Here is a 69,702-nt window from a genome sequence, read left to right on the forward strand (position 1 = left end):
TCTCAAAAAAAAAAAAAAAAAAGACAACTAGGTTCGGCACGGTGCTTCACGCCTTTAAATCACAGCACTTTGGGAGGTTGAGGCAGGCGGATCACCTGAGGTCAGGAGTTTGAGACCAGCCTGGCCAAGGTGGTGAAACTTCGTCTCTACTAAAAATTCAAAAAATAAAATAAAATTAGCCAGGTGAGTTGGCGGGCGCCTGTAATCCCAGCCGCTTGGGAGGCTGAGGCAGGAGAATTGCTTGAATCTGGGAGGCGAAGGTTGCAGTGAGTTGAGTTCGTGCCACTGCACTCCAGCCCGGGCGACAAGAGCAAAACTCCACCTTATAAAAAAGAAAAAAAAAAAGACAACTAAGGCTTGCATAAGCATTTTGAGAATATTCTTCTAGGCATATTTTTATTTTCAAATGTGTAGCAAAAAATTGTACTTTTTATATTTTTTATTTTTGCTGGTTGTATAGCTTCAGTCTCCTTTTGCATTCTGGAATGACTTATTAATTGCGCATTCTTTCCCTTGCGTTAATCTTGGTAGAAAGTACCCAGGTTTGTGAATTCTTTCAGATAATTTTTTTTTTTTTTTTTTTTGAGACGGAGTCTCGCTGTGTCGCCAGGCTGGAGTGCAGTGGCGCAATCTCGGCTCACTGCAAGCTCCGCCTCCTGGGTTCACGCCATTCTCCTGCCTCGCCTCCGATAGCTGGACTACAGGCCCCCACCACGCCCGGCTAATTTTTTGTATTTTTAGTAAGACGGGTTCACCTGGTCTCGATCTCCTGACCTCGTGATCCCCCCTCGCCTCCAAGTCTGGATTACAGGCTTGAGCCACCGCCCCCGGCCTCAGATAATTTGGCTTGAAAAATCTACACTATTTCTCCCATGTTTTCTGTTCCACTAATTCTGTTAGCTATTTATATAGTTACATCAGCTTGATTTTCCTCTACTTCCTAGTCTTTCTGTATGCTTTTTAAAAAAATGTGTCTTTTTATACATACTTTAGCTGGAGTTTTAAAAAATCTGTATTGCCACTGGGCATAGTGGCTGACGCCTGTAATCACAGCACTTTGGGAGGCCAAGGCAGGTGGATCACCTGAGGTCGGGAGTTCAAGACCAACCTGACCAACACTGAGAAACCCCATCTCTACTAAAAATACAAAATTAGCTGTGCCTAGTGGTGCATGCCTGTAATGCCAGCTACTCGGGAGGCTGAGGCAGGAGAATCATTTGAACCTGGGAGGCAGAGCTTGCAGTGAGCCGAGATCGCACCATTGCACTCCAGCCTGGGCAACAAGAGCAAAACTCTGTGTCACAAGAAAAAAAAGAAAAAAGAATACTCGAATAATACCAATTAATAATCCTTTTATGTTGCACATTTAGTGCTTTACATATAATTTAATTAGTAATAATTTGGGTTAATTTTTTTTTTTTTTTTTTTTTTTTTTTTTTGAGAAGGAGTCTGGCTCTGTCACCCAGGCTGGAGTGCAGTGGCGCGATCTCGGCTCACTGCAAGCTCCACCTCCCGGGGTTCACGCCATTCTCCTGCCTCAGCCTCTCAGAGTAGCTGGGACTACAGGCGCCCGCCACCACGCCCGGCTAATTTTTTTTTTTTTTTTTGTATTTTTAGTAGAGACGGGGTTTCACCGTGGTCTCGATCTCCTGACCTCGTGATCCGCCTGCCTCGGCCTCCCAAAGTGCTGGGATTACAAGCATGAGCCACCGCGCCCGGCCATAATTTGGGTTAATTTCTAGCATCTTATTTTTTTCCTGTTTGTTTCATTGTGTTCCCCTCTCTTTGTATTGATCATACTTTTAATTTATTTTATTCTTGATGTTTGAAATTTGTATGTTACTTTTCGTTGTTACCATAAATAACAATTTTAAATTTAAATCTTCGTTAATACCTTTTCTTTCTAACTAAGTACACTAGGCTGTTTGAATAAAGTGATTCCCATATACACTTAAGACACTTGGAGGGAGACCCAGAAGGAAGTGCATTGTCACACAAGCTATTAGACATCTGGTGGCAGAAAGAATAGGTTCCTTGACAGAGGCCCAATGACACCCTGTGGTAGATTACAGATGGCCCCAAGTCTTTGAGATTACTATCTGAAGGTGGAATCTCTCTCCTTTTTATGTGAGCCAGTCCTTGCTTTGACTAGTAGAAACCAGCACAACTTAGGTTTGCAAGTCCATCCTCAAGAGGCTTCTGCTAATTAAGTAGCTGCTGTTTTCAGCTAGTAATTTTTGTGGCTGTTTATTACACAGTAAAGGCCAACTGATAGACATACCCCTTTGCCCATAAGCCAATAAACTGTGGTTCTTCAGGACCCATTGGGAAATCCTCCAGAACCAGGCCCACTCGTGTTAGCAGTAAAGAATTCTGGGCCAGGTACGGTGGCTCATGCCTTTAAACCCAGCACTTTGGGAGGCTGAGGTGGGCGGATCACGAGGCCAAGAGATTGAGACCATTTTGGGCAACATAGTGAACCCCCGTCTCTACTAAAAATATAAAAATTAGCTGGGTGCGGTGGCACTCACCTGTAGTCCCAGCTACTTGGGGGCTGAGGTAGGAGAATCACTTGAACCTGGGAGGCGGAGGTTACAGTGAGCTGATACTGGGCCACAGCACTCCAGCCTGGTGCCAGAGTGAGGCTCTGTCTCAAAAAAAAAAAAAAATTCTGTCAGTGTTCACAGAGGGACTGGGCATCTCCCACTAGGTACTGCGATGAGAAAAATCAAGATTTGAATACATATTCCTCTGCTTAGGGACTCAGCAGGCCTGAAGTCAGCAGGACTGAAGGCCCAAAGAAACAGTTGATGTTATGAGATGCAAGCAAGTTGCCAGGTGATATGGTTTGGCTGTGTCCCCACCCAAATGTCACCTTGAATTGAATTGTAGCTCCCATAATCCCCACAGTGTTGAGGGAGAGACCAGGTGGGAGGTAGTTGAATCATGGGGTTGGGTTTTCCCGTGCTGTTCAAGTAATTCTCATGCCTCAGTCGGCCACGTAGCTGGGATAATAGGCATGTGCTGTTCTTGTGATGGTGAGTAAGTCTCACGAGGTCTGTCAGTTTTATAAGCAGCTCTTCCCCTGGACAGCCTCTCTTGCCTTCTGCCATGTAAGATGGGCCTTTGCTCCTCTTTCACCTTCTGCCATGATTCTGAGGCCTCCCCAGCCATGTGGAACTGTGAGTCCATTAAACCTCTTTTTCGTCATAAATTACCCAGTATCGGCCGGGCGCGGTGGCTCACGCTGTAACAAGGAACACAGCACCTAAGCTCAGACTTTGTTTTTTGGTAGAGCAGGTATCTCACTCCATTGCCCAGGCTGTTCTCAAACTCCTGAGCTAGAGTGATCCTCTCTTCTGGGCCTCCCAAAGTGCTGGGATTACAAGCATGAGCCACCATGCCCAGCCACACATCTTTTTTTTTTTTTTTTTGAGACGGAGTCTCGGTCGCCCCGGCTGGAGTGCAGTGGCGGGATCTCGGCTCACTGCAAGCTCCGCCTCCCGGGTTCACGCCATTCTCCTGCCTCAGTCTCCGGAGCAGATGGGACTACAGGCATCTGCCACCATGTCCAGCTAATTTTTTGTATTTTTAGTAGAGACGGGGTTTCACTGTGCTGGCCAGGATGGTCTTGATCTCCTGACCTCATGGTCCACCCGCCTCGGCTTCCCAAAGTGCTGGGATTACAGGCATGAGCCACCGCGCCCAGCTCAGACATCTTTACATTACATGAAATTTTCAAGGCCCAGTTGGTCCTAATTCTCCATAAATCCTTTCAGAGTATTAACAATGAAGCAAATCTTGCTAAATCTTTTTATGATCCAGTACAAGATAAATATATATATATACATATATATATAGTTTTTATCACTGATAAAAACAGTACAATCATTAAAAACTACAGAATTTTATTGGTAATGAGTATTGGTACAAATGCACTACGTAAGACAGGCACGGTGGCTCATGCGCCTGTAATCCCAGCACTTTGGGAGGCTGAGGCGGGTGGATCATGAAGTCAGATCGAGACGATCCTGGCTAAAATGGTGAAACCTTGCATATACTAAAACTAAAAAAAATAGTTGGGCGTGGTTGCACGCACATGTATTCCTAGCTACCGGGGAGGCTGAGACAGGAGGTTACAGTGAGCCGAGATTGCACCACTGCACTCCAGCCTGGGAGACAGAGTAAGACTCTGTCTCAAAAAACAAACAAACAAAAAAATGCACTAAGTATAATAGTAGTGACCGGGCAAAGTGGCTCATGCCTGGAGTCTCAACACTTTGAAAGGAGGTGAAAGCATTACTTGAGCCCAGGAGTTCGAGACCTGCCTGGACAACATAGCAAGCCCCCCTCTCTACCGAAAACTTAAAAAATGCAGTGAGCCAAGATCATGCCACTGCATTCCAGCCTGGGCAACAGAGCAAGACTCCATTAAAAAAAAAAAAAGGAAGGAAGGAAGGAAGGAAGGAAGGAAGGAAGGAAGGAAGGAAGCTAGGAAGGAAGGAATTAGCAAATAAATTCCAACCCCATGATAAGAAAATAGTAAACCCAGTGGCATTTACTGCAGGAATGTAAGGTTGGCTCTGGCTCATTTGTATCTGTATTTGTGCATTCACCGTTATGGATGATGCCTGGAATTTGCCTACAGGGATGCTCAAGATCCTTTCAGACATATTATTTTTTCTAAACTTATTTATTTATGAATGACAGAGTCTCTTTCATCCAGGCTGGAGTGCAGTGGTGTGATCTCGGCTCACTGCAACCTCCAATTCCTATGTTCAAGTTATTCTCCTGCCTCAGCCTCCCAAGTAGCTGGGATTACAGGTGTGCACCACCACACCCAGCTAATTTTTGTATTTTTAGTAGAGATGGGGTTTTACCATGTTGGCCAGGCTGGTCTTGAACTCAGACCCCCTGACTCAGCCTGATTCAACCTCCCAAAGTGCTGGGATTATAGGAATGAGCCACAGCACCCGGTGGTGTTCTTTTTTTTTTTTTTTTTCAGAGGCAGTGTTTTGCCATGTCACCCAGGCTGGAGTGCAGTGGTGCAATCATAGCTCACTGCAGCCTCGACCTCCTGGGCTCAAGCAGTCCTCTCACCTCAGCCTTCTGAGTAGCTGGGAATGCAGGCATGTACCACCATGCCTAGCTAATTTTTTTTTATTTTTAAATATTTTTGTCAAGACTGTGTCTCACTATATTGCCCAGGCTGGTCTTGAAATCCTGTTCAAGTTATCCTTCTGTGTCAGCCTCCCAAAATGCTAGGATGACAGGGGTGAGCCACTGTGCCTGGCCTCTATTTCTAATGTCTAGGCAGCAACTGTTGCTGTGTTGTTCCTCTCACATGGTCTTATTACCCATTTGATACAAAGTTCAGATTGATTGTTCCTGTTCATATTCCATTTTGGGTTTTCCCTCTATCTATGTGGATTTTTTTAAAAATTAAATATGTGAAAGAATAAAGGGCCAAGCACAGTGGCTCACACTTGTAATGCCAACAATGTGGGAGGCCAAGGAGGGATGATCGCTTGAGCCCAGGAGTTCGAGAGCAGCCTGGGCAACATAGATCTCTTCTCTACAAAAAATATTTTTAAAAATTAGCTGGATGTGGTGGTGCACATATGTACTCCCTGGTACTCAGGCAGGAGGATTCCTTGAGCCCAGGAGGTAAAGGCTGCAGTGAGCCATGATAATGCCACTACACTCCAGCCTGTGTGACAGAGTGAAACCCTGCTTTTTTTTTTTAAAGAAAAAAAAGAATGTGATTTTAAACATCAGAACTGTAAGGTACTCTGAGCTGGCCATACCATGGTCAAGCCATCATGACATCTCCAGCCCTTGTGATAACGTACTTTGTGATATTCCCCTGCCCTTGTGAATATACTTTGTAAGATACATCCCCCCCCACCTAGTGAATGTACCCTGCCCTTGGCCCTTGCAACAATACACCCTCCCTGCCCTTGTAAGTGTACTTTGTAACATTCCTCCCCACCCTTGTGACGATACACCCTCCCTGCCCTTGTGAATGTACTTTGTAACATCCTCCCAACCCTTGAGAATGTACTTTGTAACATCCACGCCCTGCCTGCAAAAAAAATTGCTCCTAACTCCACCGCTTATCCCAAACCTATGAGAACTAATGATAATCCCACCACCCTTTGCTGACTGTTTTGTCAGACTCAGCCCATCCACATCCGGATGTAATACACAGCCATTGTTGCTTGCACAAAGCCTGCTAGGTGCTCTCTTTACTCAGATGCGTGTAACATTTTGTGCTGAAACCTGGGACAGTGGAACTCCTCAGGAGACCCGTCCCCTGTCCTTATACTCCCTCCATGAGGAGATCCACCTTTGACCTCAGGTCATCAGACCAGCCAGCCCAAGGACCATCTCACCAATTTCAAATTGGTAAGCGGTTTTTTGCACTCGGATAAGCGGTTTTTTTGCTCTCTACCTAACCTCTCTCACCTCCTTTCAATCTCTCTCCTTTCAATTTTCAGTTTCTCTCCCTTCCTGGTAGAGACAAAAAGGAGACACACTTTATCCATGCATTCAAAAACTCTGACGTCGGTCACAGACTTGGGAAGACAGTCTTCCCTTGGTGTCTGATCACTGCGGGGATGCCTGCCTTGATCATTCACCCACATTCCCTTGGTGGCAGGTCAATTTCAGGGACGCCTGCTTTGGCTGCTCACCCACATTAAAGCCCAGGACTCAGTCAGGGATGCCTACTGGAAGACTGGTGACTGCCCACCTCCATTTCTCCGTGTCTCTGCCTTCCTCTTTAAACTTACCTTCTCCACTATGGGCAACCTTCTGTCATCCATTCCTCCCTCTTCCCCCTTAGCCTGTGTTCTTAGAAACCTAAAACCCCTTTGACTAACACCTGACCTAAAACCTAAATGTCTTATTTTCTTCTGTAATACCGCTTAGCCCCAATACAAACTTGACAATGGTTCCAATTGGCCAGAGAATGGCACTTTCGATTTGTCTATCCTACAAGACCTAGAGAATTTTTGTTGAAAATTGGGCAAATGGTTTGACGTGCCTTATGTCCAGGCATTTTTTACACTTCACTTCCTCCCTAGTTTCTGCTCCCAATGGGACTTGTCCCAGATTTTCCTTCTTTCTCTCCCATCTGCTCCTTTGGTCTCCACCCCAAGCTCAGAGTCCTCTGAATCTTCCTTTTCCACTGACCCCTCTGACCTCTCTCCTCCTCCCCCAGCTGCTCCTCGCCAGGCTGAATTGGGTCCCAATTCTTCCACAGCCTCCACTACCCCACCCTATAATGCTTCTATTACCTCCCCTCCTCACACCCAGTCTGGCTTACAGTTTTGTTCTGTGACTAGCTCTCCCCCACCTGCCCAACAATTTCCTCTTAGAGAGGTGGCTGGAGCTGAAGGCATAGTCAGGGTACATGTGCCTTTTTCTCTATCAGACGGTTCCCAAATGAGCCAGCATTTAGGCTCTTTCTCATCAGACCCCACTAAATATATACAGGAATTCCAATATCTAACTCAGTCCCACAATTTAACCTGGAGTGACTTAAGTGTCTTCTTGACCTCTACCCTCTCCCCAAATGAACGAGAGTGAGTTTATTTTCTAGCCCAGTCAGACAGACACCTGCTATCTTCATGAGCCAGGCCTCCAAGAGGGCACCAGGGCAGTTCCCTGAGAGGATCCCCATTGGCAATACCAGACGGACTCTCCAGGTATAGCTAGGCGAGATTACATGGTCTCCTGCCTAGTTGAGGGCCTCAAAAAGGCAGCATAAGTGCTGTTAATTATGACAAGCTAAAGAAAACTACCCAGTGTAAAGATGAAAACCCAGCCCACTTTATGGCCCACTTAGCAGCTACCTTTAGACACTTTACAGCCCTAGACCCATGGGGGCCAGAAGGCCGCCTTATCCTTAATATGCATTTTATCACCCAATCCACTCCTAACATTAGAAAAAGAACTCCAAAAATTGGATTCCAGCCCCCAAACCCCACAACAGGATTTAATCAACCTCGCCTTCAAGGTGTTCAGTAACTGAGAAAAAGCCGCCAAGTGGCAACATATCTTGGGATTCTTTGTAAGCCATGCCCCGTCTGTGTGGACCCCCACTGGAAGTCGGACTCTCTGACTCACATCACCGCCACTCCAAAAGCTCCTGGAGCTCAAACCCAACGTTCCTTGGCTGACTCCTTCCCAGATCTCCTTGGCTTAGTGGCTGAAGACTGATGCTGCCCGATCGTCTCAGAAGCTCCCTGGACCATGATGGATGCCGAGCTTTGGGTAACTCTTACAGTGAAGGGTAAGTCCATCCCCTGTTTAATCGATACGGGGGATACCCACTCCACTTTACTTTCTTCTCAGAGGCCTGTTTCCCTTGCCCCTGTAACTGTTGTAGGTATTGACGGCTAGGCTTCTAGACCCCTTAAAACTCTCCAACTCTGGTGCCAACTTGGACAATATTCTTTTATGCACTCTTTTAGTTATCCCTACCTGCCCAGTTCCCTTATTAAGCTGAGACATTTTAACTAAATTATCTGCTTCCCTGACTATTCCTGGACTACAACCACACCTCATTGCTGTCCTTATGCCTGATTCCAGGCCTCTTTTGCATCTTCCTCTCATGTCTCCCTACCTTAATCCACAAGTATGGGATACCTCTACACCCTCCTTGGTGACTGATGAGGCACCCCTTACCATCCCATTAAAACCTAATCACCCTTACCCCACTCAACACCAGTACCCCATCCCACAACAGGCTTTAAGAGGACTAAAGCCTGCTATCACTCGCCTGTTACAGCATGGCCTTTTAAAGCCTACAAATTCTCCTTACAACTCCCCTATCCTACCTGTCCAGAAACTGGACAAATCTTACAGGTTGGTTCAGGATCTTCACTTTATTAACCAAATTGTCTAACCTATCCATCCTGTGGTGCCAAACCCATATACTCTCCTATACTCAATACCTCCCTCGACAACTCATTATTCTGTCCTCAACCTCAAAGATGCTTTCTTCACTATTCCTTTGCACCTCTTATCCCAACCTCTTTTTGCTTTCACATGGACTGATTCTGTCACCCACCAATCTCAGCAACTTACCTGGACTGTACTGCCGCAAGGCTTCAGAGACAACCCCCATTACTTTAGTCAAGCTCTTTCTCATGATTTACTTTCTTTCCGTCCATCTGTTTCTCACGTTATTCAATATGTGGACGACCTTGTCCTCTGCAGCCCCTCTTATGAATCTTCCCAACAGGATACCCTCCTGCTCCTTCAACATCTATTCTCAAAGGGGAATCACGTATCCCCCTCTAAAGCCCAAATTTCTTCCCCATCTGTTACCTATCTCGGCATAGTCCTTCATCAAAACACACGTGTTCTCCCTGCTAATTGTGTCTGGCTAATCTCTGAAACCCCAACACCTTCTGCAAAGCAACAACTCCTTTTCTTCCTAGGCGTGGTTGGATACTTTTGCCTTTGGATACCAGGTTTTGCCATCCTAAATAAATCACTATATAAACTCACAAAGGGAAACCTTACGGACCCCATAGAACCTAAGTCCTTTCCCCACTCTTCTTTTCATTCCTTAAAGACAGCCCTAGAAATAGCTCCCACATTAGCACTCCCTGACTTGTCCCAATACTTCTCCTTACATACGGCTGAAATACAAGGCTGTGTGGTTGGAGTTCTTACAGAGGAACCAGACCCACAACCTGTAGCCTTCCTATCCAAACAACTTAATATCACAGTTCTAGGCTGGCCCTCCTTTCTATGTGCATTGGCAGCCACTGCTTCAATACTTTCAGAGGCCCTCAAGATCACAAACCATGCCCCATTTACTCTCTACAGTTCTCATAATTTTCAAAATCTATTTTCCTCCTCACACTTGGTGCATATACTTTCTGCCCCCAGACTCCTCCAACTGTACTCACTATTCATTGAAACTCCCACAATTACCATTGTTCCTGGCACAGATTTCAACTCGCCCTCTCACCTTATACCTAGCACCAAACCTGAACCTCATGACTGTATCTCTCTAATCCACATGGCGTCCTCCACATTTCCCCATATTTCCCTCTTTTGTGTTGCTAATCCAGACCACACTTGGTTTATTGATGGTAGTTCTTCAAGGCCAAATTGTCAGTCACCAGCAAGGGCAGGCTATGCTGTATTGTCTTCCACATCGGTCATTGAAGCTACTGTCCTGCACCCTTCCACTACCTCTCAACAAGCCGAACTCATTGCTTTAACTGGGGCTCTCACCCTTGTAAAGGGACTATGTGTCAATATCTACACTGATTCCAAGTATGCCTTCCACATCCTACATCACCATGCTGTTATATGGACAGGAAGAGGTTTTCTCATGACACAAGCATCCTCCGTTATCAACGCTTCCTTAATAAAAATCCTCCTTAAGGCTGCCCTACTGCCCAAGGAAGCCAGAGTCATTCACTGCAAGGGACATCAGAGGTCACCAGATCCCACTGCTCAAGGCAATGCTTATGCTGATAATGCAGCAAAAGAAGCAGCTAGTATTCCCACATCTGTCCCTCACAGCCATTTTTTTTTCTTTCTCGTCTATCACTCCCACCTATACTCCCACTGAAACTATTACCTATCAGTCCCTTCCTACTCAAGGCAAGTGGTTCTTGGATCAAGGAAAATTCCTCCTTCCTGCCTCACAGGCTCATTCTATCTTATCGTCCTTTCATAACCTCTTTCATGTTGGTTACAAGCCAATGGCCCATCTCTTAGAACCTCTCATTTCTTTTCCATCATGGAAATCCATTCTCAAGGAAATTACTTCTCAGTGTTCCATCTGTTATTCTACCACCCCACAGGGATATCTTAAGCCCCCTCCCTTTCCTACACATCAAGCTCAATGATTTGCCCCCACCCAAGACTGGCAGATTGACTTTACTCATATGCCCTGAGTCAAAAAACTAAGATACCTTTTGGTCTGGGTAGATACATTCACTGGATGCATAGAGGCCTTTCCCACAGGGTCTGAGAAGGCCACCATGGTCATTTCTTCCCTTCTGTCAGAAATAATTCCTCAGTTTGGCCTTCCCACCTCTATAGAGTCCAATAACGGACTGGCCTTTGTTAGTCAGATCACTCAAGCAGTCTCCCAGGCCCTTGGCATCCAGTGGAACCTTCATTCCCCTTACCGTCCTCAAGCTTTGGGAAAGGTAGAAAGAACTAATGGTCTGTTAAAAACACACCTCACCAAGCTCAGCCTCCAACTTAAAAAAGACTGGACAGTACTGTTATTGTTTGCCCTCTTTAGAATTAGATCCTGTCCTCAAGAAGCTACAGCGTATAGTCCATTTGAAGTTTTATATGGACATACCTTCTTGTTAGGCCCCAACCTCTTGCCAGACACTAGCCCTCTAGGTGACTATCTTCCAGTCCTCCAGCAGGCTAGATAGGAAATTTGCCAGGCTTCTAATCTTCTCTTGCCTACTCCAGATTCCCAGCCATATGAAGACACCCTAGCTGGGCGATCAGTTCTTGTTAAGAATTTGACCCCTCAAACTCTACAACCTTGATGGACCGGACCCTACTTAGTCATCTATATACCCTAACTGCAGTCCACCTGCATTATTAACATAAAAAGGCAGGAATGTAAGGTCCTCTGAGCTGGCCGCATCATGGTCAAGCCATTGTGATGTCCCTCTGCCCTTGTTATAATGTACTTTGTGATATTCCCCAGCCCTTCTGAATGTACTTTGTAGGATACATCCTCCCCGCCCTTGTGTATGTACCCCACCCTTGTGACAATACGCCCTCCCCACCCTTGTCAATGTACTTTGTAACATCCTCCTCGCCCTTGAGAATGTACTTTGTAACATCCATCCTCTGCCTGCAAAAAAAATTGCTCCTAATTCCATTGCCTATCCCAAACCTATAAGAACTAATGATAATCCCACCACCTTTTGCTGACTGTTTTGTCAGACTCAGCCCATCCGCACCCGGATGTAATACACAGCCATTGTTGCTCACTCAAGGCCTGCTTGGTGGTCTCTTTACTTGGACATGCATAATAAGAGCTAACGGAATGTTATGCTCAGAGAGGTCAGAGAGGTTTCCCTTTCCCTATCCTCTACATCTTGTTTTTGTTTGTTTTTTTTGAGACAGAGTCTTGCTCTGTTGCCCAGGCTGGAGTGCAATGGCACAATCTCAGCTCACTGCAACCTTCACCTTCTGGGTTCAAGTGATTCTCCTGCCTCAGCCTTCCGAGTAGCTGGGACTACAGGAGTGCACCAACACACCTGGCTAATGTTTGTATTTTTAGTAGAGACAGGGTTTCACCATGTTGGCCAGGATAGTCTTGATCTCTTGATTTCATGATCCACCCACCTTAGCCTCTCAAAGTGCTGGGATTACAGGCATGAGCCACCATGCCCAGCCTCCATCTTGTTCTTACCCCACCATTCTGCTCTAGCTGTTCCCATCTATCCCCAATAGATTCTGAATCTTATTATTTTCAGAATAATCCTATCAGTGTTTCCCTATACTCAGAATAAACAAATAATTATGTATTTTCTTTTTCTTGTCTTTTTTTTTTTTGAGATGGAGTCTCACTCTGTCCCCCAGGCTGGAGTGCAGTGGCATGATCTTGGCTCACTGCAACCTCTGCCACCCGGGTTTAAGCAATTATCCTGCCTCTGCCTCCTGAGTAGCTGGGATTACAGGCGCCTGCCACTGTGCCCAGCTAATTTTTGTATTTTTAGTAGATACGGGGTTTCACCATCTTGGCCAGGCTGATTTTGAACTCCTGACCTTGTGATCCACCTGCCTTGGCCTCCCAAAGTGCTGGGATTACAGGCGTGAGCCACTGCGCCTGGCCTTTATTTTTGTTTTTTTATTTGTATTATTATTTTTTTTTGAGACGGAGTCTCGCTCTGTCACCCAGGCTGGAGTGCAGTGGCGCGATCTCGGCTCACTGCAAACTCCGCCTCCCGGGTTCACGCCATTCTCCTGCCTCAGCCTCTCCGAGTAGCTGGGACTATAGGCGCCCGCCACCACGCCCGGCTAATTTTTTGTATTTTTAGTAGAGATGGGGTTTCACTGTGGTCTCGATCTCCTGACCTCGTGATCCACCCGCCTCGGCCTCCCAAAGTGCTGGGATTACAAGTGTGAGCCCGGCCTGTACATTATATTCTTAGCTCCCACAATTTAGTCTAAATATTTGCCCTGATATGCTTATACTGGTCCAAGCAAGCATTAGGTCATAGCCTGTTCCTTTTCCTTATTTGAAGATGTTTTGAGCCTTCTCAGCATTCCACAAGTTACTTCCTCCTTCCTTTGTTCTCCTCTACCTTTGCCTCTTTTAAAAAGTTATAAGTTGCTAGCCAATTGGGACAAATACAGAACGTGAGGTCCCATTCCAGCCAATGGAAACTGGACACAGCAGTAGGTTGGAAGCATCAGGTTATAAATGACCCTATCTCCTTTGTTTGGTGTACTCTCGTGGCAAAACTGCTGGTGAGTATACCCTTTCTGCAGGAAGTAAAAATGGCCTTGCTGAGTAAATTAAATTTATGTTCAAGTGCTATTTCTTTACGGCACCAGGGAACAAGCATTTTGAACATATATATATATTTATATATTTATATGTTTATATATATATATATAGAGAGAGAGAGAGAGACAGAGAGAGAGAGAGAGGGTCTTGCTACTTTGCCCAGGCTGGTCTCAAACTCTTGGACTTGTAGAAAATGAAATAAATACAGGTTCCTCCTCAAAGGGTCTTTCCTCCAAGTCTGACTGAAATAAATAGTAATCCCTCTTAGAAGCCAAATTTTCTCAAAGATCTGTGGTCATATTCTTAAATTCTGCCAGCTGTAATAAAGAAACCAATATACTCTGTGTTCTTAGCTCCCACATTTTAGTCTAGATATTTGCCCTGGCATGCCTGAACTGTTCCAAGCAAGTATTAGGTCATGGCCTATTCCTTTCCCTATTTAGAAGTGTTTTTGCCTCTCTCAACAGTCCACAAGTTACTTTCTCTCTTCCTTTGTTCTCCTCTGTCTTTGCCTTTTTTGGGAAGTTCTAAGTTGCTAGCCAATCCAGTGAAGTACAGAAGGTGAGGTCCCGTTCCAGCCAATGGAAGCCGGACACAGCAGAAGGGTGGACACGTCAAGTTTAAATAACCCTGTCTCCTTTGTTAGTGTGTGCTCTGGTGGCAAGACTGCCAGCCAGTGGCACCCATTCTGCAGAAAGTAAAACTAGCCTTGCTGAGATCCTTTGTCTCAGTGTTGATTTTGCGACACCAAACAAGCACCCATTCCCAGCAGACTCAAGCTATTTACCTACCTTAGCCTCCCAAAGTGCAGGAATTACAGGCGGGAGCCACTGCACTCGCCCAGTAAAAGCTTTGGAGGGGCATCCCCAGAGATGCGTCCCATCCTTCATCCCCGCCCTTCCAGCCCGACCGGCCACCTGAACCGCGGGCTAGGACAGGTCCCACCTCTAAATCACCCCCGAGTACGGGCCCCTCCCCTCGCCCACAGTTCCGTCCGGAGGCCCGGTTCTAACCTCACCTTTTTCTCTGGACCTAGTTCTGCATCCCCCTCCCTGAGCCAACCCCAGGCCCTCTCCGCACCCACCCTGGAGGCAACTGGAATTTCTGTGTTCTACCCGGTCCTACGTGGCTGAAACTCGAGCCCACGAGCCCCGCCCGGCCAGAGTGTCGAAGCGGAAGTGATGTCAGTGCACCACCGCCATCTTTTCCGGTGCTGGCTCCTCTTGGTCAGTGCAGTTTCGCCTTTATGGTGGTGGAGTCCGCCCAGGCTGTGGTGAGTTCCGCCTGCTTGGCGGTCCCGGAGATAGCAGGGGGCGGCAAAGGAATGATTGCGCGCTGTCGCCCAGGAGCCTCTCAGATCCGGTTCACTTCACTCGCTTCTCCAGGGACTATCAGTCCTCCCTGTGCGGCCAGTTCCGAGAGGCTGCACGCTCTCTGGGTTCACTGCAACCTCTGCAACCTCTGCCTCCAGGGTCAAGCAGTTCTGCTGCCTCAGCCTTCGGAGTACCTGAGATTACAGGCAAGTGCCACCACTCCCGGCTACTTTTTGTATCTTTAGTAGAGATGGTTTCGCCATGTTGGCCAGGCTGGTCTTGAACTCCTGACCTTAGGTGGTCTGTCTGCCTCGGTCCCCCAAAGTGCTGGGATTATAGGTGTGAGCCACTGCACCCGGCCAACTTTTGAAAATTTTAAATTTTGTTCTCAAGTCATCTTAGGTACATAATGAAGTTATCAATAACACACGTGGCTGGTGACTACTGAATTGTTCTGTGCAGGTCTGCACTGTCTTCTCGGCATATGGGGGGGGTAACACCATATACAGGAGCTCAGGCTCTAGGGACAAGTATCAGACCAACTACTAGGGTTGTGCGAATGTAGGCTTTTTTCAGTGTTAAATAGAAGTAATGGGCCAGGCCTGGTGGCTCATGCTTATTATACCAGCACTTTGGGAGGCCAAGTCGGGAGGATTGTTTGAGCCCAGGAGTTTGAGACCAGCCTGGGCAACCTGGTGAAACCTTGTCTCTACTAAAACTACAAAAAATTAGCCGGACCCAGTGGTGTGCACCTGTAGTCCCAGCTACTTGGGGGGCTGAAGTGGGAGAATCACTTAAGGCCAGGAGTTCAAGACCAGCCTGGCCAACATGGCGAAACCGCGTCTCTACTAAAAATGCAAAAATTAGCCAGGCATGGTGGTGCATACCTGTAATTCCAGCTACTGGGGAGGCTGAGGCCTGAGAATCGCTTGTACCTTGGAGGCAGAGGTTGCAAGGAGTCGAGATCGTGCCACTGCATTCCAGCCTGGGCAACAGAGTGAGACTCTGTCTCAAAATAATAATAATAATAAGGAGTGATGATGTGCACCTATGGTCCCAGCTATTCAGGAGGCTTAAGTGGGAGGATCACTTGAGCCTGGGAGGTCTAGGATACAGAGAGTTGTGTGAGTGCCATTGCACTTCAACCTGGGCAACAGAGTGAGACCCTGTCTCAATAGATAGATAGATAGATAGATATAGGTAATGATAGCTATTGGGAAGAATGGTTATGATAATTAAGTGAGCATGTATATATAAAGCTACTAGAGCTACTTCTGACATATCAGTCCTCAGTAAATGTCAGTTACTGTTATTAATACTTCGTTACTGAGTGACGGTACTGAGTGGGCAATTTTTGGTGGCCTTCCCATCTGTCACCTGCAGAGACAAAGCTCAGGCATAAAGTTTGATGACTGATGTTTCATGCTTGTTGTTTGATGATTGATATGAACAGGACCACAAATAACCCTGTACAAAGAGGAATGGAGATTGCTTCTATCCACCTAGATTCATAAGCTGCCCTGAGGTGATCTTGGCATCAAGGAAGGGATGCACATCACACCATCAGCTTCAGAGCATGACAGCCATTTATTTGTCCCGTGGTAAGTCCTTGTTGATGCTCTTTTTCAGAGATTCTGCTTTAGGTCACCCTCCACAACATCCGTCACCCAGGCTGGAGTGCAGTGGTGCAATCTTAGCTCATTGCAACCTTCACCTCCCGGGTTCAAGTGATTCTCTTGCCTCAGCCTCCCATGTAGCTGTGACCACAAGCACATACCGCCAGGCCTGGCTAATTTTTGTTTGTTTGTTTGTTTTTGTTTTTGAGACGGAATCTCACTCTGTCTCCCAGGCTGGAGTGCAATGCCGCGGTCTCGACTCACTGCAACTTCTGCCTCCTGGGTTCAAGAAATTCTCTGCCTCAGCCTCCCATAATTTTTGTATTTTTAGTAGAGATGGGGTTTCATAATGTTGGCCAGGCTGGTCTCAAATTCCTGACCTCAAGTGATTTGCCCGCCTTGTTCTCCCAAAGTGTTGGGATTACAGGCATGAGCCACTGTGCCCAGCCAGAATGCCATTTTAGAATTCAGCCGTGGTTTGTGTACCTTAGGAAATGCTACATAAGCTTCACGAGTGTTACTACTATGGGCAGATAGAGAGTCACTTTTTTTTTTTTTGAGACGGAATCTTGCTCTGTCACCCAGGCTAGAGTGCAGTGGCACGATCTCGGCTCACTGCAAGCTCCACCTCCTGGGTTCATGCCATTCTCCTGCCTCAGCCTCCTGAGTAGCTGGGACTACAGGTGCCCACCACCACATCTGGCTAACTTTTTGTGTTTTTAGTAGAGACAGGGTTTCACCGTGTTAGCCAGGATTGTCTCATTCTCCTCACCTCATGATCCACCCTCCTCGGCCTCCCAAAGTGCTGGGATTACAGGCGTGAGGCACCACGCCTGGCCGAGAGTCACATTTTTCAGGGTGTAAGTTTCCTTGAAAAATGAAACTATTACCCTTTACCCAACAGGCAGTTTGGCCCACATCTGCTTTTGAGTCTAGCTGACACAGGACTACTATGGCATTTCATGGAAGTGTTGTGTGTGTGCAGTTTTCTCGAGTGTGTAGGAGCATATGGGAATTTCAAGCTAGGATGGAATGACTTCTAGGCATGAGAATGTGGGAAGGATGGGCAGCTCTGGCTTCTCATGCCTTTTTACTTTTCCACTAGGGTTTTTTTCCAGGGAACCAATCTGCCCTTTTGAAGAAAAGACAAAGGCAGAAAGGATGGTGGAGGACTACCTGGCAAATGGTTATCAGGTAAGCAGAAAATGTACTGTTGTTAAAAATGACATGCTTTCATCCAATAGGTAGACACATTTCTTTCTAGGCAGACTCATCTCCAGAGTTTTCTTAGAGCAAATGAAGCCTTACTCAAGGACTGAGTCCCCAGATGAATTTCCCCAGAGAATGAAGTCTTCTATACATAAAGTGTTAACTTGAAAATCAGTCTGATAGCTCAGTAATTACTACTTAAGCTTGACCTTCATGGTACCAGCTGCATCTTTCTTACATTGCTGGGTGCAGTGACAGATGATAAAGCCGATTAAAGTGTCCTTTTATCAAATTATTCACTTATCAGCATTTATCAGGTATCTGCAGTGTGCTGAGAAGTATGCTGCATAGACACCAATGGGACACGAAGAGCTCCTAACCTGGTTGTGCTGAGATCAAGCGTAAGCAGTGTGCAGTGGCTCATGCCTGTAATTCCAGCTACTCAGGAGACAGAGGTGAGAAGACCACTTCAGCCCAGGAGATCGAAGCTGTAGTAAGCAGCAGTAGTGCCTGGGCGACACAGTGGGACCCTGTCTTCATATACAAATAAATAAACAGATTAGTTAGATAGATAGATGCTAGATAGATAAAAATTAATCTTTAGGAAGTACTGTTCTAATCAAAATAAAAATAAAATTTAAAAATACAAATATTAAAAAGTTAAAAATACATAGATCAGCAAAAAAAAGATTTAAAAAATTTTTTTAAAGTGTTGTTTAAGGCATATGCCTGTGGGAGGTCAACCTTGAGTGTTTAGACAAAAGAGCTTCTGAGACATTAAACCCTGGAGTAGATCATGGGAGACCTGAGAACCACATATAGATGAGTATAAGGTTCCCCTTCATCATTCTCCAGTGAATATTGGTGGAAGTGTTCATTGGCTCAAACCAGCATGTGTATGATGACATAGGATTCAGTGACGTTTGATGATGTGGCTGTGGACTTCACCCCAGAGGAGTGGGCTTTACTAGACACAACTGAGAAATACCTCTACAGAGATGTGATGCTGGAGAACTACATGAACCTGGCCTCTGTGGGTAAGAGTAACATCACTGCTTGGCATGGTGGCCTGCACCTGTAGTCCCAGATACTTGGGAGGCTGAGGTGGGAGAATCGCTGGAGCCTGGGAGTTTGATACTAGCATGGGCAACATTGTGATACCTTGTCCCTTAAAAAAAAAATTCTAGGCCGGGCGCAGTGGCTCACGCCTGTAATCCCAGCACTTTGGGAGGCTGAGGAGGGCAGATCATGAGGTCAGGAGATGGAGACCATCCTGGCTAACACTGTGAAACCCTGTCTCTACTAAAAAAATACAAAAAAATTAGGTGGGCATAGTGGCAGGTACCTGTAGTCCCAGCTATTCGGGAGGCTGAGGCAGGAGAATGGCATGAACCCGGGAGGCGGATCTTGCAGTGAGCCAAGATCACGCCACTGCACTCCAGCCTGGGCGACAGAGTGAGACTCCATTTCAAAAAGAAAATCCTAAAAATGAAGACTAGGCTGGTTGTGGTGGCTCACGCCTACAATCCCAGCACTTTGGGAGGCCAAGGTGGGCAGATCACATGCGGTCAGGAATTTGAGACCAGCCTGGCCAAAATAGTGAAACCCTATCTCTACTAAAAATACAAAAATTATCCAGACTTGTTGGTGGGCACCTGTAGTCCCAGCTACTCAGGAGGCTGAGACAGGAGAATTGCTTGAACCAGGATGCAGAAGTTGCAGTGAGCCGAGATTGCGCCACTGCACTCCTGCTGGGGCAACACGGTGATACTTCATCTAAAAAGTAAATACATTAAAAATAAAAATAAACACTAGCATCATTTCTTGTAGCCTGTTATAGAGCAGATGTATGTTACATGCTTGCTTGTCAATTCTGAAAACAGTGGGGAATAACAGAGACAGTCCCAAGTAACAGTCCCTGCTGTAGTATGTTTTAAGTTACTGTGGTAATCCTGGAAACAACATCAACAGCATCAGCTTCGTGCTGTAAGAAATATACATCTTTCTTCCCCTATCCTTTGATGTAGTAAATTGGAAACTCCAGGGTTGGAGCCCAGTCATCTGTGTTTTCAGAATCACTGAAGATGAATCTAATATACTATCATGTTTGAGACCCAATGGGAGAGTTGTTTACCCATGAGAGCAAGCATTTTTTTGTTGTACTTACTTTATTTCTGCTTTTTTTTTTTTTGAGACAGAGTCTCACTCTGTCGCCCAGGCTGGAGTGTAATGGTGCCACCTCAGCTCACTGCAACTTCAGCCTCCCAAGTAGCTGGGATTAGGTGCACCTGCCACCATGCCCAGTTAAATTTTTTTTTTTTGTATTTTTAGTAGAGACAGGGTTTTGCCATGTTGGCCAGCCCGGTTTTGAACTCCTGACCTCAGGTGATCCACCCGCCTTGGCCTCCCAGAGTGCTGGGATTACAGGTGTGAGCCACTGCACCCAGCCTACTTACTTTATTTATTATTTTTGTGGCAGGGTCTTGCTGCGCCGCCCAGGCTGGAGTTTGGTGGTGCGATCTCTGCTCACTACAACCTGTGCCCTCCCAGGTTCAAGCAATTCTCCTGTCTCAGCCCCCTGAGTAGCTGGGACTACAGGCAATTTTCACTGTGCCCAGCTAATTTTTGTATTTTTAGTAGAGAAGGGGTTTCACTGGGTTGGCCAGGCTGGTCTTAATCTCCTGACCTCAAATGATCCACCCACCTCGACCTCCCAAAGTGTTAGGATTACAGGCATGAGCCACCTCGCCTAGCCTACTTTATTTCTTACTGAAATAAAAGTTTTAGTGCTTTACAAGTGTGTACGTAAGTCTGAATTTGGGTTTAATGGGTCAGAGGCAACCAATCTTTTTTGGGCATAGAAATGGAGATCTTAGCTTTTTTATCCCTTTTGTAATAATTACATTACTTTTATTAGAACTATATCTCCTGGTGAGGCATGATGGCTCATGCCTATAATCCCAGCACTTTGGGAGGCTGAGGTGAGTGGATTGCCTGAGGCCAGGAGTTTGAGACCAGCATGTCCTACACGGTGAAACCCCTTCTCTACTAAAAATACAAAAAATCAGCCAGATGTGGTGGCACATGCCTATAGTCCCATCTAGTCAAGAGGCTGAGGTGGGAGAATTGCTTCAACATGGGAGACAGAGGTTGCATTGAGCCAATATAGTGCCACTGCACTCCAGCGTGGGTGACAGAGCGAGACTTCATCTCAAAAAAGCAAAAAAAGAAAAAAAGGAGATTTTTAAAGATGCACTTTGCCTCAGAAGATTTATTTTTCTCAAGAGTTTTGGATATCTTTGACTTTTATTTTCCATCTTGTCAAACATTCCTATGATCTAATAAAACTACGTGTTCTGTTTCTTTGTTAACTTTATCATTTTGAACATGCTGTTTATCTAGATCTTTCCTACTTTCCTTTCCTGAAAATCTTCTCTTCCTATTTTCCATCAGCTTTAATTTTCTTTTCTGAAGTCTCGCTCTGTCACTCATGCTGGAGTGCAGTGGCACTATCTCAGCTCACTACAACCTCTGCCTCCCGGGTTCAAGCGATTCTCCTGCCTCAGCCTCATGAGTAGCTGGGATTATAGGCATGCGCCACCATGCGCAGCTAATTTTGTATTTTTAGTAGAGATGGGCCTTCTCCATGTTGGTCAGTCTGGTCTTGAACTCCTGACCTCAAGTGATCCACCCACCTCAGCCTCCCAAAGTGCTGGGATTACAGGTGTGAGCCACTGCTCCCAGCAGTTTTAATTTTTACAGAAGTAGTTTGTAATAAACTATCTAAACACATCAGTTGTGTAATAAACCCCACATAATTATAGCCAAATTTTTGACATACCAAAATCTTCAAGGTTCTCTGGCTTTTATTTTATTGCTGTGTTTAATTTGAAAACAAGTAAAAATGACTCATTTTAAACTAACATTTCTTCTCTAAACCCTTACATTTCTTTTTCTGCTTAACTTCAGAATGGGAAATACAACCTAGAACCAAATGGTCATCACTTCAACAAGGTTTTTTGAAGAATCAAATATTCAGTGGGATACAAATGGTAAGATTAATGAGGGATATTTCTTAATTTCCTCTCTTAGAAAAGATAGAGAATTCCATTCTAGAAAATCAGCACAGTCAGAGGTGTAGCTTACATCTGTAATCCCAGCTACTTGGGAGGCTGAAGTGGAAGGATCATTTGAGCCCAAGAGTTCAAGACCAGCCTAGGCAGTATAGCAAGATCCCATCTCTGCTTTTAAAAAGAGGGTGAATGTGGTAGCTCATGCCTGTAATCCCAACATTTTGGGAGGCCAAGGTGGGTGGATCACTTGAGGTAAGGAGTTTGAGACCAGGCTGGCCGACATGGTGAAACTCCATCTCTACTAAAAATAAAAAATTAGCTGAGTGTGGTGGTGGACACTTGTCATACCAGTTACTCGGGAGGCTGAGACAGGAGAATGGCGTGAACACAGAGGCAGAGGTTGCAATGAGCCGAGATTGAACCACTGCATTCCAGCCTGGGTGACCAAGTGAGACTCTGTCTCAGAAATAAAGAAAGAAAAGAAACTGAGTCTGTAATCCCATCACTTTGGGAGGCCCAGGCAGGTGGATCACTTGAGATTAGCACTTCAAGACCAGCCGGGCCAACATAGTGAAACTTATCTCTACTAAAAATACAAAGTTAGCCAGGCGTGGTGGCAGGCAACTGTAATCCCAGTTACATGGGAGGCTGAGGCAGAATTGCTTAAACCTGGGAGGTGGAGTTTGAAGTGAAAAAGAAACTGCACAAATGAGAGATACTTGAGAGAATTAGAGAAGAAGCCTGCAGGCCGGGTGTGGTGGCTCACGCTTGTAATCCCAGCACTTTGGGAGGCTGAGGCGGGCGGATCACGAGGTCAGGAGATCAAGACCATGGTGAAACCCCGTCTCTACTAAAAATACAAAAAAAAATTAGCCGGGCATGGTGGCGGGCGCCTGTAGTCCCAGCTACTCAGAGAAGCTGAGGCAGGAGAATGGTGTGAACCCGGGAGGCGGAGCTTGCAGTGAGCCGAGATTGCGCCACTGCACTCCAGCCTGGGTGACAGAGCGAGACTCCATCTCAAAAAAAAAAAAAAAACAAAGAAGAAGACTGTATCCTTGGGGGAGGAGGGTCTCTGGAGAGATAGTCTGAATGTAATGACTTTTGTGATGTTCCATATCTGTATAACTTGTCACTTCAAAATACCCACAAATACACATTCACACATAAGTAACTAGACATTGAGGATTTAAACAGTTTCATGAAAATCTACACTATTTGGCTGGGTGCAATGGCGGACACCTGTAATCCCAGCACTTTGGGAAGCTGAGGCAGGAGAATCACTTGAGCCTAGGAGTTCAAGACCAGCCTGGACAATGGAGACCCTGTCTCTACAAGAAATAGAAAATTAGCAGGGCGTGTTGGCATGCACCTGTAATCCAAGCTCCTCAGGGCACCGAGGCAGGATGATGGCTTCAGCCTGGGAGATTAAGGCCACAGTGAGCTGTGATTGTGCCATGGTACCCAGCCTGGGTGGCAGAGTGAGACCTTGTCTCAAACCACCCTGCACAATTAAAAAAAAAATTACAGTTTGTTTTTTTTTTTTGAACAATTAGAGCCAGTGGCATAGAATTCTGGCAAAAGGTCCTATCATTCAACCTGAAAGAAATCAAGAAGTCGGGAAATAAAAACAAGAAAAATTGTAAAAATTATAATTATCCAAGTAGGCTGACGTAGTAGCTCACAGCTGTAATCCCAGCACTTTGGGAGGCTGAGGCAGGGGGGTTTTGTGAAGAGTTTGAGATCAGCCTAGGCTACATAGTAAGACCCTGTCTCTATAAAAATAAATTGAGGCTGGGTGTGGTGGCTCATGCTTGTAATCCCAGCAATTTGGGAGGTCAAGGTGGGCAGATCACGAGATCAGCAGTTCAAGATCAGCCTGGCCAACATGGTGAAACCCTGTCTCTACAAAAAATAACAAAATTGGCTGGGTGTGGCTACACGTGCCTATAATCCCAGCTACTCACGAGGCTGAGGCGTGAGAATCACTTGAGCCCAGGAGGTGGAGGTTGCAGTGAGCCAAGATCTTGCCACTTGCACTCTAGCCAAAGCGAGACTCCATCTCAAAAATAAACTGAGGTGGGGCGTGGTGGCTCACACCTGTAATCTCAACACTTTGGGAGGCCAAGGCAGGCAGATCACCTGAGGTCAGGAGTTCAAAACCAGCCTGGCCAACATGGTGAAACCCTGTCTCTACTAAAACTACAAAAATTAGCCAGGCGTGGTGACCCATGCCTGTAATCCCAGCTACTTGGGAGGCTGAGGAAGGAGAATCGCTTGAACCTGGGAGGCAGAAGTTGCAGTGAGCCAAAATCATGCCATTGCACTCCAGCCTGGGCTACAGAGCGAGACTCTGTCTCTAAATAAATAAATAAACAAACAAACTGAAAGATTGGCCAGGCATGATGGTGCATTCAAATAGTTCTATCTACACAGGAAGCTAAGGCAAGATGATCACTTGAACTCAGCCAGGAGTTTGAGGTTACAGTGAGCCATGATCACACCAGTGCACTATAGCCCAGGCAATGGAGCAAAACCCCAACTCTGAAAAAAGTAAAACATGCTGGGTGTGGTGGGTGATGCCTGTAATACCACCACTTTGGGAGGCTGAGGCAGGCAGATCACCTGAGCTTAGGAGTTTGAGACCAGCCTGGGTAACTTGGCAAAACCTTGTTTCTACAAAACATAGAAAAATTAGCCAAGTGCAGTGGCATGCACCTGTATTCCTAGCTACTCGGGAGGCTGAGGCAGGAGAATCACTTGAGCCTGGGAGGTGGAGGTTGCAGTTAGCTGAGAGTGTGCCACTGCACTCCAGACAGGGAGATAGAACAAGACTTTCTCTCAAAAAAAAAAAAAAAAAAAATTAAACATTAAAAAGTAAAATAATAATTGTCATCAAAATGTTTCTGTGTTCAGATGGGTGAAATCTCTTCATATGTCTGAAAATGTTTTAAAACCTTTATCTCGTCATCAACAGACAAGAGGCTACAATGGATGGAAACTCTGTGACTGTAAGAATTGTGGAGAGGTCTTCAGGGAACAGTTTTGCCTTAAGACACACATGACAGCTCAGAATGGAGGGAACATTTCTGAGGGTAATTGTTATGGAAAAGACACCCTCAGTGTGCACAAGGAAGCCTCTACTGGACAGGAACTTTCCAAATTTAATCCACGTGGAAAAGTCTTCACTCTAACTCCAGGTCTTGCTGTACATCTTGAGGTTTTCAACACAAGACAACCCTACAAATGTAAGGAATGTGGAAAAGGCTTTAAGTATTTTGCGAGCCTTGATAATCACATGGGAATCCACACTGATGAGAAACTCTGTGAATTTCAGGAATGTGGGAGAGCTGTTACAGCTTCCTCGTACCTAAAGCAGTGTGTAGCAGTTCATACAGGAAAGAAATCTAAAAAGACTAAGAAATGTGGGAAATCCTTCACTAATTTTTCTCAACTTTATGTGCATGTGAAAACTCATAAAGGAGAGAAGTCCTTTGAATGTAAAGAATGTGGAAGATCCTTTAGAAGTTCCTCATGCCTTAATGATCACATTCAAATTCACACTGGAATAAAACCACACAAGTGTACATACTGTGGGAAAGCCTTCACTAGATCAACTCAACTTACTGAACATGTAAGAACTCACACTGGAATAAAACCCTATGAATGTAAGGAATGTGGCCAAGCCTTCACTCAGTACTCAGGACTTTCTATACACATACGAAGTCACAGTGGAAAGAAACCCTATCAGTGTAAGGAATGTGGGAAAGCCTTCACTACATCCACAAGTCTTATTCAGCATACAAGAATTCACACAGGAGAGAAGCCTTATGAATGTGTTGAATGCGGGAAGACCTTCATTACTTCTTCCCGTCGTAGTAAACATTTGAAAACTCATAGTGGAGAAAAGCCCTTTGTATGCAAGATATGTGGGAAAGCATTTCTATATTCCTCACGCCTTAATGTTCACCTGCGAACTCATACCGGAGAGAAACCCTTTGTATGTAAAGAATGTGGGAAAGCATTTGCTGTTTCCTCACGCCTAAGTAGACATGAAAGAATTCACACTGGGGAGAAACCCTATGAATGTAAGGATATGAGTGTTACCATTTAGCCCATTGGTTGACATCTTTAATTATTGGCAATGACACCAAAGATTATCAGATTTGTCCTAAATGCCTTGTAGAGGTTGTAATGACTCATGGATTGGCCTTAGATGCCATCCCAAGGGTCTGAAATTAAACCTACAGGTTCATGGTTGCCTGAGTCTGGGCATCTGTGAAGAAGGGTCATGGATGGTGAGGTCAGTACTGCAGGCTGCCTCACCTTGGTGATTAGATTCCTAAGATCATAGCATTAACAAGTTCTGTATGAGATAAATCATGCAGATTGATCCCAGCCCCTCTTAGTGGCAGCCAGTGTGGCACATTTATGTCAAAATTTGCCAGAAGGCAAGATGATGTAGGACCCCAAAGGTGGGTTGTTAAGAGATGCTCCTCCAAGAGTCTCTTCTGTTCCCATGGATCCTGCAGAGCATATCAGGAATGAAACCATCCATAACTGCCAGTGCACTTTCACAGCTGATTATTTCTGTGTCCCCTTGTAAAATCTAAGAAGTGTAACAGCCTTGCCTGTTCTGCCTTGTATGTCTATTTTAGATGGAACAATGTGAGTGGCAATGTCTCTTCTAGTATAATCCAGTCTCCTCACTTCTGTTAAGGTGGCTGATATAGTCCATGAGTCTCATTTGTGATCTCTTTATCAGATGAGTGTTCAGCCACACTTTCAGGATTCTCTTCAGTACAAGTTTTCTAATTTTTGCATTATGGATAGGCTGAGAATTTTCCAAATCTCCAAGTTCTGGTTCCTTTTCCCTTAACAATTTCTTCTGCAATTCAGGTCTCCTCTTCTGCATTTTTGCCAAGACCAGCTGGGTCATGGAGATCCTAACCCAGTGGCTCTAGATTAATTAAGACAGAGACACAGAAATAGAATGCAGAGTGGGAATCGGGGCTCACAGCCTTCAGAGCTGAGAGCCTTGACCAGAGTTTGACCCACATATTTATTGACAGTAAGCCCATGATAAACATTATTTCTATAGATTATAGATTAGCTAAAAGTATTCCTTACAGGAAAGAAAGGGACAGGCTCTGGCTTGTTATCTGCAGCAGGAACATGTCCTTAAGGCACAAATCACTCATGCTATTGTTTGTGGTTTAGGAATACCTTGAGCAGTTTTCCAGTTTTCCATCCTGGGTGGGCCAGGTGTTCCTTGCCCTCATTCTGGTAAACCAGCAACCTCCAGCATGGGTGTCATAGTCATCACGAACATGTCACAGTGCTGCAGAGATTTTGTTTATGGCCAGTTTCTCATGGCCTGTTTATGGCCAAATTTGGGGGGCCCATTCCCAGCACATTTTCCTGTAAGCAGTCAGGAAGAATGAAGCTTCCTGTGTCCTTTAATACTTCAATTACAAATCTTAGTGATACATACCGAGTTTTATCTCTCTCAATCTCTACCTTCCACAAAGTGCTAGAATACAGTTCTGCCAAGTTCCTCACTACTTCGTATCAAGGGTTGTCTTTTCTTCATTTCCCAATAGCATGTTCCTCATTCCCCAGTGACACCTCACCAGAATCACCCTTACTAACCTTATTTCCAGCTTGCACATCAGAATTTTTCCAGCCTCTACTCATTTGTCAGTTTCAAATCTGCTTCATATTTTTAGTTTTTTTGTTTGTTTGTTTTTAATCTGCCTTAATGAGCTCAGGCCACTGTAACAAAATACCACAGACCAAATGGCTTACAAATTCATTTAATTTTAAATAAATGAGGTTAAAAACAAATTTATATTCTCACATTTCTCGAGGCTGGAAGTCTGAGATCAGAGTGCCAACATGGTCAACTTCTGGTGAGAGCTCTCTTCCTGGTATGTAAATGCCCACTTCCTCATGTCTTCACAGGATGGAAACCAACAAATAGGTCTTTCTCTCTCTCCTTTCTCCTTTCTCCTCTCTCCTCTCTCTGTCTCCCCACCATCTCTCTCCTCCCCCTCCCTCCCCCCTACCCGTCTCTTGATATCATTTCTTTTTTTCTTTTTTTTTTGAGATGGAGTCTCGTTCTGTCACCCAGGCTGGAGTGTGCAGTGGCACAATCTCGGCTCACTGCAAGCTCCGCCTCCCGGGTTCACACAATTCTCCTGCCTCAACCTCTCCGAGTAGCTGGGACTACAGGTGCCCACCACCACGCCTGGCTAATTTTTTGTATTTTTAATAGAGACGGGGTTTCACCGTGGTCTCGATTTCCTGACCTCGTGATCCGCCCGCCTCGACCTCCCAAAGTGCTGGGATTACAAGCGTGAGCCACTGCGCCCGGCGACATCATTTCATGATACTTCTAAAGACCCTATTTTCAGGCTGGGCGCGGTGGCTCACACCTGTAATCCCAGCACTTTGGGAGGCTGAGGTGGGCGGATCACGAGGTCAGGAGATCGAGACCATCCTGGTTAACATGGTGAAACGCTGTCTCTACTACAAATATGAAAAATTAGCTGGGCATGGTGGCAGGTGCCTGTAGTCTCAGCTACTTGGGAGGCTGAGGCAGGAGAATGGCATGAACTCGGGAGGCAGAGGTTGCAGTGAGCCAAGATCGCAGCCACTGCACTCCAGCCTAGGCAACAGAGCGAGACTCTGTCTCAAAAAACAAAACAAAACAAAAACCCTGTTTTCACATACAGTCACATTGGGATTTGGAGCTTCAACATAGGAATTTTCGGGGTTATCGTTCAGTCCAGAGTACTTAATATGATTCTTCTCCATTTCCACATAGACAATCACGTAATCCGTAAATAATGACTTATTTTTCCACTTTAGTCATTAGGTTATACCTATATATATTTTTTCTTGCTTTACTGGACTAATTTCAACCTCCAGCACAACACCAACTAAAAGTAGTAATACCAGCATAATTGTCTGCAGTTCTACTGAGATATGTGCTCTATTTCATTGGCTTGGCTGTAGGTTTTTATTTTATTTTTTGAAGAGGCTATCTCTTACAGGAAAAGTTTCTTTTTATATCTAGTTTTTACATGATGAATGATTTCCCAATATTTCATAATTTTTGAGGCTGAATTCCTCTTGAACTTATTAAATGCTTCCTGTGCATCGTCTGTGATGATCATGTTTATTTACTGATAAAACTCAAGTACCTAGAACTGCACCTAGCTCATGATGGTACGTAATAAATAATTCAATGAAATGATGTGGTGGTGCATGCCTATAGTTGTAGCTACTTGGGAGGATGGCCTGAACCCAGGGGTTCTAGACCAGCTTAGGCAACATAGCAAAGACCACATCTCAAAAAAACAAACAAAAAAAACCACAAAAAACTTGAATGAATGAATGCATGGAAGGACTCGTTTCTAAAATAAATGTGGTCAGGTGGGGTGTGGTGGCTCATACCTGTAATACCAGCACTTTGGGAGGCAGGGATGGGTGGATCACTTGAGGTCAGGAGTTCGAGACCAGCCTGGCCAAAATGGTGAAACCCCATCTCTACTAAAAATACAGAAATTAGCTGGGTGTGGTTGTATGCACCTGGAATTCCAGCTACTCGGGAGGCTGAAGCAGGAGAATCACTTGAACCTGGGAGGTGGAGGTTGCATAGAGTGTAGATTGCACCACTGCACTCCAGCCTTGGTGACAGAGTGAGACTCCATCAAAAATAAAATAATTGTGGTTTTTGTATTTATTATATTTCTAGTGTTACATCAACCTTGCGTTCCTGGATAAGCTCAACTGAGACATAATGGATCATTTTAAAAGACTATTTGATTACATTTACTAATATGTTATGGAGCTATGTTTGAATAACTTTGCAATTTTTTTCTTATTGTCCCTGAATGAGTTTTTTTTTTTTTTTTTTTTTTTTTGAGACAGAGTCTGGCTCTGTGCCCAGGCTGGAGTGCAATGGCATGATCTAGGCTCACTGCAACATCCACCTCCCCGGTTCAAGCGATTCTCCTGCCTCAGCCTCCAAGGAGCTAGGACTACAGGCACCTACCACCACACCCAGCTAATTTTTGTATTTTTAGTAGAGACGGGTTTTCACCATTTTGGTCAAGATAGTTTCGATCTCTTGACCTCGTGATCCACCCGCCTCGGCCTCCCAAAGTGCTGGGATTACAGGTGTGTGCCACCGCGCCTGGCCCTGAATGATATTTATATGTAGATTATGACTGTCATATACTGTATTGGGGCATGTTCCTACTTTCTCTAAATTCTTAATCTATCTTTATGCTATAAGAATCTAGGCTGGGAATAGTGGCTCAGGCCTGTAATCCCAGCCCTTTGGAAGGCTTAGGGAAAAAGGTCACTTGAGCCCAGGAGTTCAAGACCACCCTGGGCAACATAGTGAGACCACATCGCTATTTAAAAATACTACATGCTGGGCACAGTGGCTCATGCCTGTAATCCCAGCACTTTGGGAGTTTGGGGTGGGCAGATCAAGAGGTCAGGAGATCGAGACCAGGCTGGCCTACATGGTGAAACCGCATCTCTACTAAAAATACAAAAATTAGCCAGGCATGGTGGCACACACCTGTAATATAGCTTACTTGGGAGGCTGAGGAAGAATTGCCTGAATGCAGGAGGCGGAGGTTGCAGTGAGTTGAGATTGTGCCATTGCACTCCAGCTCTGGGCGACAGAGTAAGATTCCATCTCGAAAAAAAAAATACTACAAAATATTTCAAAAAATAATAAAAGTTATCTATTCTGGCTGATTATGGTGCTCACACACATTCCCAGCACTTTGGGAGGCTGAGTCAGGAGGATTGCTTGAGGCCAGGAGTTCAAGATAACCCTGGGCAACATAGTGAGATCCCATCTCTACAAAAAAATAAGAGTTGTCAGGCTGGGTGTGGTGGCTCACACCTGTAATCCCAGCACTTTTGGAGGCTAGGCAGGTGGATCACCTGAGGTCAGGAGTTTGAGACCAGCCTGGCCAACATGGTGAAACTCCATCTCTACTAAAAATACAAAAAAATTAGCTGGACGTGGTAGCTGGCGCCTGTGATCCCAGCTACTCCAGAGGCTGAGACAGGAAAATCGCTTGAACCCAGGAGGTGGAGGTTGCAGTGAGCCGAGGTCGTGCCACTGCACTCCAGCCTGGGCAACAGAGCAATACTCCGTCTCAGAAACAAAACAAAAGGCCTGGCGCAGTGGCTCATGCCTGTAATCCCACTTTGGGAGGCCGAGGCGGGCAGATCACGAGGTCAAGAGGTTGAGACCATCCTGGCCAACATGGTGAAACTCCGTCTCTACTAAAAATACAAAAATCAGCTAGGCGTGGTGGCATGCGCCTGTAATCCCAGCTACTCAGGAGGCTGAGGCTGGAGAATCACTTAAACATGGAAGGCGGAGGTTGCGGTGAGCCAATATGATGCCACTGCACTCCAGCCTGGGCAACAGAGCGAGACTCCATCACAAACAAACAAACAAAAAACAAAATTACCCAGTCTCTGTTATTTCTTCATAGCAATATGAAAATGGACTAATACATCAGAGTTAGAATTTCAAGACCTACCAGGCATTTATTTCAGTGATTCTCAAAAGCAATCTTCAACAGAACCCCCTCCTCTCAGATTTCTTCCATTGGCTTCTGGACCTGGTTGGATGGAGTGACAGAAGGGTGTTCTTGAAGCCCCCAGAGTGACTCTCCCCACCTGAAAGTAGGGACTCAGCCCTATCCAGAGTTGCAGAGGGCCAGAGAATTGATTGGTGTCTGGCAAGGCTGCCGTCTATCCCCCATTGCATTCTCTAGTCCGTCAGAGCCGAGAGTTTCATCTGTCTTCCACTCAGGCTGCAGTTTTACCCCTGAGAATAGGTGAATGTTCCCCTTTGTGGGAGGATGTGTCTGAAAGAGTCTGGAGCATCCCTGTGGGCAAACTCCAGACATCATTCATAATGGTGAATGCACTAATACAAAGATACAAATCAGCCAGAGCCAACCTTACATTCTTGGAGTCAATGCCACTGGGTTTACTACTTTCTTACCATGGGGTTGGAATTTGTTTGCTAATTTCTTTGTTTCCCTCCCTCTCTCCCTCTCTCCCTCCCTCCCTCTCTCTCTCTCTTTCTTTCTTTCTTTCTTCTTTCTTTCTTCTTTCTTTCTTTCTTTCTTTCTTTCTTTCTTTCTTCTCTTTCATCTTTTTTTTGTTTTTTGTTTGTTTTTGTTTTTGTATTTTTGAGATGGAGTTTCGCTCTTGTTGCCCAGGCTGGAGTGCAATGGCGCGATCTCGGCTCACCGCAACCTCGGCCTCCCAGGTTCAAGTGATTCTCCTGCTTCGGCCTCCTTAGTAGCTGGGATTACAGGCATGTGTCACCATGCCCAGCTAATTTTGTATTTTTAGTAAAGATGGGGTTTCTCCATGTTGGTTAGGCTGGTCTCGAACTTCCGACCTCAGGTGATCAGCCTGCCTCGGCCTCCAAAGTGCTGGGATTACAGGCGTGAGCCACTGCACCTGGCTCGCTCGCTTTCTTTCTTTCTCTTTCTTTCTTTCTTTCTTTCTTTCTTTCTTTCTTTCTTTCCTTCCTTCCTTCCTTCCTTCCTTCCTTCCTTCCTTCCTTCTTTCTTTCTTTCTTCCTTCCTTCTTTCTTCCTTTCTTCCTTCCATCTTTCTTTCTTTCCTCCTTTCTCTTTCTTTCTTTCTTTCTTTCTTTTCTCTCTCTCTTTCTCTTTCTTTCTTTCTTCCTTTCCTCCTTTCCTTTTCTTTCTTTCTTTCTCTCTCTCTTTCTTTCTTTTTCTTTTTTCTTTCTTTCTTTCTTTGTCTTTTTCTCCCTTCCTTCCCTCCCTCTCTCTCCTTTTCTTTCTTTTCTTTTCTTTTTTCCTTTCTTTCTTTCTTTTTCTTCTTTTCTTTCTTCCCTTTTCCTTCCTTCCTTCCCTCCCTCCCTCCCTTTTTCCTTTCTTTCTTTCTTTCTTTCTTTCTTTCTTTCTTTTTCTTTCTCTCTTTCTTTCTTCCTTCCTTCTTTCTTCCTTTCTTCCTTCCATCTTTCTTTCTTTCTTTCTTCCTTTCTTTCCTCCTTTCCCTTTCTTTCTTTCTTTCTTTCTTTCTTTCTTTCTTTCTTTTCTCTCTCTCTTTCTCTTTCTTTCTTTCTTTCTTCCTTTCCTCCTTTCCTTTTCTTTCTTTCTTTCTTTCTCTCTCTCTTTCTTTCTTTTTCTTTTTTCTTTCTTTCTTTCTTTGTCTTTTTCTCCCTTCCTTCCCTCCCTCTCTCTCCTTTTCTTTCTTTTCTTTTCTTTTTTCCTTTCTTTCTTTCTTTTTCTTCTTTTCTTTCTTCCCTTTTCCTTCCTTCCCTCCCTCCCTCCCTTTTTCCTTTCTTTCTTTCTTTCTTTCTTTTTCTTTCTCTCTTTCTCTCTCTCTCTCCCCTTCCTTCCTTCCTTCCTTACTTTTCTTTCCCCCTCCCCTCCCCTCCCCTCCTCTCTCCTCCCCTCCCCTCTTCTCCCCTCCCCTTTTGTCTTGCTTTATCACCTAGGCTAGGCGCAGTGTTGCAGACAGAGCTCACTGTAGCCCTGACCTCCTGGGCTCAAGCGATCTTCCCACCTCAGCCTCCCAAGTAGCTGGGAGTACAGGGGTGCTGTACCACACCCAGCTAATTTTTAAATTTTTTTGTAGAGATCATCGCTTGCTATGTTGTCCAGGCTGCTCTCAAACTTCTGGGCTCAAGCAATCCTGCCTCACCCTCTCAAAGTGCTGAGATTCCAGGCGTGAGACACTTCACCCAGCCACTACTATTATACTTAGTGCATTTGTCTTTTTGTTTTTATTTTTTGTTTTTTTGGTGTTTTTTTGTTTGCTTGTTTGTTTCGTTTGTTTGTTTTTGGATGGAGTCTTGCTCTATCGCCAGGCTGGAGTACAGTGGCACAATCTCAGCTCACTGCAACCTCTGCATCCTGGGTTCAAGCAATTCTCCTGCCTCAGCCTCCCAAGTAGCTGGGACTACAGGCGCATGACACCACACCCAGCTAATTTTTATGTTTTTAGGAGAGACGGGGTTTCACCATGTTGGCCAGGATAGTCTCAATCTCTTGACCTCATGATCAGCCCGCCTCAGCCTCCCGAAGTGCTGGGATTACAGACGTAAGCCACTGTGCCCGGCCTACTTAGTACATTTGTAGCAATATTCATTACTGATATGATTCTGCAGTTTTTAATGATTGTACCATTTTTATCAGTGATAAAAACAAGATATACGTATATCTTGTACTGGCATCATAAAAAGCTTTAGCAAGATTTGCTTCATTTTTAATACTCTGAGAGGATTTATGGAGAATTAGGACCAACTGGACCTTGAAAATTTCATGTAATGTAAAAATGTCTGGGCTGGGCATGCTGGCTCATGCTTATAATCCCAGCACTTTGGGAGGCCCAGAAGAGAGGATCAATCTAGCTCAAGAGTTTGAGAACAGCCTGGGCAATGGAGTGAGATACTGTCTCTACCAAAAAATAAAAACAAAAAAACTCAAGTTTAGGTGCTGTGTTCCTTCCATTGCAACTACTAAGTACACTGAGGCAGGGGGATTACATGAGGCCAGGCATTCAAGGCAATAGTTTACAACAATTACATATCAATTTTTTTTTTAGTTGAATTCACTGTCATCCAGGCTGGAGTGCAGTGGCATGATCTCGGCTCACTGGACCCTTCACCTCCCCAGTTCAAATGATTCTCCTGCCTCAGCCTCCTGAGTAGCTGGGATTACAGGCATGTGCCACCTCGCCCAGCTATTTTATTTTATTTTATTTATTTAACTTCATTTTTTTTTTTGAGACAGAATCTCATTCTGTCGCCCATGCTGGAGTGCAATGGTGCGATCTCAGCTCACTGCAAACTCCTCATCCTGGGTTCAAGAGAATCTTCTGCCTCAGCCTCCTGAGTAGCCAAGAGAATCTTCTGCCTCAGCCTCCTGAGTAGCTTGGATTACAGGTGTGTGCTACCAAGTCCAGCTAATATTTGCATTTTTAGTAGAGACAGGGTTTCACCATGTTGGTCAGGCTGGTGTTGAACTCCTGACCTCGTGATCCCCCACCTCAGCCTCCAAAACTGCTGGGAGTATTACAGGTGTGAACCACTGCACCCGGCCTTCGCCCAGCTAATTTTTGTATTTTTACTTGAGATGGGGTGTTGCCATGTTGACTTGGCTGGTCTCAAACTCCGTACTTCAGGTGATCTGCCTGCCTCGGCCTCCCAAAATGCTAGGATTACAGGCATGAGCTACCGAGCCCAGCCTTACATATCAATTCTAAAAAGAGTTGTACTTCTAAGACTTTGGTTTTTTTTTCTTCCTTTTTTTGGGGGGACAGGGTCTCACCCTGTCATCCAGGCTGGAGTGCAGTGACACAATTGCGGCTCGCTACAGCCTTGATCTCATGAGCTCAGGTGATCCTCCCACCTTAGACTCCTCAGTAGTTGGGACTGCAGGCATGCATGACCACATCTGGGTAATTTTTGGTGCTTTTTGTAGAGACAGAGTTTCAGCCTGTTGCCCAAGCAACACAGCAAGACCTTGTCTCCACAAAAATTTTTTAAAACCTGGCCAGGCATGGTGGTGCGCACCTGTAGTCCCAGCTACTTGAGATGCTGAGGCAGAAGGATTGCTTGAGCCCAGGAGTTCAAGGCTACAATGAGCTATGATCGAATCACTGACTCCAGGCTGGGCAAAAGAGCAAGACCCTGCCTCAAAAAAAAAAGAAAAAAAGTGTTACATGTCAATTTTATGTGCTTTTTATCACAGTAAAAATAAATACAGTGAAACAGAAGTTACTGCTGGGGCATAGTGGCCCATGCCTGTAATCTCAGCACTTTGGGAGTCCTAGGTGGGTGGATCACTTGGGACCAGGAATTCAAGACCAGCCTGGCCAATATGGCGAAAACCCTGTCACTACTAAAAATACAAAAGTTAGCTGGGGGTGGTGGCATGCGCCTATAATCCCAGCTACTCGGCCGACTGAGGCATGAGAATTACTTGAACCTGGGAGGTGGAGGCTGCAGTGAGCTGAGATTGTGCCACTGCATTCCAGCCTGGCCAGTAGAGCAATACTGTGTATCAACAAATAAATAAATAAAATAAAAATTAAAAAAAATTTAAATAAAAACAGCAGTTACTTGGGTCAGTTCTTGTTTATTTTTTCCTTTCCATTTTGGTCTGTCTTGAGCCCCTACCTATATTAAGGATCCAGTGGCAGAGTGACTAGCAACGCTGTCCTAACAAGAAATGAAGGGGAGCCAGATGTGGGTGTTTACAGGGAGCCTTTCTTTCAAGTAATACATTTTATTTTATTTATTTGTTTATTTTTATTTTATTTATTTTTTTGAGATGGAGTCTTGCTCTGTCTCCCAGGTTGGAGTGCTGTGGCATGATCTTGGCTCACTGCAACCTCCTCTCCAGTTCAAGCAATTGTCCTGCCTCAGCCTTCTGAGTAGCTAGGATTACAAGCACGTGCCACAACGTCCAGCTAATTTTTGTGTATTTAGTAGAGACGAGATTTCACCATGTCGGTCAGGCTTGTCTCGATCTCCTGACCTTGTGATCCGCCTGCCTTAGCCTCCCAAAGTGCTGGGATTATAGGCGTGAGCCACCGCGCCCAGCCGCCTATTTTTTTTTAATTTAATTTAATTTAATTTTTTTTTTTTTTTGAGACAAAGTCTTGCTCTGTTGCCCAGGTTGGAGTGCAGTGGTGCAATATCGGCTCACTGCAACCTCTACCTCCCAGGTTTAAGCAATTCTCTCGCCTCAGCCTCCCAAGTAGGTGGGACTACGGGCACATCCGCCACGCCTGGCTAATTTTTTTTTTTTTTTTGTATTTTAGTACAGACGGGGTTTCACCATGTTGCCGAGGCTGGTCTTGAACTCCTGAGCTCAGGCAATCCTCCTGCCTCGGCCTCCCAAATTGCTAGGATTAAGCGTGAGCCACTGCACTTGGCATTATTTCCATTCTATTCTATTCTGTTCTATTCTATTCTATTTTTGAGATGGAGTCTCGCTCTGTCGCCCAGGCTGGAGTGCAATGGCTCAATCTTGGCTGACTGCAACCTCTGCCTCCTGGGTTCAAACGATTCTCCTGCCTCAGCCTCCCGAGTAGCTGGGACTACAGGCATGCACCACCACACCTGGCTAATATGGTATTTTTATTAGAGACGGGATTTCGTCATGTTGGTCAGGCTGGTCTCAAACTTCTGACCTCAGGCGATCTGCCTGCCTCAGTCTCCCAAAGTGCTGGGATTTCAGGAGTGAGCCACCACGACTGGCCTAAGGGATACACTTTTTAAAGTTAATTAATTATTTATTGATGAATGACAGAGTCTTCCTCTGTCATCCAGGCTGGAGTACAGTGGCATGATCTTAGCTCACTGCAATCTGCAACTCCAGAGCTCAAGTGATTCTCCTGCCTCAGCCTCCCAAGTAGCTTGGATTACATGCGTCCGCTACCATGCTGGGCTAATTTTTATATTTTTAGTAGAGATGGGGTGTCGCCATGTTGGCCATGCTGGTCTGGAACTCCTTAGCTAAGTGATCTGCCTGCTTCAGCCTCCCAAAGTGCTGGGATTACAGTGTGAGTTGTCGCGCAAAACCTGGTTGACAGTCTAAATCTAAGCTGTTCTATGCCCAGGGGGTCCCTCACCTGGTAAACTTGTTTATACTGATAGATGACCTAGGCCGCTCTTTTTTTTTTTTTTTTGAAATGGAGTCTCCCTGTGTCACCCAGGCTGGAGCGCAGTGGCCCAATCTTGGCTTACTGCAACCTCCGCCTCCTGGGTTCAAGCAATTCTCCTGCCTCAGCCTCCCCAAGTAGCTGGGACTACAGGCATGTACCACCATGCCCAGCTAGTATTTTTGGTATTTTTAGTAGAGATGAGGTTTCACCATGTTGGCCAGGCTGGTCTCAAACTCTTGACCTCAAGTGATCTGCTCACCTTGGCCTCCCAAAGTGCTGGGATTACAGGCGTGAGTCACCATGCCCAGCGACATAGCCGTTCTTGTCTGACCTGTGTTGTTTATGCCTGCCTGATCATCACTCTGACACTGGAAACCTGACCTTGTGTTCCCACCAGCTCCCTGGGAAATCTCAACCAGGGGCAGCCCCTGGTTCTTCAGATGGTAGATGCAAATTCAAAAGACCACCCCAACAGGACATAATTTCAAAGATTTATTGCTTATACGTCCTGGGAAGGGAGGGCAAAATGAGTTTGGAGGACAGTCTTCCATCCATGGGTCACGCAAGGCAGGGATGAGAGGCAGAGAAGGAGGGAAATTGTGGCAGCTAGCTGTGTACATAAGGGAATAGGGTGTGAGTCATTTTTAATTTAGGAGCAAATATCTGGATAGTCGGTTTAAAGGAAGTAGGAGGAAAACACTTCTTGGGAAGGAAAGATGTCTCTAGATTCTTTCTAGATTCTTTTTTTTTTTTTGAGGCAGAGTTTTGCTCTGTCGCCCAGGCTAGAGTGCAGTGGCATGATCTCAGCTCACTGCAAGCTCTGCCTCCCGGGTTCACGCCATTCTCCTGCCTCGGCCTCCCGAGTAGCTGGTACTACAGGCACCCACCACTACGCCTGGCTAATTTTTTTTTTGTATTTTTAGTAGAGATGGGGTTTCACCGTGTTAGCCAGGATGGTCTCGATCTCCTGACCTCGTGATCCACCCACCTCGGCCTCCCAAAGTGCTGGGATTACAGGCGTGAGCCACCGTGCCTGGCCGATTCTTTCTAGATTCTTATCTCTAGCCACAGCCTTGAGCTGATTGGGTGTGGTGTTTGTTTATTTATTTACTTATTTTTTTGAGATGGAGTCTCACTCTGTCGCCCAGGCTGGAGTGCAGTGGCGTGATCTTGGCTCACTGCAACCTCTGCCTCTTGGGTTCAAGCAATTCTCCTCTCTCCACCTCCTGAGTATCTGGGACTACAGGCATACACCACCATGCCTGGCTAATTTTTGTGTTTTTTAGCAGAGACGGGGTTTCACCATATTGGCCAGGCTGGTATTGAACTCCTGACCTCGTAATCCACCCACCTCAGCCTCTGAAACTGCTGGGATTAAAGGCCTGAGCCACCGTGCCTGGTCTCTTTGTTGATTTTTTAAAATATTAAATATGTAAAGGAATAAAGGGTCAAGCACAGTGGCTCATGCCTGTAATCTCAACAATGTAGGAGGCCAAGGCTGAGCGTGGTGGCTCATGCCTGTAATCTGAGCACTTTGGGAGGCCTCGGCAGGTGGATCACAAGGTCAGGAGATCAAGAGCATCCTGGCCAACATGGTGAAACCCTGTCTCTACTAAAAATACAAAAATTCACTGGGCATGGTGGCTGGCACCTGTAGTCCCGGCTACTGGGGAGGCTGAGGCATGAGAATCACTTGAACCCAGGAGGTGGAGGTTGCAGTGAGCTGAGATCGCACCACTGCACTCCAGCCTGGCAACAGAGTGAGACTCTGTCTCAAAAAAAAAAAAAAAATTTGGGAGGCCAAGGATGGAGAATTGCTTTAGACTTGTTGAATATGAATTCAAAATTTCTCTTCAAGTAATTAATATGTCAGTATGCTCAATTCTTTGCCTTCTACTTTTAAACTTCCTTGTAAAGCAACCTTTTCCACCCTGACTCATTCTCCACCTTGATTCATTACCTACTCCACCCTGACTCATTCTACTCATTCAGATTACCTACTCCACCCTGACTCATTCATTCCGATTCATTTCATAACCATTTTTCCCACCAAACAACTCACTCCATTAATCTCTTTAAATTAATCAATTGGAATTAGTTTAGCCTGTGCGGTCTAACCCTAGCCAATAGGGGAAGGACACGCTGAGCATTAAAAATAAAATTTTTAACTTAAAGTATAATAATAAAAAAATTAACGTATACATACTTACAATTAAATACATTATATTAAAGACAAAACTAATAAATACTCAAAAAAATAAAAAATAAAATAAAATTTTATATTTGAGTGCTATTTCTTTTTCTTTTTTTTTTTTTTTGAGATGGAGTCTCACTCTGTCACCCAGGCTGGAGTTCAGTGGCGTGATCTCCACTCACTGCAAGCTCCACCTCCTGGGTTCATGCCATTCTCCTGCCTCAGCCTCCTGAGTAGCTGAGACCACAGGTGCCCGCCACCATGCCTGGCTCATTTTTTGTATTTTTTAGTAGAGATGGGGTTTCACTGTGTTAGCCAGGATGGTCTTGATCTCCTGACCTTGTGATCCACCTGCCTAGGCCTCCCAAACTGCTGGAATTACAGACATGAGCCACTGCATCTGGCCTTGAGTGCTATTTCTTTTGTGGCACTGAAACTTTATATATAACAATTTGGGGGCTTGTCCGGGATTACATTCCCCTCTGGGAGTGGTCTCTGGTTCTCTCTCATGAGGAGGCATGCACCCCACCCTTTTTGGTGGTCTCATAGGGGAGAAATGAGAACCCACCCAGTGTGAGGAATAACCCTAGCTCTCAGCAATGCAGGAAAAAAAAAACTGGCCAGCAACCTAGCTTAAAGGATCCTCACATACTGCATCGATGACTCTGTGCACCTACCAGGGAAGGAGATGCCACAGGAGCTGGTAAAGTATTTCCTTGATGGTCAGTAACAAGGTAAGAAAGCCATGGGCGTCAGGGCGGTGCGGTGAAGTACTCCTTGGTCAGGGTGGCTACATGGTTAAAAAGAGGTGAGACATCCCCATTGTTGGGAGGGGGGATTGAACCTCACACAAACCTCCAATAGTAGAAAAGGTGAGAAATTTCCAGAGGGGAAATTGAACCTTACCCCAAAAGGCAAGAAATTTCCAGGGAAAATTGAGCCTCACCCTGAAAGGTGAGAAATTTCCAGTAAGGGGAATTGAACCTTGAAACTTACCCCAAAACCATCAAGATGGGAAATACCCCAAGCAAGACAGGGAGCAAGGGGGATAAAGATGGTAACAAAGATATTCCCCCAGATATCCCCCTAGGTCTCATGCTGAAAAACTAGAAGGATAATGAAAGGACTAAACATAGGAAAAAGCAACAAATGATAAAATATTCCTGTTTTATTTGGACTCAGGGACCCACCCTTAATCCCTCAATCTTCTGGCCAAAGTTTGAATCAAATGAGTATGTAATGTGTGAGCTTCTAATCTGATATGTTAATAGTAAAAGTCCAGTGTCTCAAGAAGAACTAGGCTATGCCCCTTGTTGGAGGCAAGGACCTGCCCTCCTTTTTCCCTTAAAAACAAATAGGGAAGAACCCAGTCTGGCACCTCAAAATGAAAAGTCAGAGGAGCCAGCTGTCATGCCTAAAAATTCCAGTGCATGGCATCCTCTAGACTATCTTCCCCCATTCAGTGTCCCCAATCTTTCCCCTCAGACAGCCACTGCCACCTCAGATCCTATTCCAAATTCCCCCTCTACTCACGTTATCCCTCCTCCTTATAACCTTGACTCTTGGGAATACCATCCCACCAGCCTGTCCTCCCCCCAACCTAAATACCCCTCTCTAAAAGGACTCCAGCGTGAGATAGAACAATGTAAAAAAGATATGAAGAATTTTCCACTTCCCTCCGTACCCAAGAGGTCAGCCCTGACCCTCTTCCCTTTGAAAGAGGTACCACAAGGAGGGGGGGCCCACTGGCTTTGTAATTGGCTTTGTAAACACTCCCTTAACCAGTTCAGAAGTCCAGAATTTTAAAAAGGAGCTTAAACCGCTATTAGATGACACTTACAGAGTGGCACACCAAATTGACCAATTCTTAGGACCTCAGTTATACACTTGGGTCGAGTTAATGTCCATCTTGGGCATCCACTTTTCAGGGGAAGAAAGGAGTATGATTCCTAGGGCTGCTATGGTAGTTAGGGAATGTGAGCACCCTCCCGGTAAAAACGTTCCTACCCCGGACCATAAATTCCCCACCCAAGACCGCCGGTGGGAGAATAACAACGCAGATCACTGGGAAAATATGCAGGACCTAAGGGAGATGATAATAAAAGGAAATCAGGAATCAGTACCCCGAACCTGAAATCTTTCTAAAACGCTTGATATACAACAGGAAAAGGATGAAGGGCCTATGAGATTCCTAGACAGACCCAGGGAGCAAATGAGGCAATATGCAGGCCTTAATTTGGATGATCTCCTTGGGCAAGGAATGTTGAAACTCCAATTTGTCACTAAAAGTTGGCCAGACATTTCAAAAAAGTTACAAAAAGCCGGGCGCGGTGGCTCACGCTTGTAATCCCAGCACTTTGGGAGGCCGAGGCAGGCGGATCACGAGGTCAGGAGATCGAGACCACGGTGAAACCCCGTCTCTACTAAAAATACAAAAAATTAGCCGGGCGTGGTGGCGGGCGCCTGTAGTCCCAGCTACTCGGAGAGGCTGAGGCAGGAGAATGGCGTGAACCCGGGAGGAGGGGCTTGCAGTGAGCCGAGATTGCGCCACTGCACTCCAGCCTGGGCGACAGAGCGAGACTCCGTCTCAAAAAAAAAAAAAAGTTACAAAAAATAGACAATTGGGAAGACTGTCCTCTAAGTGAGCTTCTCAGGGAAGCTCAGAAAGTACCCGTGAAACGGGATGAAGAAAAGCACAAACAAAAGACAAAACTTATGTTTTCCACCTTCCAACAGATGGCTCCAAACCCAGGTACTTCTAGACAGAGCTTCCAGGTACCTAGAAAGTATAAAGGGTCCGAACCCTGTTTTAAAGGACCCCAGCCTCCATCTGGAGGGCCAAGGTCCTCATCTACCAGGCCCCCTAAAGAGTATGGGGGGCAGAGTTAAAGAATCCCAGAACTAAGAGGGAGGAAGGACAAGATATGTGCTATAGATGTGGAAGAACAGGCCACTTCAAGAGAGAATGTCCTGAACTAAGAAAGGAGAAAGAAGCCCTTCCACTAATGACTTTCAAGGAATAGGGAGGTCAGAGGCCCTGTCTCTTTTATCTTGAGTCCCACCAGGAGCCCTTGATCAATTTGGATGTGGGACCTAAACATGAGCTTATCGCCTTTTTAGTCGGTTCAGGGGCTGCTCGCTCCTGTTTGTTTCCCCCCGTCTAATGTTGTCTCCTCCTCAGAGGAACTTTTAGTTTCCAGGGTAAAAGGGGAAGGATTTACAGCAAAAATTTTACAAAGCACAGAAGTTAGATACCAGGATCGCTCAGCTTATATTCAGTTCTTGTTAATCCCTGAAGCAGGAACTAATTTACTGGAGAGGGATTTAATGTTAAAGTTGGGCATACATCATCTACAAGTCAGCCCAAGAGAATTCTTAACCTCATTAAACCTACTCACCATTGCAGATGAAAAATACATTAATCCTAATGTCTGGTCCAAAGAAGGAAACAAAGGGAAATTCCAAGTCCCTCCAATCCACATCAAGCTAAAAACCCTAGGAGAAGTAGTAAGAAGGAAGCAATACCCTATTCCCCTAGAAGGTAGGATAAGGTTGAAACCTATAATCAAAGGCCTTATTAAGGATGGGCTTCTCCAGCCCTGTATGTCCCCTTAAAACACCCCAATGCTGCCAGTCAAGAAATCAGATGGGTCATATCGGCTAGTACAGGACAGTAGAGCTATCAACCAAATAGTCCAGACTACCCACCCCATTGTCCCCAATCCTTACATTATTCTTAGCAAGATTTCATATAATCATCAATGGTTTACTGTAATAGATTTGAAGAATGCTTTTTGGGCATGTCCCCTGGCTGAAGATAGCTGAGATATATTTGCTTTTGAATGGGAGGATCCCCACTCAGGGCGGAAACAACAATATCGATGGACAGTCTTGCCCAAGGGTTCACAGACTCCCCTAATCTTTTTGGCCAAATTTTAGAACAAGTACTAGAAAAAGTTGTCATCCCAGAACAAATAAACCTTCTTCAGTACATGGACAACATTCTTATATCTGGTGAAGATATAGAGAATATAACTGACTTCTCTACACATATTCTTAATCATCTGCAGTTTGAGGGGCTATGAGTCTCAAAAAGAAAGCTTCAGTATGTAGATCCCGAAGTCAAATATTTAGGCCACTTAATAAATGCAGGCAAGCAAAGAATAGGGCCTGAACGAATTGAGGGAATTTTGTCCCTACCCTTTCTTCAAACTAAACAAAAACTCAGGAAATGTTTAGGGTTAGTCAGATACTGCCGCTTATGGATTGACTCATATGCACTGCACAGTAAACTGTTATATCAAAAACTTGCTCAGGAGAAGCCTAACTGTCTCCTGTGGACTTCTGAGGAAGTTGATCAAGTCGAGAAGCTGAAGGAAAGGCTCAAAACTGCCCCTGTTTTAGCCTTACCCTCCCTAGAAAAGCCATTCCACCTTTTTGTTAATGTGGGCAGTGGGATAACTTTAGGAGTGCTGACTCAAGAACACGGAGGCCGCCAGCAGCCTGTAGCCTTCCTATCAAAAGCCTCAGACCCAGTCACTTGTGGATGGCCTCAGTGCATCCAGCCCTTCCCAGCTACAGCAATACTAGTCAAGGAAAACAGAAAGTTAACCTTTGGAGGAAAATTGACAGTAAGCACTCCTCACCAAGTTAGAACTATCTTAAACCATAGAGCAGGGAGATGGCTTACTGATTCAAGAATCTTAAAGTAGGAGGCCATTCTGTTAGAAAAGGATGATTTATGGCCAGGTGTGGTGGTTCAAGCCTGTAATCCCAGCACTTTGGGAGGCCGAGACTTGTGGATCACAAAGTCAATAGATCGAGACCATCCTGGCCAACAGGGTGAAACCCCATCTCTACTAAAAATACAAAAATTAGCTGGGCATGGTGGCACATGCCTGTAGTCCCAGCTACATGGCAGGCTGAAGCAGGAGGGTCGCTTGAACCTGGGAGTTGGAGGTTGCAGTGAGCCAAGATGGCACCACTGCACTCCAGCCTGGTGACAGAGCGAGACTCCATCTCAAAAAAAAAAAAAAAAAGATGATTTAACATTGACCACTGATAATTCACTCAACCCAGCAGGTTTCCTAACAGGGAATCCAATGCTAAGGAGAGAACACAGATGTTAGCCAGGCGTGGTGGCTCAAGCCTGTAATCCCAGCACTTTGGGAGGCCGAGGCGGGCGGATCACAAGGTCAGGAGATCGAGACCATCCTGGCTAACACGGTGAAAACCCGTCTCTACTAAAAATACAAAAAATTAGCCGGGCGTGGTGGCGGGCGCCTGTAGTCCCAGCTACTCGGGAGGCTGAGGCATGAGAATGGCGTGAACCCAGGAGGCGGAGCTTGCAGTGAGCCGAGATTGCGTCACTGAACTCCAGCGTGGGCGACAGAGCGAGACTCTGTCTCAAAAAAAAAAAAAAAAAAAAAAAAAAGAGAACACAGATGTTTAGATTTAATTGATTACCATACAAAGGTTTTTTTTTTTTTTTTTTTTTTTTTTTTTTTTTTTTTTTTTTTTGAGACAGAGTCTCGCTCTGTCGCCCACGCTGGAGTTCAGTGACGCAATCTCGGCTCACTGCAAGCTCCGCCTCCCGGGTTCACGCCATTCTCATGCCTCAGCCTCTCCGAGTAGCTGGGACTACAGGCGCCCGCCACCATGCCCGGCTAATTTTTTATATTTTTAGTAGAGATGGGGTTTCACTGTGGTCTCGATCTCCTGACCTCGTGATTCGCCCGCCTCGGCCTCCCAAAGTGCTGGGATTACAAGCGTGAGCCACCGCGCCCGGCCTACCATACAAAGGTTTGACCAGACCTAGGAGAAACCCCCTTCTGGACTGGACAGCACTTATTCATAGATGGTTCCTCCTGGGTGATTGAGGGAAAAAGACACAATGGGCATTCAGCGATTGATGGAGAAACTCTCATAGAAATAGAGTCAGAAACATTGCCCAACAGTTGGTCTGCTCAAACGTGTGAGCTGTTTGCACTCAGCCAAGCCTTAAAGTACTTACAGGACCAGGAGGGAACCATATATACTGATTCTAAGTACACCTTTGAAGTGGCTCATACATTTGGAAAAATTTGGACTGAACGAGGTCTCATTAATAGTGAAGGTCAAGACCTTTTTCACAAGGAGCTGATCACCCAAGTATTGAATAATGTTCAGTTGCTGGAAGAAATAGCTATTGTCCATGTTCCCGGACACCAGAAAAGCCTCTTTTGAAAGTCGAGGAAATAACCTAGCAGATCAGGTAGCCAAGCAGGCTGCTGTGTCTTCTGAAATGCATATTTTTTCACTTAACTCCCTACTTCCCTCCTCCTACTATAATCCCCATTTTCTCTTCCATCAAAAAAGAGAAACTAATAAACAGATGCTAAAGAGAATTCAGAAGGAAAGTGGATATTGTCAGACCAGAGAGAAATGTTGTCCAAACCCCTTATGAGGGAAGTCTTATCCCAACTACATCAGGAGACCCACTGGGGACCCCAGGCCATGTGTGATGCAGTTCTCAGAGTTTATGGTTGTATAGGAATTTATACTCTGGCCAAACAGGTTACAGATAGTTGCTTAGTGTGTAAGAAAACTAATAGGCATACCATAGAAAGATTACCTCTTGGGGGAAGGAATCTGGGCTTAAGGCCATTCCAAAGTATCCAAGTTGATTACACAGAAATGCCTCCAATAGGTTGTCTAAAATATTTACTAGTGATAGTAGACCACCTCACTCACTGGGTCAAAGCTGTCCCCTTTTCAAATGCAATAGCCAATAATGTAGTTAAGGCCCTAATTGGAAATATAGTACCCAGGTTTGGACTAATAGAAAATATTGACTCAGTCAATGGAACTCATTTCACCACACACATTATTAAAAAGCTATCCCAAATATTAGACATTAAATGGGAACACCATACTCCCTGGCACCCCCCCTCATCAGGGAGAGTAGAAGGAATGAATCAGACTCTAAAGAACCACTTAATCAAATTAGTCTTAGAGACTCGATTGCCAGGGACTAAGTGTCTTCCTATCGCCCTGCTGAGAATTCAAACTGCACCACGGAAAGACGTTGGTCTTTCTCCTTATGAGATGCTCTGTGGATTACCTTATTTGCACTCCACTGCTGATATTCCTACCTTTGAAACAAAAGATCAATTCCTTAAAAATTATATACTTGGTCTATCTTCTATTTTCTCTTCTCTTAAAACTAACGGTCTATTAGCACAGGTGCCACCCTTAGAGTTCCCAGTGCATCATCAGCCTGGGGATCACGTCCTCATCAAGAGCTGGAAAGAGGAGAAGCTTGAGCCAGCCTAGGAATCTCATTACTTAGTGCTCCTCACTACTGAAACCGCAGTCGGCACGGCAGAGAGCGGATGGACTCATCACACCCGAGTCAAGAAAGCGCCACCCCCTCCAGAGTGGTGGGCCATAGTCCCAGGGGAAAACCCTACCAAACTAAAGCTAAGAAGAATTTAACTCTCTTTCATCTGTTCTATTACTCTTTCTTCTTTCCTCGCTCTGTTGTTGACCATCTACTTATTAACATAACCAAGTCAATTTTGCCTCAAACTTGCGTTTCATGCTTGCCTTGTTATACCCTGTGGGGAATTGTCCCCCCTGGCTCTCCTCAGACTGGACATTAGTGAATTAGGACCATTTAATCTGGGAGATTTCAATAAAGACCCCAGTGGAAACCAGGAGTCTTGCCCCCAACCCCCGATGTAGAGCTTTTATGCCGTAGTTGGTCCAACGTTCTGTGGACCACCAAAGAGCAAGGATGGACTGCCCCAACCAGTTTTTGTAATTTCCTAAAACCATACATTCATTTACTAAAGGGACAGCCCCCCCCAACTGTCAGCCAAACCAGTGCAACCCTACACAGGTTATTATTTTGAGTCCCCAAAGTTCTCCTCCTTTTCTAAGCCAGTTCCCTTCTTTAAGCCGGTTTTATGGTATAGGGGCTGAGGTTTCAAGGACAGACCCTATTGGATTCTTTGAAATGCATTTCTTTGACCCCCCACTGCCTGCACCTGCCTCTAAACCTTTTTCCAAAACCTCTCACAATGGAACCTAAGCAACCTTTTCCCAAACCACTCACTCTGTCACTCTTTTTAAATTAGTCAGTCAGAATTAGTTTAGCCCGTGAGGTCCAACCCTATCCAATAGGGGAACGACAGAGCAGTAGGGACCACGTGTGTCAGGAATCAGAACCCCTTTCCCTCCCTTGTCCAGGTGTGCGCCCACCATTGCTCCATCTGTGAGAGCGCACCCTTCTATAGAAGTATCTTGCCTTGCTGATAATTAAAAAGAAAATTTTACATTCAAGTGTTATTTCTTTTGTGGCACCAAAACTTTATATATGACAGACTGGAAGTTCAAGAGCAGCCTGGGCAACATAGAGAGATCTCTTCTCTACAAAAAATATTTAAAAAAATTAGCTGGATATGGTGGTGCACATACGTATTCCCAGGTACTTGGGCAGGAGGATTACTTGAGTTCACAAGGTAAAGGCTGCAGTGAGCAATGATAATGCCACTACACTCCAGCCTGTGTGACAGAGTGAAACCCTGTCAAAAAGAAAAAAAAAGTAGAATGTGATCTTAAACATCAGAACTAAACAGAATGATATGCTCAGAGAGGTTTCCCTATCCCTATCCTCTCCATTTTGTTCTTATCCCACCATTCTGTTCAAGCCCTTCCTATCCATCCCCGATACATTCTGAATGTTATTATTTTCAGAATAGTCCTATCAGTGTTTCCCTGTACTCAGAATGAACAGATAATTATATATTTTATTTTTATTTTTTTGAGACTGAGTCTCACTCTATCGCCCAGGCTGGAGTGCAATGGCGCGATCTTGGCTCAATACAACCTCCGCTTACCTGGTGCAAGCAATTCTCCTGCCTCAGCCTCCTGAGTAGCTGGGATTACAGGCGCCCGCCACCATGCCCAGCTAATTTTTGTATTTTTAGTAGAGGCGGAGTTTCACGATGTTGGCCAGACTTGTCCTTCATAGATTTTTAACTGGAAGATATGCCGCCAGGCTGGTGAGCATTTCACTTAGTCATATAAGCCCCCTCTTTGATTCCCCTTCTCCTCTGGGAGTCTTTCTTCCTTTCCACCCTTTCTGAGCAGCGACCCACAGGTAGAAGCCTGTGGATATTCTCTTGCTGTTTGCTACCTCCCGCCACTCCTAACCTGTTAAAACACATCCCAAATAAAGCTTGTGTACTACTGCCACCTTGTGGTCACATCTTTTTCCTTACTCAGCCAAGAAATCACTTAAACACCCTGAATGCATACGTATATGGTTTTATTTTTCACATTTAGATCCCTAGTCCATTTAGAGTTTATTCTTGTATATGCTGTGAAGTATAGATTTAATTTCATCTTTTCTCTGATGGCTACCCAGCTGTCTTAGACTTTCCCTTACAAATGGCTTTTTTGCCTCATTGATCTGAAATACCTTTTTTTTTTTTTTTTTTTGAGATGGATTTTTGTTCTTGTTGCCCAGGCTGGAGTCCAGTGGCGCGATCTTGCCTCACTGCAACCTCTGTCTTCTGGGTTTGAGCGATTCTCCTGCCTCAGTCTCCCGAATAGCTGGGATTTCAGGAAGCCCACCACCATGCTTGGCTTTGTTTTTTGTATTTTTATTAGAGACAGGGTTTCACCATGTTGGACAGGCTGGTTTCGAACTCCCGACTTCAGGTGATCCTCCCGGCTCGGCCTCCCAAATTGCTAGGATTACAGGCATGAGCCACCGCGCCTGGCAAAATACCACATTTACGAACCAAATTCCTACATGATCTTGGGTCTGTTTTTAGATATTTTATTAGTCTGTTTCTGCTTCATGTGCTAGTACCACTTAGTTTTAATTATAGAGGCTTTATAGTATGTCTTATTTATTTTTATTTTAATATAATTTAATTATTTGCCTTGTGTGAAAACTGTCAATAGTATGTTTTAACATCTGCTGCTCATCGTTGCTTTTGTTTTTGTTTTCTTGGTTATTATCAGATATTTATTCTTCCACATAAACTTTAGTATCAATGTACCTAACTCCAGAAAAAACTTTTAATATTTTTATTGGGATTATGTTACATTTCTGAATAAACCTGGGGAGAATGTCTGGTGTTAGCGCTATTTTACAATGTAGGAAATGTGGTCCTGGGCCATGTGGTAAGATCAGAAAAATAACAATAGAAATACATGTTTTTGGCCAGGCGTGGTGGCTCACATCTGTAATCCCAGCACTTTGGAAGGGTGAGGCAGGCAGATCATGAGGTCAGGAGTTCGAGACCAGCTGGGCCAATATGGTGAAACCCTGTCTTTACTAAAAATAAAAAATTAGCCGAGTATGGTGATGCGTGCCTGTAGTCTCAGCTACTCAGGAGGCTGAGGCAGAAGAATCGCTTGAACCGGGGAGGCAGAGGTTGCAGTGAGCAAGATCATGCCACTGCACTCCAGCCTGGGCAACAGAGCTAGACTCCATCTCAAAACAAAAACAAAAACATGTTTAAAAATTTTTTTAAAATAGAGACGGGATCTTGCTGTATTGCCCAAGCTGGTCTCAAACTCCTGGCCTCAAACGATCCCTTGGCCTCCCAAATTGCTGGGATTATAGGCATGAGCCACTGTATCCAGCCAGAAATACATACTTGATGAAGACAAAAAAAAAATCAAGATTTACAGAAAATATTATTATATTGAAAACGTGGCCGGGTGCGGAGGCTCATGTCTATAATTCCAGCACTTTGGGAAGCTGAGGGAGACAGATCATTGGAGGTCAGGAGTTCGAGATCAGTCTGGCCAACATTGTGAAACCCTTCTCTACTAAAAGTACAAAAATTAGCTGGGCATGGTGGCAGACATCTCTAATCCCAGCTACTCGGGAGGTTGAGTCAGGAGAATGGCTTGAACCTGGGGGGCAGAGGTTGCAGTGAGCCGAGGTCATGCCACTGCACTCCAGTCTGGGCGACGGAGTGAGATCTGTCTCAACAAAAAAAAAAAAAGGAAAAAGAAAAGCGAAAAAGAAAACGCAATGGAACCAGCAGATCCTAAAAAATAAAGAATGAAGAAATAAAGGCCTACAGAAAGCCTGACTGAATAGAAGGGATAGACCATGCCATTCACCGGCAGGTTTATCAATATGGAAGAATCATGGAAAGGCTCTAGGAACATGAGAAGATATATACAAAAAAGCTATATATATATGTATACACACACACACACATATATATATTTTAATAGATAAAGGATGTTGCTATTTTGCCCACGCTGGTCTTGAACTCTTGGACTCAAGCTATCCACCTGCCTTAGCCTCCCAGTGTTGGAATTACAGGCATTAGCCACTGTGCCCACCTGGGAAAAGCTCTGCAGGAGCATCCACTGGGGTGCGTCCCATCCCCCACGCCCGCCCTTCCAGCAGGTCCGGCCACCTGAACCGCCGGCTAGCCAGGTCCCACCTCTAAACCGCCCCCAAGTACGGGCCCCACCCCTCGCCCACAGTTCCGTCCAGAGGCCCAGTTCTAACCTCGCCTTTTTCTCTGGACCTGTTTCTGCATCCCCCTCCCTAAGCCAACCCCAGGCCTGTCCGCACCCACCCGGGGGGAAACTACAATTTTTGTGTTCCAGCCGGTCCTACGTGGCTGAAACTCGAACCCAGGAGCCCCGCCCGGCCCGAGGCTAGGAGCGGAAGTGACGTCAGCGCACAATCGCCATCTTTTCCGGCGCTGGCTCCGCATGGTCAGTGCCATTTCGCCTTTATCGTGGTGGAGTCCACCCTGGCTGTGGTGAGTTCCGCCTGCTTGGGGATCCCGGAGATAGCAGGGGGGCGGCAAAGGAACGATTGGGCGCTGTCGCCCAGGAGCCTCTCCGATCCGCCTCGTTTCACTCTCTTCTCCAGGGGCTGTCGGTCCTCCCGGCGCGGCCAGTGGCGAGAGGCCGCAGGCTCAGTGGGTCCCAGTCAGGAGCCAGGTCGGGAAGTGTGTTTGTCCCGACTCCGCGCGGTGTTTTCTGGAGTGCTTTCATCCGCTGTGCTCCCCTCTTCAAAAGCTTGGAAAGCAACCTTTGTGAATTTTTTTCTTTCTGAAAGTAAAAGGATTTCTGCCGTTCCAGTCAGGTTGGCTCTGGCCCCGCATTTCCGCGCCTCAGGAACCTGGCGATTCCAGCGTGTTCCTGGTGAGCACCTGCAGAAAATTGGTTTCAAGAGGGCTCTGACTTCCATTTCTTTGCTAAAAAATGTCTCATCTGAGAATCTGGCATTGATGTCCTTTACTTATTTTTGACACATTACTTTCGGATGGAAAAAAGTATAGTCGTTTAGGGTGTGCCTATATCTGCATGTAAATATGAACACGTGTAGACTGTGAGCCTTTAGTTTCTTATTTTATTTTCTTGGACTTAATTTTTTTTGTTGTTAACAGCTACAAGCCTTTCTACAAAAGAAAGGCAGGCTGGGCGCGCTGGCTCACGCCTGTAATCCCAGCACTTTGGGAGGTCGAGGCGGGCAGATCACCTGAGGTCAGGAGTTCGAGACCAGCCTGGCCAACATGGTGAAACCCTGTCTCTAGTAAAAATACAAAAAATTAGCCGGGCGCGAGGGCGGGCTCCTGTAGTCCCAACTAACTACTCGGGAGGCTGAGGCAGGAGAATGGTGTGAACCCAGGAGGCGGAGCTTGCAGTGAGCTGAGATCGCGCCACTGCACTCCAGGCTGGGGGAAAGAGGGAGACTCCGTCTCAAAAAAAAAGAAAAAGCCAAGTGTGGTGGCAGGCCTCTGTAATCCCAGCTACTTGGGAGGCTGAGGCAGGAGGATTGCTTGAACCTGAGAGGCCGAGGTTGCAGTGAGCCGAGATCTGCCACTGCATTCCTGGGCGACAACAGCGAAATTCCGTCCCAAAAAAAAGAGAGAAAGGCAATAATGCACAGCCGTTCTCTTCATCTGAAGTTCCTAGGTCTGTACCCCCCACCACAGAGCTTCAAAACGGGCCCACAGGAAGAAAGGTTGGAGGCTTTTGTTTGTTTGTTTTTTTTTTTTTTGAGACGAAGTCTTGCTCTGTCGCCCAGGCTGGAGTGCAGTGGCGCGATCTCAGCTCATTGCAACCTCCGCCTCCCGGCTTCAAGCGATTCTTCTGCCGCAGCCTCCCGAGTAGCAAGTACAACAGGCACAGGCCACCATGCCCAGCTAATTTTTTTGTTTTAATTTTTAGTAGAGATGGGGTTTCACCATGCTGGCCAGGCTGGTCTTGAACTCCTGACCTTGTGATCCGCCCGACGGCCTCCCAAGGAGCTGGGATTACAGGTGTGAGCCTCCGCTCCTGGCCAGGATGGAGGCTTTATTAAACTGATACTAGAATTATTTATTATTAAAATCAGAATATTATTCTAGTATTAGTGTAATAAAGTATCTAGTATCTATTGAATTTATTAACAGCATGTTTAGACTAAGTGTAGTTTTTACATTTTTTTCTGAAAAATTTGATCCTAGGGAAAACTTGAACATCTAACACACCCAGTCTAGTAGATTTTTTTTTTTTTGAGACAAAGTCTCGCTCTGCCACCCAGATCGGGGTGCAGAGGTGTGATCTCGGCTCACTGCAACCTCTGCCTCCCAGGTTCAAGTAATTCTCCTGCCTCCCTAGCGTTAGGCGCATCCATGTGAAGAGACCACCAAACAGGCTTCGTATGAGCAATAAAGCTTTTAATCACCTGGGTGCAGGCACACTGAGTTCGGAAAAGGAGTCAGCAAAGGGAGATAGGGGTCGGACAGTTTTATAGGATTTGGGTAGGTAGTGGAAAATTACAGTTAAAGGGGGTTCTCTTGTGGGCAGGGGCGGGGATCATAAGGTGCTCAGTGGGGAGCTCCTGAGATTCATTGTACAGGAGAAGGAATGTCACAAGGTCAATTGATCAGTTAGGTTGGGGCAGGAACAAATCACAATGGTGGAATGTCATCAGTTAAGGCAGGAACTAGCTATTTTCACTTCTTTTTGTTGTTCTTCAGTTGCTTCAGGCCATCTGGATGTATACGTGCAGGTCACAGGGAATATGGCTTGGCTTCGGCTCAGAGGCCTGACACCTAGTAGCTGGGACACAGGCACGTGCCACCACGCCCAGCTAAATTTTTTTTTGTATTTTAGTAGACACAAGGTTTCACCGTGTTGGCCAGGCTGGTCTTGAAAAGTGCTGGGATTACAGGTGTGAGCCACCGTGCCTGAACACTTTTTAAGCATTGTGCTTGTTTTCTTTCTCCTCAGGTAAATACATTTTATGGTGAACAATTTGAGTGTAAATTGAGCATAATTGCACACGTGATACTTGACCTTTAAATACTTTGTAATGCATCGCCTAAAAAAGGCATTGTCATTCTGAAACCACAATACTAGTATTTCACTTAAATAAAAAATAATGATGTCATCTAATGTCTGCTTTGCATAATAACTAAAATTCTCCGCATTGATTCAATGTATGCTTTTGGATGTTTTTGGGTCTAAGATCCATTCAAGATTTTTACATTGCAATTGTTAATGTTTTCAGTGTCTTTTTACCTAGAACAGTTATTATTGTATATTATATTGACTTTCTCGGAGAGTCACACTGTGGGATATGAGGATATGATGAGGTTTCTCTTCAAATAATCTCATCAATCTTTTATTCTTTAATTCATAATACCCCCCACTTTCTCTCCTTTTTTCTCCTTTTTGCCTTTGTTAGATGCCCAGACGTGCCACAGTACAAAGCGTTATCAGTACTAGCTCACATACCTTTCCTTATTTGGAAAGAGGACTTTCTAGCTCATTACAGACATCCCTTCCCCTTCCTCTCCACTTTCTTTCCGTGCCCACCCTATCTAAAAAAAAATCAAGTGTTTAGCCAACCGGGATTAGTTTAGTTTGTATGACCTGACCCCGGCCAATGGGGAAAGGGTACAGGAGCAGGACTTGCGTCAGGAGTAAAGGCTCTCATGCCCCTTTGTTCAGGTGTGCTCTCATGGCAACTGGTCAAGGAGGCACCCCTCTGCGCAGAAGTAAAATTGCTTTGCTAAGAATCCTTTATTCGAGTGTTCAATTTCCTTAGGATTTTGAGCGTTATTCCTAACACTCATTCTCCTAGAAAGTCATACAATCAGATATTTCTGATTGGATTCTCATGGTGTATGTAAATCTTCCTTTATTTCATGCGATTTCCTACAAACTTGGAATTTTTCATCTAAAGGAGAAGCTGACAACCTTTGTTTGATAAGGGCTGACAGTATGTACTTCATGCTTTGGGGACCAGAAAATCTCAAATTACTCAGATCTGCCTTAGTTACTTCATGTCCCATGATTAGTTGTTGATTATCACATGGTAGTGGCAAACCACAATCTGTTTCTCAAAAGAGAAACAGTTAATTTGCACAATAGGGCATGGATTGACGCTGGAATACCAGAGGGCTGTACTCTACATCTTCTGTTGGTGCATGCCAGAGGCTTCCAATTAATAGGATGCTATTTAACATGGACACGTTGAGTATCATTGGGTCTGCTGGATCAGGCGGACCAAGTGCTTGGGAAGCTTGCACTGCAGCCTGAAATTGCTATTGTCTACAGTTGAAACTAGAATTCTTACAGGCAACTGTGTGGGGCATTAAAGCACATACAAATGTATATGTTGCCTCCAAAATTCAAGAGGTTTACGGGTGGTAGCTCTATTGATAGTTCTATTTCTAGTTTTTTGAGAAACCTCCGTACTGAGTTTTTTTTTGTTTTGTTTTGTTTTGTTTTTTTGAGACAGAGTCTTGCTGCATCACCCAGGCTGGAGAGCAATGGCATAAGCATGGCTCATTGCTCCTTTTTAGTGGTAGGTGGTATTAGGTGAAGTAACTTGGAGGGACATCTTGCAGGCAATGTCTTTTTGCAGGGAATGTCTTTACATGATCCAGACAAGGGAATATCTTTTTTTCTTTCTTTTTTTCTCTTTGAGGTGAGTCTTTCTCTGTCGCCCAGGCTGGAGTGCAGTGGCATGAACTGAGCTCACCACAAGCTCTGCCTCCCGAGTTCACACCATTCTCCTGCCTCAGCCTCCCGAGTAGCTGGGACTACAGGTGCCGCCAACACGCCCAGCTAATTTTTTGTATTTTTAGTAAAGACGAGGTTTCACTGTGTTAGCCAGGATGGTCTCGATCTCCTGACCTTGTGATCCGCCCGTCTCAGTCTCCCAAAGTGCTGGGATTACAGGCGTGAGCCACCCGCGCATGGCTGACAAGGGAATATCTTTACCCGCAGACATGGTGGCCCCAGAATCTCCCACCCCCTATTTGACAATTCAAAAAAAGTTTTTTGATTCATAATAGATGTACATATTTTCTGAGTACAAGTGATGATTTGATACATCTATATTATCAAATCAGGGTAAGTAGAATATCTGTCACCTTAAATATTTATTCTTTCTTTATTGCAGGAAAGTCAAGTTATTCTTAGTTGTTTTGAAATGTACAATAGATGAGTGTTAAATGTAGTCACCCTACTGATCTGTTGAACACCAGTTCTTATTTCTTCTGTGTATTTTACCCATGAATCAACCTCTCTTTTTTTTCTAGAGACGGAGTCTCACTGTTGCCCAGGCTGCAATGCAGTGGCATGATCTCGGCTCACTGCAACCTCTGCCTCCTGGGTTCAAGCGATTCTCCTGCCTGGGACTACAGGCACACGCAACCATTCCCAGCTGATTTTTGTATTTTCAGTAGAGACGGAGTTTTGCCATGTTGGCCAGGCTGGTCTCGAACTCCTGACCTCAGCGATCCACCTGCCTTGGGCTCCTAAAGAGCTGGGATTACAGGCATGAGCCACTGTGCCTGACAGGTTTTGTGTGTGCAGACAGGTCTTCCTGTGTTGCCCAGGCTGGTCTCAAACTTCTGGGCTCAAGTGATCCTCCCACTGCAGTCTCAAGTTTTGGGATTACAGGCATGAGCCACTACACCTGAATATTGTTCTCTATAGTGGCTGTACTAATTTACATTCCCATCAACTGCATACAAGGATTATCTTTTCACCACATCCTCATCAGTATTGGTTATTCACTGTCTTTATAAAAGACACTCTATGAGGTGAGATGACATCTTATTGTGCTAATGTGTGATTTGTATTTCTTTGATGTTTTGCCATGTTGAGCATTTTTTCCATATACCTGTTGGCCATTTGTATGTCTTTTTTTGAGAAAAACTATTCTGACCTTTTGCCAATTTTTTTATCGTATTTTTTTTTTTTTTTTTTTTTTTTGCTATCAAGTTGAGTTCCTTATGTATTTTGATTACTAATCTTTGTCAGGTGGATAGTTTGTAAATATTTTTTCCCATACTCTAGATTGTCTCTTCAGTTTGTTGATTGTTTTGCTGTGGAGAAGTTTTTAGTTTGATGTAATCTCGTATGTTTATTTTTGCTCCTGTTGGCTGTGCTGTTGAGGTCTTACCCAAGAAATCTTTACCCAGACCAATATCCTGGATTGTTTCCCCAGTTTCTTCCTCTAGTAGCTTTATAGTTTCAAGTGTTAGATGTCTTTAATCTGTTTTGATTTTGTTTATGCTGAGAGATGGCATCTAGTTCATTCTGCATATGGTTATTCAGTTTTCCCAGCAGCATTTATTGAAAAGACTGCTGTTTTCCTATTGTATGCTTTTGGTGCCTTTGTTGAAAATGAGCTGTCTATAAATGTGTAGATTTATATTTAGATTCTCTGTTCTCTTCCTTAGATCTATGTGTTTGTTTTTATGTCAGTACCATGCTGATTTGGCTATGGTAGCTTTGTAGTATATTTTGATATCAGGCAGTTTGATGCTTCCAGCTTTTTTTTTTCTTTCTTTTTTTTTTGAGACTAAGTCTTGCTCTGTCTCCTAGGCTGGAGCACAGTGGTGTGATCTCGGCTCACTGCAACCTCTGCCTCCCAGGTTTAAGGAATTCTCCTGCCTCAGCCTCCCTAGTAGCTGGGACTACAGGCATGCACCACCACGCCTGGCTAATTTTTTGAGGTGGAGTCTCGTTCTGTCACCCAGGCTGGAGTGCAGTGGCGTAATCTGGGCTCACTGCAAGTTCCGGCTCACTGCAAGTTCCACCTCCTGGGTTCACACCATTCTCCTGCCTCAGCCTCCTGAGTAGCTGGGACTACAGGCACCCACCACCACGCCAGGCTAATTTTTTTTTTTTTTGTATTTTTTTTTTTTAGTAGAGATGGGATTTCACCATGTTAGCTGGGATGGTCTTGATCTCCTGATCTCGTGGTCTGCCCACCTCGGCCTCCCAGAGTGCTGGGATTACAGGCATGAGCCACTGCGCCTGGCCCACGCCTGGCTAATTTTTGTATTTTTAGTAGAGATGGGGTTTCATCATGTTGGCCAGGCTTGTCTTGAACTCCTGACCTAATGATCCACCTGCCTCGGCCTCCCAAAGTGCTGGGATTACAGGTGTGAGCCACCGCACCTGGCCACTCCAGCTTCGTTTTTTTTGGTCAGTATTTCTTTGGTCGTTTGAGGTCTTTTGTGATTGCATATATATTTTAGGATTTTTTTTTCTATTTTTGTGACGAATTTCATTGGTATTTTGAGAAGGGTTGCTCTGAATTGTAAATTGCTTTGGGTAGTATTGTCATTTTAACAATATTCTTCTAATCCATGAGCATAGAACATCTTCTCATTTTTTTCTGTATCCTCTGCGGTTTGTTTCATCAGTGTTTTGTAGTTTTGCTTGCATAGCTCCTTTACGTTTTTGGTTACTTTTTTTTTTCTTTTTCTTTGCTTTTCTTTTTTGAGATGGAGCCTTGCTCTGTCACCCAGGCTGAAGTGCAATGGCTCAGTCTTGGCTCACGGCAACCTCCGCCTCCTGGGTTCAAGCGATTCTCCTGCCTCAGCTTCCCAAGTAGTGGGGGCTACAGGCGCATATGCCTCCATGCTCGGCTAACTTTTGTGTTTTTTTTTTTTAGTAGAGACGGGGTTTCACCATATTGGCCAAGCTGGTCTCAAACTCCTAACTTAAGGTGATCCACCCGCCTCAGCCTCCCAAAGTGCTGGAATTACAGGCGTGAGCCATCGCACCCAGCCTGGCCTGTAGTTTTGTTGCTGTTGTGCTCTTGTCTGGTTTTGATATGAGAATAATGCTCACTTTGTAGACCAAGTTTGGAAATATTCTCTTCTCTTCAATTTTTTTGAGGAATTCGAGTTGTATTATTATTCTTTCAGTTTTTGGTAGGATTTATCAGTGAAGCCATCAGGTCCTGGGCTTTTCTTTGATGGGATTCATTTTGTTATGGCTTCAATCTTGTTATTGGTGTGTTGAGGTTTTCTATTTCTTCATGGTTCAATCATGGTAGGTTGTATGCGCCCAGTGATTTGTCCATTTCTTCCAGGCTTATCAATTTGTTGACATATAGTTTTTTGTAATAGTTTCTAATGATTGGTTGTGTTTCTGTGTTTTCTATTCTGTTTTCTTTTTTCATTTTTTATTTTATTTGGGTCCTTTTTTCCCCCAGTCTAGCCGAAGGTTGGTTGATTTTGTTTATCTTTTTAAGTAATCAACTTCATGTTTTATTGATATTCTGTTTTTTTATTCTCAATTTTGTTTATTTTGGCTGTGGTCTTTATCCTTTTGATCTAATTGTGAGTCTGATTTGTTTTTGCTTTTCTAGTATCTTAAGGGGTATCATTCGGTTATTTTAAATCTTTCTACTTTTTGGATGTACGTGTTTATTGCTGTAAAATACTCCCTTAGTACTGCTTTTATCCCATAGATTTTGGTATGTTGTATTTTCACTTTAATTTGTTTCAAGAAATATTTTAATTTCCAAATTTCTGTGTGCTTTTGTCCCATGGATTTTGATATGTCAACATACCAAAACAATGTTCCATTGTGTAATTTTTTTTTTTTTTTTTAAGAGACAGGGTCTCCTTATGTTGCCCAGGCTGGTCTCAAAGTCCTGGGTGCAAGCAGTCTTCCCATGTTGGCCTCCCAAAGTGCTGGGGTTATAGGCATGAGCCACCACTTTGAGCCTGTGAATCAAGGTTCCTCTTGTTGTAGTGATTTCTAGTTTTATTCCCTTGTGGTCAGAAAAGATGATATGATTTCTACATTTTTGAATTTGTTGAGACTTTTTTTGTGGCCTAAGATATGGTCTGTTCTGGAGAATATTCCATATGCTGAGGAAAGGAATGTATCTTCTGTAGCAGTTGGATAGAATGTCCTGTGTTAGGCCTTTTTGGTTTAGTGTATTGCTTAACTTCTTCTGTGTTTCTTTGTTGATTTTCTAGCTGGATGATCTGTCCATTACTGTGAGTGGGGTGTTGAAATCCCCTACTATTAGTGCACTGCAGTGTGTATCTCCCTTTAGATTTATTAATGTTTGCTTTATATACTTAGGTGCTCCAGTGTTGGGTGCATAAATATTGACAGTTGTATCCTCCTGCTGAATTGACCCCTTTATCATTATATAGTGACCTTTTTTTTAATTTTTGAGACAGTCTTGCTCTGTTGCCCAGGCAGGAGTGCAGTGGTGTGATCTCAGCTCACTGCAGCCTGCATCTTCCAGGTTTAAGCGATTCTCCTGCCTAGCCTCATGAGTAGCTTGTATTACAGGCACGCACCACCATGCCCAGGTAATTTTTGTATTTTTAGTAGAGATGGGGTTTTGCCATGTTGGCCAGGCTGGTCTCGAACTTCTGACCTCATGATCTGCCCATCTCAGCCTCCCCAGAGTGCTGGGATTACAGGCGTGAGCCACTACGCCCAGCTATAGAGACCTTCTTTATCCCTTTTCGTTTTTGTTTTTTTTTGAAATGAAGTCTTGCTCTGTCGCCCAGGCTGGAGTACAGTGGCACAGTATTGGCTCACTGCAACGTCCGCTTCCTGGGTTCAAGTGATTCTCCTGCCTCAGCCTCCAGAGTAGCTGGGACTACAGGCATGTGCCACCATACCAGGCTAATTTTTTTTTAACTTTTAGTAGAGACTGGGTTTCACCATGTTGGCCAGGCTGGTCTCTAACTCATGATGTCAGGTGATCCGCCCACCTCGGCCTCCCATACTGTTGGGATTTCAGGCGTGAGACATTGTGCTGGCCTGAATACAGTATTCTTAGATATCAACTTTTTTCTTCCAGCACTTTGAAAATTTCATCCCATAGCCAGCAAGGTGGCCCATGCCTGTAATTCCAGCACTTTGTGAGGCTGAGCCAGGTGGATTGCTTGAGCTCAGGACTTTGAGACCAGCCTGGGCAACTTGGTTGTAATAAGTAAAGTAAAGATTTTTCTTTAAAGACTTTTTTTTTCCATCTAATGAGGAATAAATAACTTTTTTTTAGAAGCAAAACTTATTCAAAGACCTGTGTTAACATTCTTAAATATCTGCTAGCTGTAATAAAGAAACCAATGTACTTTATGTTCTTAGCTCCCACAATTTAGCCTAAATATTTGCCCTGGCATGCTTATACTGGTCCAAGCAAGCATTAGGTCATAGCCTGTTCCTCTTCCGTATTTGAAGCTGTTTTTGCCTTTCTCAGCATTCCACAAGTTACTTCCTCCTTCCTTTCTTCTCCTCTGCCTTTACCCCTTTTAAAAAGTTCTAAGTTGCTAGCCAATCAAAACAAATACAAAATGTGAGGTCCCATTCCAGCCAGTGGAAACTGGACACAGCAGTAGGGTGGTTATAAATGACCCTGTCTCCTTTGTTCAGTGTACTCTCATGGCAAATCTGCTGGGGAGTGTACCCTTCCTGTAAAAAGTATAAAAATGGCCTTGCTAGGGCCGCGTGCGGTGGCTCATGCCTGTAATCCCAGCACTTTGGGAGGCCAAGGCGGGCAGATCACGAGATCAGGAGATTGAGACCATCCTGACTAACACGATGAAAACCCGTCTCTACTAAAAAAAATACAAAAAATGAGCCGGGCATGGTGGCGTGTGCCTGTAATCCCAGCTACTAGGGAGGCTGAGGCAGGAGAATCACTTGAACCTGGGAGGCGGAGGTTGCAGTGAGCCAAGATCGTGCCATTGCACTCCAGCCTTGGGAGACAGAACGAGACTCTGTCTCAAAAAAATGTATAAATAAATTAAAATGGCGTTGCTAAAGAAATAAAATTTATGTTCAAGTGTTATTTCTTTACGGCACCGGGAAACAAGCATTTCAAACACAGTGAAACCCCGTCTCTACAAAAAAAGAAAAAAGAAAAAAAAATTAGCCAGGCATGGTGGTGCACGTTTGTAGTACCAGTTACTTGGGAGGCTGATGTGAGAGTATGGCTTGATCCTGGGAGATAAAGGCTGCATTAAGCCATGATTGTGCCACGGTACTCCAGCCTGGGCAACGGAGTGAGACTGTCTCACAAAAAAAGAAAGAAAATGTCATTCTACTCCCTTCTGGCCTGTGTGGTTTCCGTTGAGAAATCCTGTTGCCAGACCAGTTGGAGTCCTTTATATGTTATTTGCTTCTTTTCTGTTACTGCTGTTAAGGTCCTATCTTTGTCCTTGACCTTTGAGAGTCTGATGATTGTATGCTTTGTAGTAGTCTTATTTGGATTGAATCTGTTTGGTGTCATCTTACCTTCCTGTACCTGGATATTTATATTTTTCTCAATTTTTGGAATCTTTTGTTATTTCCTTAATAAAGCTTTCAAAGCTTACCCCTTGCACTTGCTGCATTCCCTCTTGAACACCGGTGATTCCTAGGTTTGGTCTTTCAAGGTAATTTTCTGCATCTTGCAGGCAATCTTAGTTCCTTTTCATTCTTCTCTTCTGGCTATATTTTCAAATAGCTTTTCTACAAGCTCAGTGAATCTTTCCTCTGATCTGTCTTGCTGTTGAGAGCCTCTACTGTGAACTTTTGAGTTGAGTATTTCTCAGTTGTAAGATTTCTCTTTTTTGTTGTTATATTCTAAAGTTTTTTCTGATGCATTTCTGAGTTGCTCTTCTGTGTTATTTTGGAGATCACTGAATTTCCTTAAAACTGTTATTTTGAATTCTTAGGGAGCTCACATATTGTCATTTCATTAGGTTCAGTCACTGATACTGTTTTTGTCCATTTTAGGAGGTCATGGTTCCCCATTTGCTGTTGTTTCTTGTGGATGTACATCTGTGTCTGTGCATTGAAGGATTAGTTATTTATTACAGTCTTTGTCTGGCTTGTGGTTTTTATTGGGTATGTTTTCTTTTTATCTGTTTTTTTTTGTTGTTGTTGTTTTGAGACAAGGTCTCTCTCTGTCACCCAGGTTGGAGTGCAGCGGTGTGATCATGGCTTACTGCAGCCTCTACCTCCCAGGCTGAAGCAATCCTCCCACCTCAGCCTCCCAAGTAGGTGAGGTGCATGCCACCACACCTGGCTACTTTTTTTACTTTTTAGTAGAGACGGGTTTTCATCTTGTTGCCCAGGCTGGTCTCGAACTCCTGAGCTTAAGCGATCTGCCTGTCTCAGCCTCCGAAAGTGATTTTCTTTCTTTAAAATTTCCCTAGGTCACTGCCTCCTTTTTAGCACTAGATGGAATCTTAAACCCACGTTTGCCTCTACTGTAGCAAACTATCAAGAATACTGCCCATCCAGAATGAGGGAGTCCTAAAGGGCAAATTCCAGCACTGTGGGAAGGCTCGCTGTGTGTTCATGCCCAGGTGACCTGTGTAGCATACGCCTACAGTATGGTGCTCCTGAACAGCCACTCTGACTTGGCTTCTCCTTTGGCTAAGTTATAAAACAGAGTTTCCAGGGCTGGGGATGGTAGTCCTGCCTCCCCTCTTTGTCCCTGGATGTCCTCAGGGATGTTTCTCCCTTCAGGCATTTGTGATGCTTCCTGTGGGTTGAGACAGGGAGGGACTGATCTTTTACCAGGGAACTCAGGATGGTGGAGAAGGTGGTTGTCTACATTGATCTCAGTTTTTTTCCAGTGTAGAAACTGTAAATTGGTAGAAATTTTCCACATTCTTGGAAATTTGATTCTCTTAACGTCTCCTTGGAATTTTTTCACTCTTTGTAGCCCCAGAAACTGCCTAATTTTTATATTTGAGATCAGGGATATTGCTGGTGATAATTTTCGCAGTGTGTATTTGGTTTTAGTTTTCTGTAAGGGGATTGAAACCAGCTGGCTTCTGTACTACCATTTTGGAACCGTAAATGCTGCATGCTTCTAATAAAGTTGTCTAAGATATTTTCAGGCAGGGCACAATGGTTCATGCCTGTAATCCTAACACTGGGAGGCTGACATGGGAGGATTGCTTGAGACCAGGTGTTTGAGACTAGCCTGGGCAATGTAGTGAAACCTCATGTCTATAGTAAAAAGAAAAAAAAAAAATTAGCCAGGCGTGGTAGTATGTGCCCATAGTCCCACCTACTCAGGAGGCTGAGGCAGGAGGATTGCTTGAGCCTGGGAGTTTGAGGTCGCAGTGAGCTATGATAATGCTACTCTAATCCAGCCTGGGTGACAGAGTAAGAACCTGTCTCTAATTTTTAAGAAGGTATTTTCTACTTCCTATTCATTGGATATGATCAGTAGAGTGGTGTCAACATAGTGTACTAGTGTGGTGTTTCATGGAATGTCATTTTCTCTGGGGATTAAGTTATGACAGAGACCTGAAGAACTGACACATGCTAGGGGCAATGCTATGAAGACACATTGTTGGTCCTGCCAGATGAAAGGTAACCGAGTCTTGTTTTTTTCAAATTGGTATGGAGAAAAGTCATTAGCTATGTCAATGCCTGCATACCAAGTGACAGAAATTATGTTGATTTATCTGGTAAAGACATTACATTTTGAAAAATGGGTATAATTGGAGTGATCACCTAAGTTCATGATTTATGAATGATTTTGGTGTGGTAATTGAGTGAGAGGTTATGATTCTCCACTGGGATAAATCCAGTTTTTGGCTACTATAGTTCAGACTTTTTTACATAGATAGCGCAGTATTCAAGTACAGAGATTGGCATACTATGGCCTATGGGCCATATCTGTCCCTCCATGTGTTTTTTGTTTATAAAGTTTAATCAGAACACAACCATGTTCATTTGTTTACATTTTCTATGGTGTTTTCCATGCTACAACAGCAGAGTTGAGTAGCTGCAACAGAGACCATGTGACTCATAATGCCTAACATATATTTTGTGGCTCTTTAGAGTAGGATTTGTTAACTGCTTATCTATTTCATTTCTAGGGACAGCACGATCAGTTAGCCACCACCACAGATCTCTGTAGGTCAGGGCATTCTGATTACTGGTACATTTCCACTGTCCTTGATAGTTGATTTTCTCACCTTGTCTTTGGTGATTAAATATACTACCTTCTTGATTTCTGCTATTCTGGGTCCTCTTCATCTCAATTGAAAGCAGGGAACTCGGCCGGGTGTAGTGGCTCATGCCTGTAATCCCAGCACTTTGGGAGGCCGAGGCGGGCAGATCACCTGAGGCCAGGAGTTCTAGACCATCCTGGCCAACATGGTTAAACCCCGTCTCTACTAAAAATACCGCCCCCCCCAAAAAAAAATTAGCCAAGTGTGGTGGCAGGCGCCTGTAATCCCAGCTACTTGGGAGGCTCAGGCAGGAGAATTGCTTGAACCCAGGAGGCGGAGGTTGCATGAGCCTAGACTGCATCATTGCACTCCAGCCTGGGCAACAAGAGTATAACTCCGTCTCAAAAACAAACAAACAAAAAAACCCAGGGAACTCATCTCAGTGATGGTATTCTTTGCAGTCATACCTGTCCTGTGAAGGAGAATACCAACAGAGCTTTTCAAGGATTATGATACTCCTCCCACTACTCTCTTAATAACCTTTGTGAAGAGAGTGTCTTCTGCTCTGTCAACAAAGGATGGGGGAGTGGGCTACACAGATGACACATAGTAAATCCAGTGCAACACTCCTGTCTCTCTAGGATTCCCTCCTTCACATTATGCCAGGGAAGCTCTGGCATATGAGCCTCATTAATTACAACAATTTCAGCCCTGAGAACATAAGAAATAGCTTTATTTCAGGGGTGTCCTAAAGAAGCTCTCTGATTCTTTTGTTTTTGAATGGAATCTTGCTCTGTTGCCCAGCTTGGAGTGCAGTGGCACAATCTTGGCTCACTGCAGCCTCTGCTTCCTGAGTAAAAGCGATTCTCCTGCCTCAGCCTCCTGAGTGGTTGGGACTACAGGCATGTGCCACCACGCCCGGCTAATTTTTGTATTGCTTGAACCAGGGTGGGCAGCGGCAGAGGTTGCAGTGAGCTAAGATTGTGCCACTACACTCCAGCCTGGCTGACAGAGCAAAAATCTGTCTCAAAAAGAAAAAAAAGAGAGAGAGAGAGATGTAATACTACCCATGATATAAAAAAAGCTACAAAAGACACAATATTCAAACTTTTGACGATATCGTAAAAAAAAAAAAAAAAGATCTCGGCCACGTGCCGTGGCTCACGCCTGTAATCCCAGCACTTTGGGAGGCTGAGGTGGGCGGGTCACCTGAGGTCGGGAGTTCAAGACAAGCCTGGCCAACGTGGTGAAACCCTGTCTTTATAAAAACACAAAAAAATTAGCCAGATCTGATGGTGGGTGCCTGTAATCCCAGCTGCTCACGAGGCCGAGGCAGGAGAATCACTTGAACCTGGAAGGTGGAGGTTGCAGTGAGCTGAGACAGTGCCATTGCACTCCACCCTGGGTGACAGAGTGAGACTCTGTCTCAAAAAAAAAAACCAAAAAACAAAATAATGATCTCTCTTTGCACTTGGATTATTTCCTATTTTAATAGGTTTTAATGGTTTGTTTTTGTTTTTGTTTTTGTTTTCGGGACAGGTTCTCACTTTGTCGCCTAGGCTGGAGTACAGTGGCGCAATCATGACTCACTGCAGCCTCAACCTCCCCAGGCTCAGGTGATTCTCCCGCCTCAGCCTCCCAAAGTTCTGGGATTACAGGCATGAGCCACTGCGCCCAGTCTTTAATGGTTTTTAAATGTGTATTTAAGTCTGAATAGTGGGTATTTGGTTAGAGATAACCAATCTCCTCAGGGCACAAAAAGATGAGATACGTGAAATTTGAGCTCTTTTAAAATAGTTTCACTACTCTCTTTAGGAATATAGTTATTTTTTCTTGGTTACGTTTGTCATTTCTTTCATAAGCCTTTTCCATTGGTGTATCTTTCCCTCTGTACAGGACCTGTTCAAACTCAGTCTGTCTCTTGACTGGAGGAGGAAAAGGAAAAGTCGAGCACATTGCCAACTGGAATTCCCCAAGGTGAGTATGAAGAACATTCCTGGTCAATGAGAAGTTCAGTATGTTTGGAAGCATAATGAAGATATATTTAAAAGATGTACTTTGTCACAGAACATGGGGCCATTGGACTTGGAAGTTTTAGAGTATCTTCAACTTTCCATATTCCTCTCTTTTTCATCTAACCCAGACTTTCATGTGATTTTGCAAACGATATGCTCTTTTATCTTTTTGTTTATTACTTTAATGTGTGCTCTTTATCCAGATCATTTCTCTTTTCCTTCCCTAATAATACTATTTCTGTTCATTATCTCATTTAATTTCTATAGAATAAATTGTTTAAAAAATTACTAAGTTGCCAGGCATGGTGGCTCATGCCTGTAATCCCAGCACTTTGGGAGGCTGAGGCGGGTGGATCTTTTGAGGTCAGGAGTTGAGACCAGCCTGGCCAACATGGAGAAACCCCGTCTCTACTAAAAATACAAAAATTAGCGGGGCCTGGTGGTGGGCACCTGTAATCCAAGCTACTTGGAGGCTGAGGCAGGAGAATCGCTTGAACCCAGGAGGCAGAGTTTGCAGTGAGCCAAGATCGTGCCACTGCACTCCAGCACTCCAGTCTGGGTGACAGAGTGAGACTCTGCCTCAAAAAAAAAAAAAAAAAAAACTTACTAAGTTTAGACCCCAAGTCCTTTTGATTGCCAAATATTCGTCATGGATAAACTGTTCAAATCTATGTCTGTCTAATTTTTTTTGAGTGTGCTGAATATGAAAAATAAAAATGAGCTTTATAATTCTGACTTATTTAACCTACTGTTTTGTTCTCAGACCCTTTTTCTTTTCTTTTTTTTCTGTTTTACTTCAGAATGGCAAGTTAAAACCAAAGTGTCAGCACCTCAGCAACATTTTTATTTTGGCTTAACAAAACATCAAACGGCATACAAATGGTAAGATTAAGATTTCTTATTTACCACACTCAAAAAAGATTGGGAATTCAATTATAAAAAATCAACAAAAATAAGAGATATTTGAGAGAGGTAACACTTACTCAAGCAGGAGGAATGTCTCTAGAGCAAGAGTCCTCACTGGTACTGTTTCTATTAGTGTTAGGAACTGGGCTGCACAGCGGGAGGTGAGCGGGCAGGTGAACAAAACTTCATCTGTATGTATAGCCATTTCCCATCACTCGTATTACTGCCTGTCATATTACTCCGCCTGTCAGATCAGTAGCAGCATTCGATTCTCATAGAAGCACAAACCTTACTGTGAACCACCCATGCGAGGGTTCTAGATTGTGTGCTCCTTATGAGCCTGATGACCTGTCACTGTCTCCCATCACCTAGATGGGACTGTCTAGTTGCAGGAAAACAAGCTCAGGCCTCCTTCTGATCCTACTTTATGGTGAGTTGTATAATTATTTCGTTATATATTACAATGTAATAATAATAGAAATAAAGTCACAGTAAATGTAATGTTCTTGAATCATGCTGAAACCATCCCTATCCCACCCGCATTCCACCCCTGTTTATGGAAAAACTGTCATCTATGAAATCAGTCCCTGGTATCAAAAAGGTTGGGGACCTCTGCTCTAGAGGGATACTCTAAATATAATGAATTTGGGGGTACCCTAATCCTATCTTAAAACTTGGTGCTTCAGCATTCTCACAAATACAAATTATCCCATATGTGGCTAGATAGATTATAAAAACAATTTCATGAAAATATACAGGAATTATTTCAAGGTTCTTAGAGCAAATGGCACATGGTTCTTGCCAGCAGATTTTCTTCATTCAACTTGTAAAAAATACATGGGGCAGCAACTGTATGCATGTAATGAAAATGGCAAAAATTATAATCATAATAACATATCTGATTTCACATGGGTAAATTCTATTGATAAGTCTGAAAAATCCTTTAATCATCATTCATCCCTTTATTAACAGGCAGAAATCCACAATGGAGGGGAACTCTGTGACTTTATGGAAAATGGAGAAATCTTCAGTGAACACTCATGCCTTAATGCACACATGGGAACTGAAAATACAGGGGACACTTATGACTGTGATGAGTATGGAGAAACCTTTCCCATGTTACACAACAGTGCCCCTACTGGAGAGACACTTTCTGTGTTGAATCAGTGCAGAAAAGCCTTCAGCCTGCCACCAAATGTTCACCAGAGAACGTGGATAGGAGACAAATCCTTTGAATACAGTGACTGTGAGGAAGCCTTTGTTGATCAGTCACATCTTCAGGCAAATAGGATAACTCACAATGGAGAAACACTCTATGAACAGAAGCAATGTGGGAGAGCTTATACTTACTCCACAAGCCATGCTGTGTCTGTTAAAATGCATACTGTAGAAAAACCCTACGAATGTAAGGAATGTGGAAAATTCTTCAGATATTCTTCATATCTTAATAGTCACATGCGAACGCATACTGGGGAGAAACCCTATGAATGTAAGGAATGTGGGAAATGCTTCACTGTTTCTTCACACCTAGTTGAACATGTAAGAATTCATACTGGAGAGAAACCTTATCAATGTAAGGAATGTGGAAGAGCCTTCGCTGGGCGCTCAGGCCTTACTAAACACGTACGAATACACACTGGAGAGAAGCCCTATGAATGTAACGAATGTGGGAAAGCCTACAATAGGTTTTATCTACTAACTGAACATTTTAAAACTCACACAGAGGAGAAGCCCTTTGAATGTAAGGTATGTGGAAAATCCTTCAGAAGCTCTTCATGCCTTAAGAATCACTTTAGAATTCACACTGGAATAAAACCCTATAAATGTAAGGAGTGTGGGAAAGCATTCACTGTTTCCTCAAGCTTACATAATCATGTAAAAATCCATACTGGAGAGAAGCCCTATGAATGTAAGGACTGTGGGAAAG

General features: G+C 44.5%; 2 protein-coding genes across 6 annotated transcripts in view; both read left to right on the forward strand.

Annotated features, from left to right (window-relative positions):
- Positions 1–14,699: 14,699 nt before the first annotated feature.
- On the forward strand, positions 14,700–27,782 carry LOC100588004 (zinc finger protein 561). Of its 4 annotated transcripts, none has more exons than XM_030820920.1 (7): positions 14,700–14,801; positions 16,295–16,442; positions 17,563–17,651; positions 18,577–18,703; positions 21,636–21,718; positions 24,714–25,824; positions 27,607–27,782. In XM_030820920.1, exons 2-7 carry the CDS (start codon positions 16,418–16,420, stop codon positions 27,672–27,674), a joined length of 1,503 nt encoding a protein of 500 aa, XP_030676780.1. In that variant the 5' UTR covers positions 14,700–14,801; positions 16,295–16,417; the 3' UTR covers positions 27,675–27,782. The 4 variants fall into 4 exon arrangements, with proteins under 4 accessions (XP_030676780.1, XP_030676781.1, XP_030676783.1 ...); XM_030820922.1 differs by having other exon boundaries at positions 14,732–14,801; positions 18,522–18,703; XM_030820921.1 differs by lacking the exon at positions 27,607–27,782 and having other exon boundaries at positions 24,714–27,583.
- A 23,574-nt stretch (positions 27,783–51,356) lies between these two features.
- Positions 51,357–69,702, forward strand: part of ZNF121 (zinc finger protein 121) — a 20,808-nt gene continuing 2,462 nt past the window's right edge. Inside the window, exons 1-4 of one of the 2 annotated variants that reach the window (XM_030820924.1) lie at positions 51,357–51,429; positions 66,751–66,831; positions 67,670–67,751; positions 68,748–69,521. In XM_030820924.1, the coding sequence (XP_030676784.1) occupies positions 67,749–67,751; positions 68,748–69,521 (777 nt within the window). In that variant the 5' untranslated portion in view covers positions 51,357–51,429; positions 66,751–66,831; positions 67,670–67,748. Of the gene's footprint in view, positions 51,430–66,750; positions 66,832–67,669; positions 67,752–68,747 lie in introns of both variants that reach the window. The other variant, XM_012509576.1, reaches the window with a different exon arrangement.

This window comes from Nomascus leucogenys, chromosome 10 (assembly GCF_006542625.1).
Source record: "Nomascus leucogenys isolate Asia chromosome 10, Asia_NLE_v1, whole genome shotgun sequence".
Lineage (NCBI taxonomy): Eukaryota > Metazoa > Chordata > Mammalia > Primates > Hylobatidae > Nomascus > Nomascus leucogenys.

What these genes read in the sequence shown, in the direction of transcription:
- LOC100588004 (XM_030820920.1), top strand. Translation starts at nt 16,418, where the DNA reads ATGACAGCCATTTATTTGTCCCGTG. An exon ending in AGCCATTTATTTGTCCCGTG is followed by an intron (nt 16,443 to 17,562) that starts GTAAGTCCTTGT and finishes CTTTTCCACTAG; the next exon opens with GGTTTTTTTCCAGGGAACCA. An exon ending in TATTCAGTGGGATACAAATG is followed by an intron (nt 21,719 to 24,713) that starts GTAAGATTAATG and finishes CGTCATCAACAG; the next exon opens with ACAAGAGGCTACAATGGATG.